The 72089-nt window shown below is 33.5% G+C and overlaps 3 protein-coding genes across 3 annotated transcripts; 2 read left to right on the forward strand and 1 right to left on the reverse strand.

Moving 5' to 3' along the window:
• Positions 1-3234: 3234 nt before the first annotated feature.
• LOC127699085 (solute carrier family 46 member 3-like) lies at positions 3235-15882 on the reverse strand. The gene is made up of 6 exons (XM_052202822.1): positions 15854-15882; positions 14017-14071; positions 12909-13011; positions 12485-12568; positions 5002-5158; positions 3235-3405 (listed from the first exon to the last, which is right to left on the reverse strand). Exons 1-6 carry the CDS (start codon positions 15880-15882, stop codon positions 3309-3311), a joined length of 525 nt encoding a protein of 174 aa, XP_052058782.1. The 3' UTR covers positions 3235-3308.
• A 3517-nt stretch (positions 15883-19399) lies between these two features.
• LOC127699086 (uncharacterized) lies at positions 19400-20395 on the forward strand. The gene is made up of 3 exons (XM_052202823.1): positions 19400-19598; positions 19965-20134; positions 20390-20395. The coding sequence occupies exons 1-3, from the start codon at positions 19400-19402 to the stop codon at positions 20393-20395; spliced, it is 375 nt and encodes a 124-aa protein (XP_052058783.1).
• Positions 20396-30201: 9806 nt separating this feature from the next.
• Positions 30202-36888, forward strand: LOC127699087 (solute carrier family 46 member 3-like). The gene is made up of 4 exons (XM_052202824.1): positions 30202-31366; positions 31946-32029; positions 34842-34998; positions 36729-36888. The coding sequence occupies exons 1-4, from the start codon at positions 30202-30204 to the stop codon at positions 36796-36798; spliced, it is 1476 nt and encodes a 491-aa protein (XP_052058784.1). The 3' UTR covers positions 36799-36888.
• The last annotated feature ends 35201 nt before the right edge of the window (positions 36889-72089 follow it).

Below are 72089 nucleotides of genomic sequence, written 5' to 3' on the forward strand. Positions count from 1 at the left end.
TCAATGCTTTATACAATGCAATGTTTAATTTTGACTTCCACTGATAAAATACAGATCAAGTTGAATTTGGGTAGGGTCACTTTAACCATTATTGAGTTATGCCCCTTTATAAATCGAAAGATTGCTAAATTTTTAGTTTCCATTCTGTAACTTAAGTTTGCTCCAACCAAACATTATGAAACCTATACACAATATTCATTACCACAAAACTAAGATCAAGTACAATTTTTTTGTTTCCGTTTTCTAACTTTAGTTTGCCACAACCAAATGTTATGAAACTTATACACAATGCTTATTACTACATAATACAGATTAAATACGAAATTTGGTGGCGACACTGTTACCATTCTTGAGTTATGTCCCTTTATAAACATACAAATTGCTGAATTTTTCGTTTCCGTTCTCTAACTTTAGTTTGTTTCAACCAAATGTTATAAAACTTATACACAACCGTTCTAGAGATATGCGTGTTTACAAATAGAAAAATTGCTGAATTTTGAGTTTCTGTTCTCTACTTAAGTTAGCCTCAACCAAATGTTATGAGACTTACACACAAAGCTTATTACCACAAAACTCAGATCAAGTTCAAATTTGGGTAGCGTCACTTTTACCGTTCTTCAGTTATGTCCCTTTATAACTACATGTATATGATATGCAAGCGGGGGCATCTTCTGTTTTCACATGTGGACACTATTCACATTTTTTTACATCTGTACTGCCTACTGGCGACTCAGTCCTGAGTGTAAATGGTCATTCAGTATGTTAAGAAAAAGACCAAAATTTATAAGGCCTATCTGGCCTAATTGATTTCTAAAATATATTTCATTGTACACCTTCAACATTTATCATTCATTTGTTTATTTCTTAATTTGTGTGAATTAACAGTAAATGCTAATTACTACACATTCATACCATAACAAAACTGCCTTACTGTATTGGTATCACTTATATTTGTATCCATATAACAAAAAAAAACTGAAAAGAGAATACTTTTGCAATAGCTTTTTCATATTGAATACTAAAACTTTTTAGATATTTAGACATATTAAGTAGATGTTCACAATATCCACTAGACATTTTATCATATGACTTCTGTAGTTAGTTATGAGTCTTTGAAGCATGCTCACAAAGGTTCTTTTGTTGATATCATTTTCATACTGGTCAAAACTTTGTTTTGCTTTGACCAGCTTTGGAGGAGATATTTTCAAAGATTTAATAAAAAATAAAACAGAAATTCACTTTCTAGCTCATCTAGCCCCAATCATCATGTCAGGCATTGTCATTACTAAAAAACATTAAATGTCTTCTAAACTGAGAAACAATTTCCACATTTAACCGAAATCTTTTACTTATGATACTGACAATCCCCCACAAAGTAATATAAATAGAACCATACAAATAGTAAGCAAATACATGTTCTCAGATACCATCTCCCATATAAAAAAATCACATTAAGAAAAAAATGAACCTATTATGTGTTCCTCTCCTAGCTACAAAATGTATCCAAAATCAAAGATGTGGAACATATATATTCTATCATAATCATTTGGTAATTAATGCAATTAGTATCTCTTCCATGTCCATGTTGAACATAAACAACACCCCTAATGCTCATGTTGGTTGTCATTGTGCAACACAATTAATACATAGAAAACATAAAACATAGAACTCCTTTTGTCATATAAAACACTGTCAAACATCCAATCATACTATCCACACTGATCTGTGTCCACACTTGTTTATTTCTATAAAATATACTGAATCGTATGGCAAGCCGTTCTCGTCAAAGCTTTTTTTCGAAAAATTTACACACTGAGATCTCAAAAAGACACACTGAGATTAAAAAGAAAAGAAAATGACACACTGAGATTTCAAAAAATGAAAAGCACACAATGAGAATTGAAATTACACACTGAAATTTCAACAATACACACTGAGATTTAAAAATGCACACTGAAATTTCAAAAATGCACACTGAGATGTATATGCACATTACTAGTGAATAGTTATGATTCAATAGATTTATACCTTAGTCACCTGAACTCATATCACACAAAATTATCAATTGGAACACCTCGCGTGACTTTCGTGCCTCACCTCGCACGTAAGCATAACATTATCCAAACACTTTTTCGACTTCCTCCGCTCGGCGCTTAATTTTACATTTTCGGCCAATGCACCCCTTTTGAAAATCCTGGAATAAGAATAAGTTTCCATAAAAACTAAGAAGTGATTGAGCAAACAGAGCACTAGGGGCGTATACATTTGATTGACGGAGATTGATAATTGGTCGGTACTTTCTGTGAAATATGGCCATTGGGATTCGGCACAAACAATTCTTTAAAAAGAAACTTCTACACTTGTATATACAACGAGCTACGACGACACAAAGTTCTACACAATGATAATAGATAATCTAGCCAACACGAACCATTTAACGTTTTACACGATGATAATACAAAATCTAGCCAACACGAATCATTTGACGTTTTACACGATGATAAAACAAAATCTAGTCAACACGAATCATTTGACGTTCTACGCACTGATAATACATAATCTAGTCAACACGAATCATTTGACGTTCTACACGATGATAATACAAAATCTAGCCAACACGAATCATTTGACGTTCTACACGATGATAATACAAAATCTAGCCAACACGAATCATTTGACGTTCTACACGATGATAATACAAAATCTAGCCACCACTCTTTGGGTAACTCATATAAGATCATGTTTCATTGTTGATTTATGTGCCGACTCTTGATAAAATTTACTTACTTACTTACTTACTTACTTATTTCTTTGAACCAGATTAAGAGGAACAAGGTTGGAATCTAAACAAAACGAGTTAGTGAAGCCCGTCACATATTTATATCTGTCTCAAGCACAAGGAATCCCGTCAGTGCATAATCTTTATCAAGTGGGATGGAGACAATATGATTAGAAAGCCAAAAACGAATGTCGGCATCAAACAATAAAGGGCCTGGACATTACAACCATAACCATCAAGAATCACAGGCCCGTAGTCAGGCTGTTTCTGAGGGGAATTTTCAAAAATCAATTTTGTCTGAGAGAGCAATAACCTTATACATTACAGATCATCATTTTTCATTGTAAAGTACATTGGAATTTCAACAATGCTTAACGATGTATTTTTGACAGAAACAAATTGCAATCATATTTTCTTTATTCATATCGGTTACAACAAAATAGTCAACAGCTGAGGACGTCGAAATGAAAATTTAATTTTAAGCCAGGCAGTTGACATGAATTCAGAGAAGGCCCCATAATATTTATATTTATTCTCCTGTAACTGATGAATCGACTTTTATCACAATATTTGACTGACTGGTATGTATAACTGTTGGTCGCTTCCTGTTTTCCATAACCAATATTCTATTTAAAAAAGAAACACATAACAAACAGTTTACAATTATGGTTAACATAAAAGGTAGTTTCGACTATAATCTTGAAGCCGCCGGGCCTCCCTAAAAAAAGAAGAAAAAAAAGACAACTGTGAGAGCATGAAAATCAAAAGGCCTAAACTGAAAATCCTTTTTTTTTTATCAACATTGCTTGATGAAGTCGTAAAAGGGAGGTGTACGATAGCAAAGATACAATCGAAGTTCGAAGAGAAACCATGGCAAAAATAAAACAAAAAAACGACGAAAAGAAAACATTGTACAAAACACTACACAAAAACTAAAAACTAGCAACATGAACCAAACGACGAGCTGGCGTGATCTCATAATGTTCGGAAGGTTAAGCCAATTCTGCTTAAAAGTAAATACAAATTATAATGATAAAATTAACTCTGTGATGTCAGAATCGAAGAAAAGAGGACGAATTGTGTGACGACAAGTGGAACATCCGTGGTCGTCTGTGAGACAGCTAGATATTCAATAAAAGTCAAGCAAATCATGATGGCTTCCGATTGCTTCAATACCTTTTCAGTTCCTTTGTAAGCAGCAACCATGAATCATGATAGGAAACACGAGGTCGAATATCGTATCAACTGGGAGATGTAAACTCTCCACACGAAAGAGTAGTCCGAGATTACTCTGACGTCTGGCGGCCTTTTAAGGATTTGCTGTCGCTGTCTTTAGAAAAAAAACTCATCTTTTTCTACTCAGTATAAAGTATGATTGCAATGACGTGGATATAAACAATTATAGGTCACCCTACGGCCTTCAACAATGAAAAAAACCATACCGTATAGTCAGCCATAAAAGGCCCAGACATGAAAAGTCTGAAACAGTTCAAACGAGAAAATCAACGGCCTAATTTATAACAATACACTTAACGAAAACAAATATGACAGACATGAACCAACGACAACCAATGAATTACAGGCTCCTGAGTAGGACAGGCATATAAAGAATATTGCGGGGTTAAACATGTTTATGAGCGCTAAATGACGAGGCAGTGATGTAACATAAAAACATAAGAACAAAGTTTAAAAATCAGTTGCAAAAGGCTCAACTGAAAAGATTGTCACGAAGCACAACTAACATAAAAACAATAACGCACCGATATAAAATTCTCGCAGTTACTGAAAGCCTGTTCAAATTACAACCTAATAAATAATCATGTTCTCACAGGCTTATTTATTAGTCATTACACATCAAACGATTTCTGGCTAAAGGCATCATAAAAACGCATGAATTTGTGCAGGACAATTTAGAACTCGTTATATGATTTTGACGGTTGTTCAAAATGAGCGCTATTTAATAATTTCTGGGTATGTCTATTTTGGTGATTGTTTATCGTTGTGTTGCTGTCTCGTTTAGGTTTATCTGGCATTTTATTTGATTTATAAGTAGGATATTTTGTATGATCGGCAATGATTTATAAGTAGGATATTTTGTATGATCGGCAATAGGAAAAAGCCTATTTTTTACTAAATTACAAATGATCTAATTTAAAAAAAAAAAAAATGAAAAGCGGATAACACGAAAGGGCTACAATTACTTAAGGTGGTTTTATACTTACAATGACAGAATGATGCCAACACCTCCAATTCCAGCCCATATCAAGAATGTAAGTCCTCTATATATAGTTACTGTGGAATCGTATATTATACCGATAACCACTGTACCAAATAAACTAGAAAACGATTCTACAGCAGCCACTCCAGCAAAAATAGATCCTGAAATTTATTGCAATAATTATTAATCAATTAATGCATATTTAAGTAAGTTTTTAAATTTGAAAATGACTAAATATATTGTTTTTATGATTCTGATCCATGTTGATATCATTAGGCTACGTTTTATTTATTAGGCTTTATTTTGACATAGTATTTTCTAGACATGTCTTTCCGAATGTGTATTGTATATGATTAAATCTCCACGATTGTCTTTGTAACCAAATACCCATGTTCTCAAGTTAGATTTAGGGTATAAACCAATGAAACAGCATCAGGTCATTGTGGACTTCGAATTAGTTATATTTTGGTATTCCATCTGCTGTAAATATTATTTTCCCTTTTCGTGACTCGCAGAGTTATTATCATTATATACTATTGTTAAGTGATGTTATTGCATTGAAGGAACAATTTTCAATTAGTTACTTTTTGTTAGAAACTGTTACGTCGACTTTTTTTTACCATAACAACCAAAGACATTATATTTGAGGAATTTTTTTCAAAACAACATTAAGATAAATTTTCGCTGAGCTTGGGTTATGACCCATAATCAAAATTTCTGTTTCCTAGACATTTTGACGTTAGAATCTTGATAAAGTTGTGATTCATAAATGTGATTCGCGAAAAAAAAATAAATTTCAGTCTGTTTTACTGAGGTGAAAATCGGTTGAAATCTAGAATAAGCTCATAAATCAGTTTGTGTAACATCAGGCCGTTCGTTTTCTTGTTTGAATTGTTTACAATTTGTTATTTCAAAACCTCTTTACTTATAGCTGTCTGGAATAGGTTTTGAACATTTTTGAAGGTCATAAGGTGACCTATATTTTTTTAAATCTACGACATTTGGTATCTACGGAGCCCCGCTAGGGACATGCAAAGGAAAAAAAATATATTGTGCGCACAAAATAATATATTGTGCGCACAATTTAAATATATTGTGCGCACAAACTAATATATTATGCACACACAATAATATATTGTGCGCACAGTTTAGATATATTGTGCGCACAATTTAAACATATATTGTGCGCACAATTTAAATATTTTGTGCGCACAACATAGTATATTGGATAACTATATTTGGTATGTGCATACCTAGCAAGGTCCTCATGTTAGCCTGTCAAACAGTTTTCACTGGACCTTGACCTCATTTCATGGATCATTGAACAAGGTTAAGTTTTCGTGGTTAAGTCGACATCTCGGATACTATATGCAATAGGTCTTCTATATTTGGTTGTAAGGAATTATTTTAAGGTGTACATGTCCAACTGGCAGGTGTCATCTGACCTTGACCTCATTTTCATGGTTCAGTGGTCCGGCAAAGTTAACTTTTTGTGTTTTGGTTATATTTCTCGGATACTATAAGCATTTAGTTAAATATATTTGGTGTATTGAATGTTTGTAAGGTGTACTTGTTTGTCTGGCAGTAATCATCTGACCTTGATCTTATTTTCATAGTTCATTTGTCCATGTTATTTGATTCTTGTTTGGTCTGTTTTTCAGATATTATAAGGAATAAGTGAACTATATTTGGTTTATGGAATGATTGTAAGGTACATATATTTGTCTGGTCGGTATCATCTGACATTGACCTTATTTTCATGGTTTATTGGTCAATGTTAAATATCTCAGATTTGGTTTGTTTTTCAGATACGATAGTAATGGTATAGTAGAACTGTATTGTATGTATAAACTAATTATAAGGCGCGTATGTCGTATAAGGTTTGTTTCTGGGATACTTTTAGCTATTGGTTAATGTTAATTTAACATAATGTTAATTTTATGTAATGCTTGGGGTATACACTTCCTTTTTTTACTTTCAACATAAATTCAATTATGAACACAAGAACAGGCGAGACATTTCAGTGTGTCCACTCTTGTTTTTCAGTATGTCTATGCAGACTTATATATATGAGAAGTCAATTGGATATGTATTGATTGATAATATCCTAAACCAGGGAACATGCTTCCCATTTTTTGCAATTGAATTTAAACTAGCTTCCAGTACTCGAACAGCGATACTTTGTTTTTTTTTAATTATAAGTTTTGTGCCTTTTCTTCATTTAATAAATTCATTTTCAACTATTTTTACAAGTTATTCTTTTTTTGTGCTGTTTCAGCTTTATCACAGTTTTGTGGATGATTGCTCGTTCATAAACATGTTTAAACTATGACATTTTATGTTTGCCTGTTTCAAGTCAGGAGTCCGTAATTCAAGGCTTGCATCGATACCCGTCTGTCAAATTTGTTTTCGTTGATTGTTTCTTTGTATGAGCTATGATGGATATGTAGTTTTGTCATTGACAATCGCACCGATCTCGATCAATCGCGCCATAAGTATTTGAATAAATAATGCACCAAAACGGACCATATTTGGAAAAAAATGAATCATAGTTGTTTCGTTTGTTTTTTCAAAATATTCCACTGAGGTATACATTTTCATTGACTATTCCTAAATTACTTTTTACCATTTCAGTTTCATAATGTATACGGACAACATTCTGTAAAATTTTATCATGAAATCAATCAAAAATATATTCTTGTGACCTATTGACATCTCTCTTCTATTAATCAGAACTAAAACTTGACCTGAAACATTTTTACACAACTCTTAAACAGTTTACATCATAATAAGCATACTGTTCTAAGTCAATTGCCTGTTGTTCAGTGATTGTCGTTTGTTGGTGTGGTTCATAGGTGTTTCTAGTTTTGTTTATAATTAAGACCGTTGGTTTTCCCGCTTAAATTGTTTTACAATAGTCATTTTGGGGCCCTTTGTAGTTTGCTGTTTTTTGTGAGCCAACGCTCCGTGATGAAGGCCGTACTGCAACCTTTAATTGTTAACTTTTAATACATTGTGACTTGGATGGAGAGTTGTCTCATTGGCACTAATATTACATCGTCGGATTTGTATATGTACTCAGTTTTACCTTTATTTGATGGTGAACTTCTTATGAATGTGACCTACCGAATTAGACTTAATACCGGGTTTGTACTAACATGAGCAACATGACGGGTGCCTCATGTGGAGCAGGATCTGCTTACCCTGAGATCACCCCCAGTTTTTGGTGGGGTTCGTGTTGCTTAGTCTTTAGTTTTCTATGTTGTGTTTTGTGTACTATTGTTTGTCTGTTGGGCTTTTTCTTTTTTAGCCATGGCGTTGTCAGTTTATTTTCGACTTATGAGTTTGAATGTCCCTTAGGTATCTTTCGCCTCTCTTTTCTTAGACTGATCACACCGTCACATTTCAATAATGAACAGTGAATTTTAGGTCAAAACCGTACTTAAACATGATCAAACATAGTAATCTTTTAATAAAGAACTTGTACGTGTACTTAGTTTTAAGTCGATTTGACTTACTTTTTTTTACACTTTTACAATGATATCTTCAGAGAAATCACAGAATTTATTTAAGTTGATGACACTACAACTTCATCATAAACTACTAAAACATTTATCCTAAAAAGAGACGGACGGATGGACGGACAAAAAGACTTTTAAATATAATGACCATCTTATATGGTCTTATATATTATATCGTCGACGGGAAATAACAAAATCAAAGTCGTGAATTGAGCAGCATGTCATTCTTGTGTCAATCAACATAATCCAAATCTTTTGATTTGCAGACATAAAGTATAATGCATAAGCACTAATAGTAGTTTTAAAATTGTCACAAGAGAATAAGTAAAACCATATTATCAAATAAAATTGATAATGGATATGGGGAATGTGTCAAAGAGATAACAACCCGACCAAAGAGCAGAAAACAGCCCAAGGCCACCAATGGGTCTTCAACACAGCGAGAAAATCCCGCATTCGGAGGCGGGCTTCAGCTGGCCCCTAAACAAAAATGTGTACTAGTTCGGTGAAAATAGACGTCACACTAAACTCCGAAACATATAAATGAACTAAAATTCAAAAACATACAAGACTAACAAAGGCCAGAGGCTCCTGACTTGGGAAATGCGGCGGTGCTAAACATGTTTTATGAGATCTCAACCCTCCCCCTATACCTCTAGCCAATCTAGAATAAATAAACACACAGCAATACGCACAGTAAAACTAGGTTTAAAAGAAGTCCGAGTCCGATGTCAGAATAGGTAACAAAAGAAACTAAGCAAAATGACAATGATACATAAATTAACAAAGGACTACTAGCAGTTACTGACATGCCAGCTCCAGACCTCAATTAAAATGATTGAAAGATTATGTCTTTATCATATGAAAATCAAGCACAATCCCTCCCGTTAGGGGTGTAGTGTCATACCATCATAAAATATTTGAGAAGAACATAACCCGTATCATGCCAACAACTGATTTTAGAATAAATGTGTTTATTTCCGATGCAAAGACCCTATGAGTGAAGCAATATTAATACCAACATATGCCATCTTTAATGACCTGACAACAGTATCGTAACTATATCCCTTCTGAATAAGTCTGTTTAAAAGGTTTGGTTAGCTTTTGAGCTGTCAAAGTCTATATAAGTTCGATAGTGACCTCACTCTAATGCCAAGTCTGTTTCAAACTGTTCCAATAAAAACCGATACAAAGTTTCAGCTTCAAGCGCATCTGTTGGTAAACCAAGTTCTATTTCTTCCATGTATAAGTTTGCGAGATCGTAAATGTCTTCATCGCATGGTAGACTACAATACGTAGATTGCTCTAAACAAATTTCGACTTCATCGATGTCAGGGCTACGAACATAGTCACGTGTTTCGTATGTTCCGAGTTGCTGTCTGCTTGACGTACATAAACATAAGTATATGCTATATACATTTCTTTACAGTTTTTTAAATGAAAACAATTAATTTCATCACTATAAATGAATTTTATGTCGGAGTACTGCCTCGTTATGCCATTTAATTTGTTATTCAAAAAGGTTTTTATTCTAGTGTATAATAAAAGCTTAACAAACAAATATTCGAGTTTAAAACAAATGGCTAGCCTTAAAAGATTGCATATATAAAAAGATTAACGGACTTACAATTTTAAGCCTTGAAAATTGGACCGGCGGGCAGACAGAAGTTTAGAGGGCACTCTTAGTTTTACAAAATTGGGTATATGCCCATTAATGGGTACAATATCATGACTCTTCTTTTTGTTTATCCACAACTACATTAACAGTGGACTTAAACTGTTTTCCTTTTGTTTCGCTTGGTCTATATGATTATATTAGCAAAAAAAATGAGTTGTTAAAAAAGGGAAAGGGGAAGGATAATTTTGATTGAAAATAAATACATGAATCAGTCTCAGGAAACAGAATCTTATCAAGTTTTTATGAAGAGGATCTCCTGAAAATAAGCAATCCTCTTTAATATTTTTAAAAAATGTCATTCAAAACTGTGAGTTTTCTTTTCTATAAATTCCCCACCACGATTCAATTCTTTTGTTATATTGGCTTGTGTCGTAAACAAACGCACTGTTATTTCGAGCATACGTATCATTATCATTGCGTCGTTAAAAGAAACTGCATTTCAGCGACCTTACTATTTTCGGTACCAAGATCTCCTCTTATCACCATAGATTCTTACTTCTGAAGAATAGCTTTAACAAAATACCCTGAAATAACCCGAGGGTCACTACTAGTCTGCCCTGCCTCCAACCATATTATCAGTCGAGAAAAGCCATATATGCACCCATTTATGCATATTCCAAAAGGTTTAAGTTTATCTTAGGAATCCAAATGCCATATGAAGTTTGGCCCTTTCGAACAATATTCTTTCCTATATAATCGACCTTTTCGTCGCATTTCAACTCCTTTATAATTTGCATCAAAATTCGCACATCCTCTTTTTGTATAGTTAAACCTGCTTGTCTACATTTCATAAACATCCAGCGATAACGATGAAGCCTTCCAGATCCCTTAATGTTGTCTTCGATGAAAGCAACGACATCTTCAAGTGGCGTGTTGTGTTTTCGACGAAATAAACGTAGCTTCTTCAGTATTCGTTTCAGGTGTCGGTAAGAAACAATGCAGTGATGATATTTTGCTAAAAGTGGGAGTATTTCCATGTAATCTAACCCCATTTCAAAATATCACGTTGAAAAGGAGACATTAAAGCGCCGTACCATGTGTAAGCTCAATGAATTTGAGCGCACAATATATTATTTTGTGCGCACAATACATATAAGTTGTGCGCACAATATGTTTAAGTTGTGCGCACAATATATTATTTTGTGCGCACACTATATTATTTTGTGCGCACACTATATTATTTTGTGCGCACAATATATTTAAGTTGTGCGCACAATATATTATTTTGTGCGCACAATGTATTTATTTTCTTTGCATGTCCCTAGCGGGGCTCCGTAGTGGTATCTGCCTAGTTGACAATCATACCACATCTTTTTTGTTTGTTATAAAGCAGTTTACAATAAAAAATATAACTACTTCAATCTTAAACCGACAGGATTTCTCTTGATATAACAATGACAAAAAGAGGGAGAAAAAATATAGTCCGAAGTATCCACTCTTTTTTCTTTGTACATGTTTAGTAACATCCACTTCATTTGGAACTCTGAGTTGTCTTATTGGCAATCATGCCACATTTCCTTATTTTTATATTAGTTATATGTATTTAATCTTTTATCAGATTCATATATTAAGTGTTATCTTACCTCCTATACATTTCTAGGAATATGATTGGTTAAAAGCAACCGCGTGGAGATCGTGTATATTTCATATGGGGTTAGTAGGCGTGGTTTATTTCAATACACGGTTAGTAGTGGTGTTACGTCCCTTTGTGAAAACAACACGGTGTTGAGGGAAAATCTGAAAGGTTTCAACAGACGAAAAATTTGATGATGAACGATTGAAAAAAATTCATAAAACACATAGAAAAGCTAACAAGTTGTTATTGTTGGCATTTGTTTGTGTATAGACCAATGGAAGTAGGTTCTTAATATAGAAGACTTGATCACTTTGATAGGCCACTAGTCTAAATACCACATGTGAAGATAGTCGGTAAGATAAATTCGTTACACAGTGTGCTAGTGACCTAATACGATATATATGGAATTTACTGACCCCATATATATCGTATTAGATCACTAGCACACTATGTAACTAATATTATCATTATCATGATTAGGGAGGGAATTCCTTATCCTCATGATCTAAACGATACCTTATGAATCCGGGAAGTATTTCACAACGGGCTTCATTCAAGGTCATTGATATTATGATCCCAAAACTTTTGGGGATGAGTCGGATATTGTTGGCTGGTACTGTCCAATGATTGTGACAAGTCTTGTTATCCTTTTTAAGTATTACTTATAGATTCCTAATTAGAAACCAATCCCACTTGATTTCTTACAGAATACCTTGCTTTTCAGGCGGTGCCATCCGGGACATTATCCCTCTGATCATTGGCATTGTCACAATACATCCTATACTGGATATAGCAGCTGAAATACAATGTTTTCATTCAGTACAAGCTAATATAGAGATACAGAAAATGAAATAAAACTATGTATACAAAAAAGTATCGACAGATACATCAAATGACCATATTTTTTTTATTTTAGAAAGATATTAACACAATATATAGTGTCAATTATATAATCTACATTTAGATTCTGAGCTATTTTCGTCCTTATTTAATCTATATAACAGAGAGAATGTTTTAAAGTACTGATTTGAATGTTAAGCACGTTTTTGATTTACATTTCTAGTTTGCCTAAAACAAATCCTTATCTGAATGATGTGAAACCAGTTATTTATGTATTTAGCAGTATTTCAACATACCTATATACATCATCAGATTTGTCTTAGCCATTCCTTGTATGATTAATGCTGCTGTGGTGGTTATACATCCAACAAGAGATATAACCTCATCTGTAGTACAGACCTGTAATATTATTATCAGAATTACTCCGCCTATGTTCCAGAGAATAATTCTTATCCCAGTGTATAGTCCAATTGTAATAGAGTTCCAACAGAAAGGAGCGCTGATAAAATACAAACTATCCACACTCGACCTGCTTAAAGTAGTCAGTGCCGACATTGAGAATGTAATTATGAGAACAACAAACACCCATCGCTTTCCGAATGGAGAGAAATTACTTCTATAACAGTCGAATACTCTCTGCATGTTTTGGAGAATTGAAACATTTGATCGTCTTCTTGATATTGGCAGTGTTTCTTGTACCATGGTCAGTACACATAGAAATGGAATAATTGCTATAATGACTGCTATAAACTGGGGATAATGATATCCATTAGTCCATGTGATCAAATATCCTGACAAAAGAGAGGCTCCAATAGCCCCCAATCCAACTCCACCATCAAGAAGACTTATAATGAGAGAACGACCTTTTCCAGGTGTCGTTGTGTCAGCAACAAAGCAAAATGACATTGAAAGTGTTGCAACCCATGCACCAGTGCACGCTTCAATCATATAAAAGATTAACATCAGTCTGACATTCATTTTATAATACATTCCTACCGCACACAAAATATTCTTTATTATCGTCCCAGCTAAAGGTACAATAAAGAATAGTTTTCTACCATGGACATCACTATATGTAGCAAGATTTATATTTATTAACACACCGGGAATAATGAAAGCAAGATTTGTATATATGGCCCATTTGGCTGAAATTTGTTGTATACTGGATTCTATGAAGTATGCAATTGAGGATTTATTTACATTACACGATGAAAGACTTCCGCTCAGCGAATGTGGGACGCCGGGATACTTCTCTTCCAAGAAATAAACATATGTATATTGTCCAACCACATATAAACTTAAAATGTACGACAGCATATGTAGGAATGGTATGCTAATTAAAATGGAAAAGGTCAGCCATCTTGGATATCTAAGTTTAATATCTTCACAGTTTTCTTTATTTACCAATAATGGTGCCTCCTCGGATCGATCATAGGCTACCTTGGATGTCATGCGAGTCCTGATAATAAAAACCAATAAATAAATAAACAAATAGTTCATTAAGTAAGTAAGTAAGTAAAAATTTATTTTGATTCGGCATATTGACAAACATACTACAACATAAGATCTAATGAGCTTTTCGCCGAATATAAAAACATATGCAATAACAAATAAAACAAAGGCATACAGCATGCAAATAAATAGTAATAAAACAGCACCACATTTGACTCTAGCATATAGTTATACATGTATCTTGCTAATACTAAAAACATATATATGAAGCACTAATACAGGAATTATTTCAACTTTTCATTTAAAAAATTATCTTAATTTGAATGAAATTGACATTTAGTCTGTGAAGTGCACAATGGTCCAGCTATTTGTAAAAAGTATGTCAGGCGTCAGAGCAATCAACGAACCCAGCAAGTCCTAAAAAGGCCATTACATGTCAGAGCAATCGCAGGACTATTTATCATTATGAGTAAAAAGGATAGACAAGTTATTTGAAATGTAGCCAAATCTAAAATATTTTTGTTTTCAATATGAAAAAAAGGAAAGTATGCTTCATAATACGTAAATGAGACGGCAACAAATCATCCCTCATCATCTATATATGAATTAAATAGAAATTATCAGAGATCTGCCATCAATAGTATTAAAGTTCTCCAAATAAAAAAGACTCAAACAAACCCATTACGCAATGACATGATAAAAGCAACCCGACGAGGTTCCTGACTTGGGACACAGTGACATGGCGGGTCAGACACATGTGGTGGATTAAAATAGCATTTTTGCGTATCTTTCGGTTTAAAACCACTAATTCGGACCCGGTCTTAAAGAACTTACTAGAAAGTAGAATTAAAGTATTAAATATAAAATTTAAACAAATTTTAGATAGTTTCTACGAATTGCTGTAACTTTGTCAACAAGTAAGATATTTGGGTAATTTTAGTATGAAATGAAAGCTTAAGGACTTGAAATCACTGTAGAACCCTTGTCGAAAGTTTTTTATTAATAAAAATTAAAATAGGAGGACATATTTTCCCTGTTGTTCAGATAAGAGGTACCTGTTTTTGTACCACCAAACTTCCGGGAACCAGTGTGCTCTAATATGTAATTTAAAAAGCAGACTTTAACATAGAAAGCAAAGGGGCTTTGAATTACTGGTTTTATTCCTATTATCCTCAATAAGCGGTCAAACTCCAGAAAAAAACATGAACAAATATATTGAAACCGGTATCGCTAATTGCATAAGGTTATGTCTACCATTCAAGCGAGAAAGGTTTTCAAACTTAAATATATTAGTTCGATTTATAACACTATAATTTAAAAAGATTAAATATACAATAATCGACTCCTCTGTAAAAAAAAAACCCCAAAAACAACAACAACACACAAACACACACTCACATTCACAGTCTTTATGATAAACTTTTGAATACACAGGCCCGAAGATCAATTTCACTAAATTTTTTAGGGGGATTCTGTTGGCCTGTATAGAAGATTTTTATAGGCCCGAAAGCAATTTTACAATCCTGGGCTGGTAGGCCTGTGGTAAAGCGTGAAGACTGCATTCAACTTACTGTTAAGTAAAGTGATTGAAACTGCTTTTGATACCCCTTTTCGTTTAAACAGGCATAAGAGGGCATGAAGTTTACATTTAATATAAATATGACAATTGCATAATTTATAAGCCTTTTTTCATTTGTTTGTTTATGTTTGTTTTTAAGCCATTGGCCCATATGGGCGTAACGTACTTTTCATTAAAGTATTAAATATAATAAAGTGTAATAGATCTTACCTTTTATCTTCATTTTCTATACTCTGCATTGTATTCGGAACAAAAAGTGTATATACTAATTTTAAAATCTATATGCCTAGGCCTACTTTCGGAACTTTTTCTGCTCCAAAAAACAAGTTTCTGCAATTAGTATTACACTTCGATATTATGGAGAGTCTGTGTATATTATATATTTATAACTTTTCGATCTATTTCCTGACATTTGACTTATCTAAATTGATACCCGAAATGTTGATTAAAATATCATTATCTTAAACAAAGAGATGACTGAAAAGTAATTTGAATTGGTGTCAGCTTTAATACTGAAAACTGAAAATTTAATTTAGATTATCGCATAAAAATAAACGTTCATGGTGTATAAAGGTTTAGACTCTTTCTGGCCTTTTATTATTTAGAAATGAGTAATATGTTTTGTTATTTTTTATGCACTTGTCTCAAGTAAAAGTTGACTGCATTTTTGTTTTAAATACATAAATATATATAAATAATAAAAATACACATTTAATACTTCATTTGTTAGTTCGAAGCTCATCTTAATATACTAATTTTCCGTCACAGTTACTACAGACTATACATTTGCCACTACCATGACTTCAGTTACTACAGACTATACATTTGCCACTACCATGGCTTCAGTTACTACAGACTATATTTACCGTTACGGTAACACAGGTTAAACTTGACGGTCTAATTACTGCAAGCAAAATTGACCGATATAATAACTGTAACTTCAGACTATATTTACCATTATACTAACGTCAGACTATATTTACGTTACAGTTACTGCAGACTATATTTACTGTTACAGTAACTGCAGACTTTATTTACCGTCACAGTAACTGCAGACTATATTTACCGTTACAGTAATGTCAGACTTTATTTACCGTTACAGTAACTGCAAACTATATTATAGGATTAAACGCCTTTTTAAAGGAATTTATTGGTGTATAAACTCGACCAATTCACTCACAAACAAATAAAAGTCCGAAGAACTTTTATGATATGTTTGTGAGTGACTTGGTCCAGTTTATACACCAATAAATTCCTTTAAAAAGGCGTTTGATCCTTATAATTCTTTAAAATTGGAGATAAAGAATTGATTTTTCCACATTCGTAGCCTCTGTCACACGTATATTGTATATTTGTGTTATTGAATTGGCCTGGTGCATGAATATGTGTGTTGGTTAACGCAAAAATATGTACTCCGTGAAATTTGCTATCTTATAAAAAATATAAACTACAAAAATAGCCTGTTATCATTCAAATGAATGTTTTTGTGTTTATTATTTAATTTAACGATTAGCGCGAAGTGAACATAAATATTTTTAACGTCGAGCCGGATTGTGTAATTATCGCCGCCATCTTGTTTACATTGGTTACAAAAAGTAGTTCGGTCAACGTCGTCTATCGAAAAATAAACAACGTCAAGATCCACTACCGGAAGCCCTCTCGACCAATCATATTTACGTATCCCCTAATATGCAAACCATATAAGAATTATTTACTGTTACAGTAACGTCAGACTATATTTACCGTAACAATTACTGCAGACTATATTTACCGTTACAGTAACTTCAGACTATATTTACCGTAACAGTTACTGCAGACTATATTTACCGTTATTATATACTTAGTGGTAAATACAGGTATATTGTATGTGTAATACAATCAATGCCAATCGTGCTGTATCAACCATCCGTGATGATATCGATATCAGTCAGGTTACAAAAGCTTTATCAAACCCCTAATCTGTATGACGTCACGTCATCAATATCAGTCACGGTTGTAAAGGCTTTATCAAACCCGTAATATGTATTGCTTGAGAAAAAAAAACATGTACTAGAGGTATATAATAAAATGTATATGATATGGTTTTTTCAATATCACACCCCGTATCAACCCTCAACCAATATAATTCCTCGATCAGAGCTCTTGGGATTATATTGATGTCTCGGGTTGATACGGGTGTGATATTGAAAAAGCCATATGATATTCTCTATTTACAGTAACTTTGGACTATATTTACCATTACAGTAACTTCAGACTATGTTCGCGTTACAGTAACTGAAAACTTATTATATACCGTTACAGTAACTGCAGACTTATATACCGTTACAGTAACTGCAGGCTTATATACCGTTACAGTAACTGCAGGCTTATATTCTGTTACAGTAACTGCAGGCTTATATACCGTTACAGTAACTGCAGACTTATATACCGTTATAGTAACTGCAGACTATATGTTATGCCGTTACACTAACTGTAGAATATATTTACCTTTACATAAAATGCAGACTACAATTATGTTGCAGTAAATGCAGACTATATTTTCCGTTATAGCAACTGCAGACTTTGTTTATGTTACATTAACTGCAGACTTTAGGTGGTATGAGAGTATAAACGAAAAATGATAGAATTTTTTCATACTTTGCTAAAATGTAGTATTTATAGTGATATGTTCAAAAAGATAATAAAAATGATAGGTCACCGAGTTTTTTTCAAGCTACAGGTTATGAAAAAAATGACGCATTTTGTATGGATTATAAATCCTTATGTGCATGAAAAGTAAACTAAAGGACAGAACTGTGAAATAAAATACGAGAAGATATCTCTTAGAAAATACTTTCAGAATATCAAAAAAATTGGGTCACTATACTTTTTTTCCCTGCTATAACATAAAAAAGAAAATTTCTAAAGGAATATTCATAAAAATTTTCTTTTTTATGTTATAGCAGGGAAAAAAAGTATGATGACCCCTTTATTCTCGTATTTTATTATTGACTAAAACATCTTATAGCAAAACGAAAGACCGTTGTTCAATCATTAATTTCAAATTTTTTATCAGTACACTATATAGGAAACAATGTGTGATAACAGTAAATATACAACCTTAAGTTAGATGTCACAAAGTGGATCTACATGATCAAACTAATATATACCGTGATTAGAAAGAATGATGTATGTGTAATAGTTTAATGATGATGATGATGAGAACCGAACATATTTGACAGTCTTGTAAGTAATAACAATATCTTTCAGTTATATCTATAACACCCATATATGTTGTGTTTACATGTGTGTAAAACAAGAAAGCTAAAGAAAGTAAAGAAATTTCATTTAGTTGATTAACAAGTTCAGTTGTTAAATATTAAAGAAGACTTATGAATATCATCAATGATTTTAAATATAAGTATCAAATTGTTTTTGTAATTATAAATTGATATTGATATCGACAACATTTTTCTCATGATAAATCAAAAAACGGAATTATTTGACTACAAAACGGTAATAATAATAATAATAATAATAATAATAATAATATAATAATATGAAATTGTTATAGTTTTAGAGCATATAAAAGAAAATATGAGCAAGACAGAGAACTCAGAGGAAAAACCATTACTTAACAGCAACAAAATCGAATTCGTTAAGCTTAAATATCCAAGATGGCTGACATATTCCGTGGTAATAGCAATTCCATTATCCCATATACTGTCCTTCATGTTGAGCCTGTTTCTTTTAAACCAGTATACTTATTATAAATTCATGAAACAAGAATATCCAAATGCTTCTGATACATCCGAGAAGTTACCAACATGCACTACTAATACAAGCACTGTTGAATATCAACAACAAGTAGACGTACAGAAAATATCGGCGGAATGGAGCATGATTTGCAGTCTTTCCTATATTATTCCAGGAATGTTTTCCAATATCAATCTCGCCACATATAGTGACGTTTACGGTAGAAAACTATTTTTCATTATACCGTTGGCAGGCGGTGTGCTAAAAAGTGTACTTTGTGCAGTTGGGATTTATTATGAAATTGATGTGAGATATCTTTTGTTATTTTACATGATAGAGGTTTGTACTGGATCCTGGTTTGGAACACTTTCTATGTCCTTGTGTTTTATTGCTGACACAACAGAAGAAGGAAAAGAAAGATCGATCCTAATCGGTTTGTTAGAAGGTGGTCTTGGGATTGGCGCTTTCATTGGAACATTCATATCCGGATATCTGATATCATTAACCGACGGATTTTTCTATCCAGATGTAATTGCCTCGTGCGTTGTAAGCATTGGACTACTTCTTGCGTTAACAATGATTCAAGAAACTCTTCCCGAATCAAGAAAACGTAAACATGTTTCACCTTTAGATAACATGAAGAGGGTTTTAGAATGTTATTCCTCAGACTTCTCGCCAAAAGGAAAACGCTGGATGTTCATTTTATTGATATTTATCTTTTCAATGTCAGCCATTTCAAATTTAAGCAGACACAACGTAGAAACGTTATACGAGCTAAATGCCCCATTCTGTTGGGACTCGGTGAAAATTGGAGTATACTCGTCTATACGGATATGTTTCTTTTATTTAGGAGCAGTGGTTATAATAAAATTATTCCATTTTTGTTCATCAGATGAGGTGATAGCTTTAGCTGGTTGCTTCACCACATTAGCATCATTGATTCTGGAAGGCCTGGCACAGTCAGACCTTATGATGTACTTGTGTAAGTACTTGTTATGTAATTATTATCAGAACTAGTTTCATTATAATGACTATTTCATTAAAATTCCCGTTGATATTGCGGTGATATAATTTTCCACATCGCTATTTTCTTAGTTTTTGCTCTGATTGTTTTGTGTGTCATAATTTTCCATCTCAAGATACTGTACTGAGAATTGGTTTTCTCAGTCGAGTAAATAAAGAACTCAGATTGGCGTTGCCTAGGAAAGAAAAGTAAAAAAACCCAGATTATCTACGGTCTTATAACTTCAGGAAGTTTCTCGGCTTCTTTAATTTATATATATATCTACAAAAACATTTTTCTGTCATTAAAGATAATCGTCATTTGTTTCTAGGCTGCCGTTTCCAGATACAGTTTGTTTTGCAATTGACGTATATATTATTTCTAAGCTAGGTTTAATTCATATCATAACAAATCAAAGCAATGTATTTATTTACGTCGATGCTGATAGATTGGAAATGTTTCCATCGCCAATTGTTTAAAAAACTGTTGAGGCAAGTTAAAAGCATTGTATCGTAAACATGTTAGTTAAAGTCATATGAAACTTCAAATTTAAAAAAAAAGTTGAATATTTTTATATTCTTGAATGGCTAAGTTTTACTATTAAACAAGTGTACGTGAACTTTCTTGTATAACAAAATCCCTTATATTACCAAAATCTTCATTAATGTACTGCTATTGAATTATTGTCTTCCCGTACCCTAATTCGCCGACATTTTCCAGTATGCGTTGAGTATGCGTTGATCTTAACTATGAGACCTCTCGTTTAAACTTCGGCCACCGCACGGCGCAAGTGCGAGGGGAAACCCGTGATGAAAGACCACTGGGACCACTGGAACACTGTTGAAGGTAAATAGTAATAACCAAACACATAGGAACGCATGGTAAAATAAAAAAAATATCATGACCTTATCAATGCACTTATTTGTCACGTGCGGCACGTGCTCTGTGTTGATTGTTTATCAATGTCACGATCCGGTAAACTTCGGCAACAAACTCGAAAGTTAATTAGATTGCGATCTCTAAATGAAATATTATTTGTCGATAATACGTTATAGATTCGTAATAAATATTAAAAAAAAACGTGCACAAAGGACTTAGTTTAGTATATATGCGTGCATTGGTTCAATAATTTCGATAACATTAAAATAACAAGAAACCCGTTTCATATGACTTTAAGATTGTTTATAACCAAGCCAATTTCTATAAATTGTTGTGTCTAGTACAGGTACTTTCTGTAAATGTGTTAGTTGTAATAAGTTGTACTTATACCATGGCAATGTTTCCATTTAAGCTGCTGCCGCCAGTCTAGGTTGTATTGTAACCATGCCAATGTCCAGGAGCATAATGTCTCGAATGACACCAGCTAATAAACAAGGTCAGAAGATTTATTCTTTTTAATGCCATTATTAAGTTTGTACAATTATTTATTTATATTTAAAAACAACATTATTACCCGAGTAATAGCAAAATAAAGAAAGCCATAAAACTGACAAACAAAAACAATTGATACGGTTAAAATTTTATGTGAAATATTTCTTTCTATTGCAAATGGAAATCTTTTTATAACTAGCCATTATATCTGTCTCATGATTGGTCATATCATTTTCTGTTTGTTAGCGGATATTTCTATTAACACTTGTTTTAAGTATGATGATTTCACCAACAAAGGTGTACTAACTCATAAACTAATTCAGGAACACTACGACTCAAATAATCCCTAAACAAATTTTACAGTCACTGTCACAATTTGGTTGCTCGTTTCATTGTCCCTTTTTTACAGTCACTGTCACAATGTGGTTGCTCGTTTCATTGTCACTTTTTTACAGTCACTGTCACAATTTGGTTGCTCGTTTCATTGTCCCTTTTTTACAGTCACTGTCACAATTTGGTTGCTCGTTTCATTGTCCCTTTTTTACAGTCACTGTCACAATTTGGTTGCTCGTTTCATTGTCCCTTTTTTACAGTCACTGTCACAATTTGGTTGCTCGTTTCATTGTTCCTTTTTTACAGTCACTGTCACAATTTGGTTGCTCGTTTCATTGTCCCTTTTTTACAGTCACTGTCACAATTCGGTTGCTTGTTTCATTGTCCATTTTTTACAGTCACTGTCACAATTTGGTTGCTCGTTTCATTGTCACTTTTTTACAGTCACTGTCACAATTTGGTTGCTCGTTTCATTGTCCCTTTTTTACAGTCACTGTCACAAATTGGTTGCTCGTTTCATTGTCCCTTTTTTCCAACTTGCTATTACTTGTTTTACTTCTCTGATGAATCCCATATGTTCACTATGTCCCATTTGTTACAAATACTGGTTTGTCATGTTCCTATCTTTGACCGTTACTGCTGTATGTGACTTTAGATGATTGTTGCATACGTTGTAGGCGATACTTGTTTGGAGTTCATGCGACCCAAGATTACGTCAAGTTTAAAATTTGATTATACATTAGAACATACAAATAAATATTTATATTTCTGCTGATAGGTTCTGTTTTTGCTGGTGTTGCTGCAGTAGAGCTTCTATGTGCTCTGGTCGGGGGACTAATAATGAATGGTATCTATAAAGCGACTGTGGATGTCTACAGAGGAATGGTGTTTTTAATATGGGCGGCTTTCAGTGTCGTAGGGATAATACTTTGTTTGTAAGTAATATGTTTTAAAAAATTATGTTTCTACATGTATCAATAAATTAAAACCCAACTAATTATTATTGCTATACACCTCATGATCATTCACGGTCCTACATTCTGTTCATACCTATATTTTGGCATTGCACAATATCATGTATTTCTCGGACTGTTAATGACGTTTTTACACTAAATCTATTGGATGCTAGCTGTGTACTGGATTGATACTTTAGTTGAATATACAATAAGACAGGTGTATATCTTTTTAAAAAAGTCCTACATAATGACTCTTTTATGTGCAAGACACTCTTATACTTAATGACAAAATCACTATATCTACTATATACTAACATTCGAATGATAAATATTGAAACAACAAGCAACGTATCAAACATTTCTTTTGCAGATGAACGCATCACATTTATTAGATAGCGTCAACTGGGCTCATGCCAAAAAAAAAAAAGAAAACCCCGATGTAACTGCAAATAAAAATGCACACAAGAGTTCAACTGAATTGGATTTTTTTTTACAAAGTAACAGTAAAACGAAACTATTTAGGTTTTAAAAAATAAAAAAAGAACTGAAAAGCCAGAAATTTATAAACTTCATTGACAGATTTTGAACATATTAAAAAAAACATCGATTTCAAAAATATTTTTGTTTACTTGTACAGAATTCTGATAACAGGAAAGCGGAGAAGAAAACTTGAATTAAAGCAGGAAGAAACAACTATAAAAGTAGAATTCACAGCCAGTGAAAAGAAGTAGAAATACATGTACATGCTGACATACATGGGGAAAAGAGAAAGTGGAGAAATACATACTGTCTTACATGGTGAAAAGAGAAAGCGGATAGATTTATGTTACTTTTTTGAATACAATACAAGATGTTCAATCTATTTTTAAAATGTCCTTGTTACTTATTTCTAAGTAATTTTGTCAGTAATTCAATTTATAATAAAAATTCATCACTAACATATTTAAAAGTAATACACCAAGTATCGTATTAAGTCCAGATACAGAGGGACAAAATATGCCACTGAACATACTGGGAGTTGTATGAATTCCAAACAATAGTGAGATTGGGTGAATCCACAGGGTAATGTAACTATAAATATACCACAGGATGAGGTAACTATACATACAACACAGGGTGGGGTAACTGTACGTATATCACTGGATGAGGTAACTATACATACAAAATAGGGTAGGGTAACTATACATATATCGCAGGGTGAGGTAGCTATACATACAACACAGGGTGAGATAACTATACGTTAATCACAGGATGAGATAACTATACATACAACACAGGGTAGGGTAACTATACATATATCACAGGATGAGGTAACTATACCTACAACACAGGGTGGGGTAACTGTACGTATATCACAGGATGAGATAACCATACATACAACACAGGGTAGGGTAACTATATTTATATCACAGGGTGAGGTAACTATACATACAACACATAGTGGGGTAACTATACGTATATCGCAGGGTGAGGTAACTATACGTATATTATAGGGTGAGGTAACGATATATACAACACAGGGTGGGGTATCTATACATACAACATAGGGTAGGGTAACTATACATACAACACAGGGTGGGGTAACTGTACGTTTATCACAGGGTAATGTAACTATAGATACAACACAGGGTGGAGTAACTTTACGTATATTACAGCGTGAGGTAACGATATATACAACACAGGGTACTGTAACTATATATACAAGATAGGGTAGGGTAATTATACATGCAACACAGGGTGGGGTAACTGTACATACAACAGAGGATGAGGTAACTATACATACAACACGGGGTCGGGAAACTGTACGTATATAACAGGGTGAGGTTACTATACATACAACATAGGGTGTGGGCAACTATACATACAACACAGGGTAGGGTAACTTTACATATATCACAGGGTGAGGTAACTATACATACAACATAGGGTAGGGTAACTATACATATATCACAGGATGAGATAACTATACATACAACACAGGATAGGGTAACTATACATATATCACAGGGTGAGATAACGATACATACAACACAGGGTAGGGTAACTGTACGTATATCACAGGATGAGGTAACTATACATACAAAATAGGGTAGGGTAACTATACATATGTCACGGGGTGAGGTAACTGTACATATACCACAGGGTGGGGTAACTATACGTATATTACAGGGTGAGGTAGCGATACATATATCACAGTGTGAGGTCACTATACATACAACACAGAGTGGGGTAACTATATATATATATATCACAGGATGAGGTAACTATACATACAACACAGGGTGAGGTAACTATGCATAAAACACATAGTGGGGTAACTGTACGTATATCACAGGATGGGGTAACTATACATACAACACAGGTTGGGGTAACTATACGTACATCACAGGGTGGGGTATCTATACATAAAACACAGGATGGGGTAACTATACGTACATCACAGGGTGAGGTAACTATACAAACAACACAGGGTGGGGTAACTATATATACAACATAGGGTAGGGTAACTATCCATATATCACAGGTTAAGATAACGATACATACAACACAGGATAGGGTAACTGTACGTATATCACAGGGTGAGGTAACTATAGATACCAGACAGGGTGGGGTAACTATACATTTATCACAGGGTGAGATAACGATACATACAACACAGGGTAGGGTAACTCTACGTATATCACAGGATGAGGTAACTATACATACAAAACAGGGTAGGGTTACTATACATATATCACAGGGTGAGGTAACTATCATACAACACAGGGTGAGATAACTATACATACAACACAGGATGAGGTAATTATACATACATCACAGGATGAGGTAACTATACATACAACACAGGGTGGGGTAACTGTACGTATATCACAGGGTGAGGTTACTATAGATACAACACAGGATGGGGTAACTATACGTATATTACAGGGTGAGGTAACGATATATACAACACAGGGTAGGGTAACTATACATACAACATAGGGTAGAATAATTATACATACAACACAGGATGAGGTAACTATACATACAACACAGGGTGGGGTAACTGTACGTATATCACAGGGTGAGGTAACTATAGATACAACATATGGTGGGGTAACTATACGTAAATCACAGGATGAGGTAACTATACATACATGACAGGGTGAGGTAGCTATATAAATACAACACAGAGTTAGGTAACTTTACATACTACACATAGTGGGGTAACTGTACGTATATCACAGGGTGAGGTAACTATACATGCAACATAGGGTAAGATAACTAAACATACAACACAGGATGAGGTATCTATACATATATCATAGGACATGTAACTATACATACAACACAGGGTGGGGTAACTATACGGAGTTTGTCTCTCGTGCTGTGTGGAGGCCGTAGAAAGTTTCCCCGTGCTTGAGGTGTATGCTTTGTTTTTTGTTGTCTCTTTGACACATTCCTTGTTTCCATTCTCAATTTTTTTTTTTATATTTTTAAGTTATGGCTTACTAATATTTGAGATAAATCCTCTTATGTGTACTACATCATTATCACACTTTTAGGCCAGTTTGTGTACTAAAATTTTTATAAGACGCACGCCACCTATTCTTGGCCCCCATTGCTCGTGTGTGGAGGGGGGGGGGGGGGTGTCAATATACCGTTATCTATATAACAGAGCGCACTGGTTACCGGAAATGAAGATATACAAAAACAGGTACTTCATATATAAACAAGCCCTCCTTTTTAGATTTCATTCATATAATTTTATTATTAAAAATTAACAGTCAAAAGGTGTTCTACAAGGATCACCAGTCCTTCACCTTTTATTTGATACCTAGATTACCAATATATATTCTACATAGTTTGATATTTATACCTATGCGTAGCTATTTTTTTGTTTTAAATATATACTTCTTCCGTGATTCATCTTACAAAGTCTTCCCGAATATCATGTGCCCTATACATACGTTATTTCCTACCAAGTTATATATTATATATTTCGATGGCCCTGTGTTTGTCTAAATATTTGTATTGTTTTTGCACGCTTCAGTGTGCTGGCCGGGCTTAATTATGACAGTAAATGCTTGATTTCATTGCAAAATTTGTTTTATTGATATTAATTCGTGGCCTTGTTCATCAATTCTCAGTTTTGGCTTGATCGTCAGTTTGCAAAGAATTGCAAACCGGTACTAGTTTCCGTCTTAAACTTACAGTGAGGTGAGATTTTTTGCCCCGTGTTCAAGGCCTCACTGTGACTTTGAGATGAAGAACAGCAATAAAAGCGTTTTTCCATTTATTTTTGTGTATTTTGCTGTTCATGTACTGTTTTTAGTGATGGATGGACACCCCATATCCTTTCTTTTCTATTATATATTACAGAACAAGGTAACCATACATATATTGACTCGCTGGCAAAGTTTGTTAAGGCGGCACTTGTGCTTACTAACTTATAAATACGGTAAAGTTCCTCTCGACTTCACTGCTCTGATTGAAATGCATTTACATTTAAAAAACAAGAAAATTCCAACAACAATGTCAGACCAGTGTCAGATACAGATCATTGTGTTGTCTGGTTATGGATCTGTTATCTGTGTTTCCTTATACTGTTGTTCCCAATGATTAAGCTGTATTTATTCATCTAGTCTCCATCAACAAACACACAATTTAAAAGAAAGAGACGGAAAATAACAAACCAACAACAGAGTTAGGAAACACAGTCAACATATTCATAACCAAACAACTCAATGACAACAAACACACAATTAAAAGAGGGTGGAGGAAAAATACCCAAACCAACAATATTGTATGGAAACACAGACAACAAATCCATAGCCAAACAACTCAATGACAACAAACACACAATCAAAAGAGGGTGGACGAAAAATATCCAAACCAACAACATTTTAAGGAAACACAGACAACAAATCCATAGCCAAACCAACTCAATGACAACAAACACACAATTAAAAGAGGGTGGAGGAAAAATACCCAAACCAACAACATTGTATGGAAACACAGACAACAAGTTCATAGCCAAACAACTCAATGACAACAAACACACAATTAAAAGAGGGTGGACGAAAAATATCCAAACCAACAACATTTTAAGGAAACACAGACATCAAATCCATAGCCAAACAACTCAATGACAATAAACACACAATTAAATGTTTTTCATGCATGATCAGCACGTAAAACAGTACACCCATAAAAAGACAACCCAATGACAACAAACACACAATCGAAAGAAGAATGGACCAACATTAAACTGTTAAGTAATGCATTACATCGCATACAAGTTAAAGAGTGGCGCAATAAAACCTACTTTAACATGGAAGTATCTTTTAAACTACTTGAAAATATTAAGAATTCAAATCTTCTATCGTCTGATATGATACATGTCTTATGTGTTTTCCCAATGAACTTGGTATCTGGTAGATACAAAAAATTTAATGTCATAATTTAGAAAATTAACACTTAGTTACAAAATACAAATTATCCTTTACATCATTCTGGCAGGGAAATTGCAGTATTTTCATTTAGGTGGAATAAGAAGTTGTCACAACCTCTTTGTTTTAGTTGCTATCATATGTACAATAATTTATAAAATTATTGCTAAATTGTATCGCAAAAATATTAGAAAAAAAGAAACGAAAAGAAACAACATCAAAAACCAAACGCCACAACCCAAAGCAATTTGAAATTTGATAAAAAAAAAAAACCACGAATTTGATGACGTCTGTATATAGCTAACATAAGTATCAGCTCAACTGCATATTTATTGTGCACATCTATCTCCGTAAGTAAATTAATTATCATTTACACATATAAAATGAGATAGCTTTGTGTAACGATACAAGATACTAGGTCACATGTAACGATATCAAATCACATGACCATGATGAATCTCCAAGACGACAGATTTAAACCACAACAGTAAGTTTAAGTTAAAGTTAAGAAAGAATTTTTCTTTTATATTTCCACATGTTAAGGTTCTTATGATTAGACGGAATACATCTTAAGAGACTTTAGAGCGGATACACCTGTATTGAAATACATATTTGATCATAGTTCGATACAATGTCTCTGTTTTGCAAAATGTGTATAAATTTGGTACTCGGTGCAATTTTGGTACTGGCAAGTTATCTATAATTTGTCCGTATTTCGAGTAGCTTTAAACAAAATGTGCATCGGTCAACGCTTAAACACTTCATTTAAATTACAGAAAAAAGCATTCAATTCTCAAATATTACTTTTTTATTTTGGGGAATTTTGGCAATTCTGACAAATTTGTTTTTTTTATAATTTTGGCAATTTTTTTGGTAGTTTTTTTTAGCCAAATTTTAACCCGTGTGTAAGTATATTATCTAGGGTGGGTGTTATTTACACCCTGTTGATTAACCAATCAGATTACAACATTCTTGATTCACAAGAAATAAATACTTATACACCTTAATATAATACACAGGTATAAAGGCATAATTTTACAAAAGTTGTTCAAAGGAGCTCATTCGATCAAATCAAGCTAACTACAAGTATTTCTACTGTATATTAGTTTCTGAAAATGTACCAAGTTTATTGTAGATGGAATAAACTATGTAAACATACTCTTTTTTGTGCTAAAATCTGATTAAAAAATACTAAATAAACGTTACACAGTACATAACCCGTTGGTTTTCTCGTTTGAATCGTTTTATTGTTTTACATTATTCCATGTTTAGGCCTTTTATAGCTTGTTATTCGGTATGGGTTTGGCCATTGTTAAAGGCCGTATAGTGACCGATAGTTGCTAATATCTACGTCATTTGGTCTCTGGTGGATAATTGGCATAATTGTTTCATTGTCGATCAGACAACACCTCCTTAATTTTTTAATACGTTTTTATTTTTACACATTTCACCCCTATAAATATGGCAATAGAAAAGCAAAGACAATCAATAGTCCAAATACAGTTAAAAGGAGAAAAAAATCAATTGTAAAAAAAGCAAAAAAGCAATAAAAAGCAAAATATAAAAAACCAATTGATTACTGTTGACTGTTCAGTCTTTCAGTTAACACCAAAAATGTATTCATAAATAAAAATTGTTTAATAGTTTGCGAATTCATTTTTTTAATCCAAGGAGTATGTGACAGTGCTGTTAGACAAATTGAAGAATTTATGTCATCAATCTTTTGTAATGAAAGGTAGTGTAGATGTTATTGAAAATAGGCCACTTTTGCAAGACCAGAGCTGTAAACAAAAGTACAATGATCAGCTGGAGAAAACTAGATTTCCAAGATGGCTGACGTTGTGCCTTGGAATATGTGTTGTCTTCCTACATTTTGTTTCCTATCTTCTGAATTTATATGTGATGAATCAGTATTCATATAAGGCATATTATGAAAAAAAATATCCAAACTCTTCACTCAAGTCATCAGGAAATACATCCGCGTGTGAACAAAACACCAATACCACAGAATATAAGCAACAAATTGTTATACAGAAACTAACTTCCGAATGGGGTATTTATTGTACACTTGCCAGTAACATTCCTGGTATTATCTTTACGATCAATATTGGATCATTAAGTGATACTTACGGAAGAAAACTATTTTTTGTGGCACCTCTTATTGGGACCATTCTTAAAAACGGTCTTTGTTGTATAGGGATTTACTACAGTTTGAATATAGAGTTTTTTATTATATTTTACGGTATAGAAGGGTGTACCGGAAACTGGATATCCACCATGTTAATGGTATATTGTTATATTGCCGACCTAACAGAGCCTGGTAAACCAAGGTCGCTTCTTTATGGTATTCTAGAAGGAATTATTGGCATAGCAGCATTTCTTTCATCGACATTTTCAGGCTATCTTATTAAATGGACAGATGGATTCTTTTACCCGGAAGTAACATCAGTTGGTTTTGTTTCACTTGGGCTTGTCATCGTTGTTCTTGTACTTCCTGAGTCACTTCCGGAGTCAAAAAGGAGAGATAAGGTTTCCTGTTTGGAGAACATGGGAAGAGTAACAGAGTGTTACAGACCAAATTTCTCCCCTCACGGAAAACAGTGGATGTTCATAAATCTATTATTCATTTTTATTTTGGCTGGGTTTGCGAATTTAGGGCGAGTTCAAGTAGAAACGCTGTTTCAACTGAATTCTCCTTTCTGTTGGGATTCAGTCAGAATCGGTTGGTATGGCGCTTTAAAGATAGGAACGTTATCTATCGGGGGAATGATAATGATCAAGACTTTCCATTTTTGTGTGACCGATGAATATATCGCACTAGCTGGTTTTGCCACTTCAGTGATATCTGCCATTGTGTTCGGACTTTCAACTACAGATACCATGATTTACATAGGTATGTTTCAATAAACTACATGAGGATCTAGATCGGGGATCCATAATTTCTGTATTCTTTAAATGTTTAGAACATTTTTCTTTATCATTAAAAATTAAGCTTTTTCTGCAAAATTTTCATGAAAATGATTTTACTACTAAAATTTTCTGTAATATGATGATTTCTTTATTTTGTACATAGTTAATTTCTGTAATCAATATTGTATTGCCTAATTCTTTTTTCCACAGTTATTCTTTATACATTTGAACCGCATTATTCTCTATGCTTTTAATTTTGCTTAAGTTTCTCTATTCATTATATTTTTACCATTATTTTCTATCTATCCAAACCCTCCTACATATACCATGCTTTACTTAGGTATGCTTCTATACACGTTTTACAGGACCGAAAAGGTTTTTTTTAATGTTTGAATATAAAGTAAAGTTTTTTTTTAGCTTTAAACGGATATTGACAAATTCCCTTTAATTTCTCGTATTTTGTCTATTGCCTTTCAGATCTTGAATTGTTTTTTTCATTATCATCATTTCATGGAACAAATAAATATATAAAGCTTGAGAAAACATGTTTGTTTATTTTCAGCTGCAGTACTAAACTTTGGAAATACAGTGACTATGCCCATTGTTAGATCAATAATGTCACGTATGACTCCAGCTCATAAGATAGGTGATTAAATATAATTAACCATACCAATTATTAGATCAATAATGTCGTGTATGACTCCAGCTCATAAAATAGGTGAGTAAATATAGTTTACCATACCAATTATTTGATCAATAATTTAGCACATACTTACAACTTCTTGTCCAATCAAATTGCTTATATTTGCCTTCTAATTTTCATAGTACATACTTTTCCTGTGTACTAAGTAACTACGCATGAATGACCACAAGGGTAAGATTTCATTGTATCGTAAACAAGATATTTAAAACAAAAATTGCCACTGGCTATTTTGAAATAAAATGCTGTGTACCAAATTAAATTAAATAGTTTGTAATTAGTTTTCACATTGATTTTTAAATATCCTGCTATTAAAATCTTTGGATCTAAAAAATGTTTTTGACAATTGCAAATTTTATCATTTAAATAAAGGGTAATACATATGGTTCTTTATACCTTGATTAGAGTACAACGATATCTTAAAATTATGATAATGTATCATCCATGCAATTACTTTGTACACAGAAAAGTGTGTACTATGAAACCTTGTGAAGGAAAACTAAAGCAACTTGGTGATAATTTTTTAAACTTTCTTAAGGAAGGTGATTTATTTCGTCATGAATTGATTGATTTATTGATTATTGGTTGCTTAATGTCCAGTGGCAAATATTTCATGCATGTTCAGGACGATGTCATGAATTGAAAACCTGTGATTATGTCTGAAGATAATGTGCCACCTATATATATATATATATAAACATATTCTGATAAATCTTTTAGTTTTTACTTTGAACTAATAAAAAAAAAAACACAAAACCTATAATCTTTGATCTATTTGTAGTTGCTTTTTAATGCCTATCTGCTAGACTATATCTTTGGGGACAAACTATCTATATGTTTCAAATTTATTATAGCTTTAGTTTTACTGTGAAATTAAAAAATGTTTTCAAAACATGTAAAGCTTCCACTGCAATTTAATTATTGCCTGCTTTTGGTCAATTTATTTTGTCATCTTACCTTGTAAGAAGAACATGTGTAGTAAAACACCGCTTTATATCAGTATACATACTTACACCAGCAGCTACCATCTTTTCATTCTGGAGTGAAGGGCCTTTTGAAATCACATATTTTACAATGATACTAGTGAGTAGATTTACAAAATTCGTTAATGAGCTCCGTTTTACAAACACCTGTGATACAAGTAGTCAGCCAAAATAAACTATCAATAGACCAATTAAAAGATTACTCGAGTTGTAAATATGTGCTAAATTGGATAGTCTATGGAAAGGTATATACTATGAAATTAAGAGCTCGGGGCAAGCCCCTCGCTCTAAATTTCATAGTATATACCTTTCCATAGACTAACCTAGACGTGGCGTATGACTCCAGTTCTTTAAAAAGGTGAGTAAATAAAGTAAACCATACCAGTTATTAGATCAATAATGTCGCGTATGACTCCAACTCATAAAACAGGTGAGTAAATATAGTTAACCATACCAATTATTAGATCATAATGTCGCGTGTGACTCCAACTCATAAAATAGGTGAGTAAATACAGTTAACCATACCAATTATTAGATAATAATGTCACGTTTGACTCCAGCTCATACAATAGGTGAGTAAATATAGTTGACCATACCAATGCAAAAACTTATTTTATTTGATCTGTTTCTTGTTTTCTACGAATAATTGAATGAAAACAAAAGCGGACAGTAGTGTAAAAAAAAGAAGAAATAGACTTAATGTTCACTTCTAAACAAAATCGAAGAAGTTTGGTCTTATTGTACTTTCCTATTTGAACTTTAAAATTACTGACATATATCTGCACTTTCGAAAACTAAAGTGACAATGACACAGGAAGACTCATAAATGTATTATAATAACACAAGCTTTCTTTACATATATGTTGTTAAGTATGTGATATAGCTGTATTCTTGCTGATTTTTCGAAACTTGATAAAATGCATTTTGAAGCCAAAATATTCGTAGCAAGCTGAAATATGAATTCTTGATTATAAATGGACCATGAATCTTGATTAGAAAAGATTTATGCGGCGCGAACAACACAATCTATCACTGTTTTGCAACAATGTTGACAGACGTGTTGATCCTGAGTATTCTCGAGACATTTTGCCACAGAAGGTCTGCAACGACAATGCTTACAACTTTACCGATCCACACTCCAGATTTAATCCGTACTAGAACTATTTTATCTCACCTTCAGTCCAACATTACAATTATCTTTCCTCTGCTAAATGAATATATCCCAATTACAGTGTTTTCATTTTAAACAGGCACTAAAAGAGAGGCGAAAGATACCAAAGGGACATTCAAACTCATTAGTCGAAAATAAACTGACAACGCCATGGCAAAAAAAGAAAAAGACCAAAAGACAAACAACAATAATTATATACAAAACACAAGAAAGAAAACTAAAGACTGAGCAACATGAACCCCGCTAAAAACCAGGGGTGATATCAGGTGCTCAGGAAGGATAAGCAGATCCTGTTCTACACGTGGCGTTCCGCGTATTGCTTATGTAAGTACAAACTCGGGGATAAGTCTAATGCGGTAGGTCACATTCGCAGAAAAGGAGGACGGGATTGTGGTTACGACGATTGGAACATATCCGTCGTCATCTGTGAAACAGATATTCCATAACGGTTAACCGACTTGTGACGGCGATTGTAAAATTTTCGAAGGGATGATTTCAACTTCACCACTTGGAACTCTTGGTTTACCAAGAATTTATTTTACTTTTAGATGATATTTCTATTGTATATTTGTATATTATCTAATGTATTTGTGGTCTATTTTAGGTTCAGTTTTTGCTGGAATTGCCGCCATTGAGTTTATATGTAACATGGCAAGCTCTCTTTTGGCTAATGCTGTGTATGATGCCACTGTGGAAATCTATAGAGGATTTACATTCTTTGTGATGGCTGGTTATGCTGTTGTTGGTATTGTTTTGTGTTGGTAAGTATTGATCTGTTATGGCTGGGGATACTTTGTTTTTGGTAATTTTTTTTTATTTTGGTTCCTATTGATTTTTGGTGGCTTGGTATGCAGTTGTTGGTATTATTTTATGTTGGCTGGATATGCTGTTGTTGGTATTGTTTTATGTTGGCTGGATATGCTGTTATTGGTATTGTTTTATGTTGGCTGGATATGCTGTTATTGGTATTGTTTTATGTTGACTGGATATGCTGTTGTTGGTATTGTTTTATGTTGGCAAGATATGCTGTTATTGTTATTGTTTTATGTTGGCTGGATATGCTGTTGTTGGTATTGTTTTATGTTGGCAAGATATGCTGTTATTGTTATTGTTTTATGTTGGCTGGATATGATGTTGTTGGTATTGTTTTATGTTGGCTGGATATGCTGTTATTGGTATTGTTTTTTTGACTGGATATGCTGTTCGTGGTAGTGTTTTATGTTGGCTGGATATGCTGTTGTTGGTATTGTTTTGTGTTGGTTAGTATTGATTTGGAGTTATTGAGTATGCTGTTCTTAGAACAATGTGTTTGTGGAATCGTTTTTTAAAGGTAGGTATTGTACTGTCATGTGTATGTATGCTGTTCGTGGAATTGTTTCGTAAAGGAAGATATTGCTATGTCATGCGTCTGTATGCTGTTCGTGGAATTGTTTTTAAAGTCAGATATTGTATTGTTATGAATGGGTATGCTGTTTTAAGATTTGGGTTGTACATGTATAGGTTTTAAAGGTAGATGTTGCATCGTCATGGTTCAGCATGCATTTTTGTATAGTCAGTTATGACATTGTCATGGTTGTAAATGTTAATGTAAAACATTAGTGAGTAAGAGGTTAAATTAGTTTTTGATGTGTAAAATTCGTTAATCAATTCTTACTAAGCAAACGAGAGAAAACCCTGAGGTATTCGAACGATAACCAACAGAGCGAGTTTGGATGTCGACAAGGAAAGTCATTGCTGTGAATGTATCTAGCTGAAGTCCATAACTTATGCAAATTGACCTGCGTAAGGCACAATTTAGATATGTAAACGTAAAACGATGGATCAGAAAGAATGTCAATACTGAGAAGTGTGAAGTTGATAATGTGAAAATTGAAATCGCCAAATTTGCCATATTAATAGATAGACCCTGGTTTGAAGTCACCATTCCGCGTCAATCTTAAGAGAAAAAAATATACATGGAGCCGTCCGTCTAGTTTCGGTAGTATTCGTAATGTCAAGCTCACTTGTATATATGAGATTCAAGCACTCGCTTAAATATGATTGACAGGACATCCTCAACATATCTAAACTTGCAAGTCAAGAACTTGGCAAGATGTTTTTTCATTTTGCCTTCATATGACTAAAGACATGTAGGGTGCACAGTTTGAACCAAATTGAATATTAACTGTTTGTTGAAATAAAACAGATCACAATCTCACTAAAAATAACAACATATAGGTTCAATCCAACAACTCATATTTTCTCTTTTTTCTCGATATGCTAAATGTTGAAATGTAATGTGATTTTTAAATTACGATATGTATTAAAACACTTCATTGTACCTATCAAGTAGCATAGAACACAAGTAATGATGATGGGTGCGTTGTCATTCGCATATCATTATATCATTAAATAAAACAAAACAAAGAAAACACGGAAACCCCACAATCCCCAACCCACGAAAAACCCAATAAGGCAATTGTCCTGACTAATTTCTTTATTTCTATTACAGTGTTCATATAGTAGGACAGAAGAGGCACGAAGAAAAAACTAATTTGATTTCAACGACATCTATAGAATAAACTTCAAGACAATATTCATATAGTTGTTTTAAGCAATTAAAGTTGATACTGTTGTGAGGACAAATAACAAGAATTTTAATAAAGATTAATTTTAACCTGATTTTTTTAGCGGCTGTTGTTGATGGTCAAAATATTCAACACCGTACAATTTTTCTATGATTTTAATCGATTTCTACAGTTGTTTGACGTATACGAAATGTCGGTGGCTAAACTCACTAGCGATCTTAAATCTTGAGATACAATTATAGTCGTCTGATCGTGATAGTTACCAATTGTGTCCTAAATCCGATTATGACATCCGATCTCGACCCTTTTGGAGTCTATTTTTTTGTTGCCTTGGTTTGTGTTTCTATAATAGATTTACGGGATTCGAACATCGGTAAACTTATGCCGCCTTAATGTGTACCAGTTGGTTAAAGACTTGTTCAAATATTTCCTGAAACAAACTGTTGAAAATGTGGCATTCATGCTGACAACATACATTGGTCTAGGAACACTCTATCTAAATAAAAGAGTTCTAGACTTTAGATGTTTAACAACTCTTTGATGTTTATATGCTCAAAAAACCATCGAAATATTTAATTATTGTAAAACCTGGAAAAGCTGTTTCGCACTTTTATGATTATTTTTTTTATAATTTTTGTATAGTGTTTTTAATAGCATTAAAGGTATCAATTTTCTGCACCAGATGCATTTCGGCAATAAATGTCTCTTCAGTGATGCTCGTGGCCAAAATATTTGAAAATCAAAAGCTTATTAAAACGATGAAGAGCTATAAACCAAAAAATGACAAAAAAGTTTAGCCAAAGCCGGACAAGGAATCAGAGCTTTGCATAAGTTAGATATATACCTTAATTCAAAATAAATTCCAAAGTTTTGTAACAACAAGACTTGATTAAGACCCTCAAACATGCTAAGAAAACTTCCAAAAATAATACCAACATTGCTTCATTTCTAGCTACATATACTAGTATGAGCAACAGTCTACTAGCACATGTAGATATTTTGCGATACGGTGACGTGTAGAAAGAGGATAGCAATAGTGATTATTACCAAAATGATAAAAACAATGGTAACTTTTAAGTCCAATTGTTCGTGTTTATGACGTCACAGTGAAATCATAAATCACATTTCTACACAAAAGTAACTTACAGAATAGGTAACCATCGTTTATTTTTTTCTATTAACTGTTTACTTCAAATGGGGGGTTGGGGGTATTACTTTTACTTATCTTATTATACCCTGCATGCACACGGACAACACGAGCCATACAGAACCCAAAACAAAAAACGATTAATCAATCGGACCAAAACTGTAAATAGCCTAAAACAACTAATAATGAGAAAGTCAGAACAACGATACCAAAATAATCTACACAAAAAAAAGAATAAAAAAGCACCATCACTTTGAATCAAAAGACATGCCCATGAGACAATAAAAACGGACTTTTGGACATTACGAATTTTGTTATAAATATATCAGGTTCACTTGAATAAAAGATTTGACGTCAAACTCCAAGGACATAATCGTTCAATGTAAGAACATGGAATATCAGCGAAGTATATATTAAGTCATCATAGATATATTGGCTGGTTGTCAACAACTAGTGCTGCAAGTGTAAAACTTCTTCAAGGCGCCCGATCTCAATCGGTTTAGTAGTTTCTAAGACAGCTATTTTTTCTCCGGGAATATATTACCTTTTTTAACATGAGCTGTTATTTATGAGAGTAATCACCAAACGAGGTTACATCGAAGGGAAAGAAAATACCTATTTACAAATGAAATCACGAATTAAGAAGATCTAGGTATGCATCTGTCCAGCTTTTCCAAACGCTAACCTTTAATACTTGCTCTCCATGTTATATAACACTATCAAAACTAGAGGTGGACAGTTATTTAGCTGTTATATCATGCGTAGTAAAAGTCGTATTCACAACATTACACCAACCTCTTTTCCGTTTCAGCAAGAGCTGTGAACTTTTCATCTCATTCTTAAAAATAAATCTGCAAGGGAGTTGCACACATTTTAATTCAAGATTCAGTTATAATCTGATAATATCATGCTCGAAAAATGATTAAAGGGCTGCATTAGACGTAGAATGATAACAATTAAGGCAATTAAGATTTCATTTTTGACCTCATGTGTAATGCTTCTCGAATTTCATTTGCATTTTTTGATCCGAAATAGTTAATAGAAAGAATGAGCAAAACGGTAGATGACATGTGAAGCAGGATTTACTTAACCTCTCGGAGCACCTGATGTCACCCCGGTTATTGGAAGGGTTCGTGTTGCTTAGTCTTTAGTTTTTTTATGACGTGTTTTGTGGACTGTGATTTTTTCGGTTTTTATACCAAGATGTTGTCAGTCTTTATACGACTGATGAGTTTTTATTCTCCCTTTGATATCATCCGTCTCTTTAATGAAGACGTTACTGAGATCACCCACAGTTTTTATGTGGAATAGTTTATCTTTTATCTTTTAGCCATTTTCCTTTTTTTTGCCTTGGCATTATTAGTTTATCTCGACTTATTCAAATTTTGAATGTCCCTTTGATATATGCCGCCTCAACTTTACAAGAGAGGAAAAATGAACCGTAACAGATGATGGAGATTTATTTGTTGCCTGAAATACAAGATAGAAAGTGTTGCATTTTTGTCTCACATATTGCATATTTGATATCAACCTGATTTTATTTGGAAGATTGTTAACTTGCTGTGAAGCATTGGCGTTTTTCTTGAACGAGGACATTTCAAGGGTAAACTTATTGACTACCACATTAATTTCTAACTTTTATCTATGTATTTCATTAAAATAATGATTTCATGAATATGTTTTTGAAATGGAACAAACAGTTATTTCGCACTGAAACGACGCGTTCACATACTGACAAAAATACCACGTTATTATACTATATGGTTACATTGATATGTATGTACTCGTATCACATGATCAGATTAAAAATAGGATTGTTATTAGAGTATAGTATGTACTGATATGGTGTCATTGTAAAGTGATAGGATTCTGTGTCACGAGAGTAAATATTGATGTCCACATCGGTATGCTACATCACACCTGATAAATCATTGGAAGTTATGCAGAGAAAGTAGGAAACAATTCAAGAAAAGATTATTTGGATGCACTAGACAGTAACTAAGGTTTTACTTTGTTAGAACAAATATTCTTATGATCCAATTAAGTTCATCATTCTTTTGTAAGGTAAAATTTATATGTTATACTTAATCTTATATTAAGAAGAGAAAATATATTTTGATACTTTTACAGGAAGTTGAAATGAAAGACATTTTTAGAATTATTATAAAATAGCAAAAAAAAAAAAACAATTCCCCTCCCAACATAAATATATAAACTTTTTTCATTTTATAATATACAGAAAATATTAGATCGACTCTTAACATGAATGAATCTGAGGTATCTTTTATTCAAAATATGGGACGTGTTACAGACGTATATAGAAAAGGGTTTTCCCCTGATGGAAAACAGTGGATGTTCATAATTTTACTATTCATTTTTATGATGTCCGTTTTAGCAAATATTGCAAGACCTCATATTGAAACATTGTATCAACTGAATTCTCCGTTTTGTTGGAGTTCTGTTAAGATTGGCTGGTATGGTTCCATGAGATTAGGATTATCAAATGTTGGAAATCTTGCTATGATCTATCTGTTTCATCTTTGTACGACGGACGAATATATCGTTTTAGCCAGTATGCTGACTTCCTTGGTATCATTAACTATAGAAGGACAAGCCACAAACGACTTCATGTTATACTTAGGTAATTGTTATTTCATCAATTTCACTTCAAACAAAAGAAACAATACACGAACATTTGTTTTGCTGTCACTAATTTTTGCGTCTACAACTTAAATTTGAGTTTATTGAGTTATTTATAAGATATATATATAGACAAAAAACATCAATTAGATTTCAATTCAAGAACATAAGTTTAGTAATATACTGACAAAAATACCACGTTATTATACTATATGGTTACATTGATATGTATGTACTCGTATCACATGATCAGATTAAAAATAGGATTGTTACTAGAGTATAGTAGGTAATAATATGGTGTCATTGTAAAGTGATAGGATTCTGTGTCACGAGAGTCAATATTGATGTCCACATCGGTATACTACATCACACCTGATAAATCATTGGAAGTTATGCAGAGAAAGTAGGAAACAATTCAAGAAAAGATGATTTGGATGCACTAGACAGTAACTAAGGTTTTACTTTGTTAGAACAAATATTCTTATGATCCAATTAAGTTCATCATTCTTTTGTAAGGTAAAAGTTATACTTTTATACTTTTATATGTTATACTTTATCTTATTTTAAGGAGAGAAAATATATTTTGATACTTTTACAGGAAGTTGAAATGAAAGACATTTTTAGAATTATTATAAAACAGCAAAAAAAACAATTCCCCTCCCAACACAAATATAAACTTTTTTTTCTTCATTTTATAATATACAGAAAATATAAGATCGACTCTTAACATGAATGAATCTGAAGAAAAACCTCTTCTACAAACAAAGGAAAGACAAGAGAATGCAGCGATTAATCTTGGGATGCCAAGATGGCTAGCTTTAAGTTTATCCATACTGGTAACAGCACTTCACATGAGTTCAGTGGTTTTAACTATGTATGTGATGAACCAGTATTCATATCAAGCTTATATGAAGGAAAAATATCCACTTCATCACATAAATCCACCGGAGGTCAATCAGCATGTGAGCTGAACACAAGCACGATAAAATATAAAGAACAAGTCGTTATACAAAAACTTACATCAGAATTGAATATGTTTTGTAGTCTTGCTACCTACAACGTGATCGGTGTGATTTTTACTCTAAATTTAGCAACGTACAGCGATGTTAACGGAAGAATACGGTTCTTCATTGCGCCTTTTATAGGAACATTATTGAAAACGTTTCTTTGCACAATCACCATCAATTTCAATCTCAAGTTAGAATGGATCTTTTATTTTTTTGTATAGAAGGATGTACCGGGACCTGGGTTTCAACTTTGAGTATGGCATATAGCTTCATGGCAGATCTAACGGAACCCGGAAAACTTCGGACGTTTGTTATAGGTTGTTTTGAAACGTGCTTGGGACTTGCTGCTTTCATTACTACAATGGTGTCCGGATATCTTATAGAATGGACAGATGGTTTCTTCTATCCTGCCCTTATATCAACTGCTATGGTACTTACCTGACTTGTAGTAGTCATTTTTATACTTCCAGAAACACTCCATGATTCCAAAAAGCGCTCTGAGGTATCTTTTATTCAAAATATGGGACGTGTTACAGACGTATATAGAAAAGGGTTTTCCCCTGATGGAAAACAGTGAATGTTCATAGTTTTACTATTATTTTTTATGATGTCCGTTTTAGCAAATATTGCAAGACCTCAGATTGAAACATTGTATCAACTGAATTCTCCGTTTTGTTGGAGTTCTGTTAAGATTGGCTGGTATGGTTCCATGAGATTAGGATTATCAAATGTTGAAAATCTTGCTATGATCTATCTGTTTCATCTTTGTACGACGGACGAATATATCGTTTTAGCCAGTATGATGACTTCCTTGGTATCATTAACTATAGAAGGACTAGCCACAAACGACTTCATGTTATACTTAGGTAATTGTTATTTCATCATTTTCACTTCAAACAAAAGAAACAATACACGAACATTTGTTTTGCTGTCACTAATTTTTGCGTCTACAACTTAAATTTGAGTTTATTGAGTTATTTATAAGATATATATAGACAAAAAACATCAATTAGATTTCAATTTAAGAACATAAGTTTACTAATATAAACATATAAAAGTCGTCATACGGCTTCCTACAATGGACAAGTCCTACATTTTATGACAGGGTTTAAATTGCGTTAGTCTACGAATGGCGTAAATAAATTAAAAGAAGGTTTTATCCACCATTTTTCATCGGAAAATGCCTGTATCAATAACTCATCAAAGAGAGCAGGCTGATAATTTGACATGCGAGGTTCGCGATTTGCCTACCTAAGACTCACTACTGTGTCTCGAATCAAAACAGACGGAAGGCCAGATCAAATACGACATTTGTTTTTTAGTCGTTCCGTTGGCTGATATTATCGATTGTTTGGTCTTGTCAGTTTTGAAGGACTTTCCCCTTCTTACTTTGGAGATTTTACTTTTTTTTAAACATGGAAGACCAAGTTTCTGATACAAAAGTCAAAAACTAAAAGACGAAACAGACATACACATTAGTAGTGGAATTGAATTAGATTTGGAAAAACCACATTGTCTCCCATTTTTCTTAATTAATCTAGAAGCATAAAAAGGCAGGTGCATGCACACCTTTTTCTTAAGGTTTAAGACTAAAGTGTAGTTAGTTTCTTACGTGTCTAAATATATTTAAAACAGAGGCCGAAGACACTGACGGGGCAATAATAAATCCTGCGTTTAAGAAAAACCGAAGGAAGGTTAATCAGATGTCACCCATCGTGTTACTTATGACAAGTAGAAATTCCTTGAACAGTTTTCTTTGCAAATATTAAAATGATGAACTTTAACAATTTGAAAGAATTAGAAAGGTCCTCATGTATTGATTCATTCCAGGTTTAACAATTTTGGTTTTGAACGTTCTTGATGAAAATAAACCCAGAAAAGCGCTTTAAACAGATCAAATTGATAAAGTGATATCTTTATTTTGATAGTGATGGATCCTTTTATCTGTTTATTGTTTATACATTCTTGTTTCAATATTGATGTTGGCTGTTAAATTTGTAACAAAACATTATATCATTTTGTTGAAAGCCTTAGGTACCGGTGTTGGTAGTTCTCTTGGTATAGCAATGAGTAGAGCAATCATGTCTAGGATAACTCCAGATATATATCAAGGTAAGTTATATGATACATAAGTATAAGATTTCAAATCCCGGCCTTCTTTTACTAGGGGAGTCCCTGTAATTTAGGGTAAAGATTCATTTATGATAATGGCTATTTAAGGGTTTGTTCTAGGTTAGGGTTACATTTTAAGGTTATAGTAAGTGTTCTTGTTAGTTTTGGGTTATGTTTTTTTAAGTAAAGGATAGTTTAGTGTAGCTGTATATAGGCTTGCACTACTAAAGTAAAAGAAGGCCTAAATTATGTCCAAAGGCAGTTAGTTATCTGTTAAACTGGTTTACAGCTATTGTACTGTGTATGAATATTGTTAAAAAAAACCAACCAAGAACTTTAAATTTCATTTAAACTGATGTGACAACATTGCCTTAAGTGCAAATGTCCTCAACTGTCTTGAAACGAACTTTAACAGAATGTCATTATTTTCAACTTAAGCTGAGAAAATATTCATTCCATCAGTGAGGTATTGTTGTTTGTTTTGGTTAATTACCTAATTTCGTCTTTATTGTATAGTTAAGCCTTATCAACATCACCATATGTGTTATGCTTTCATAATATTGCAAAATGAATTCATCCTTGTCAAAAGTATTAAATGCTGTAATTAAGACTAATTTTCGCTTTGAAAAAATAATCTGTTGCCAGATAAACAAATTTCTGTGTTTATTTTATGTTTGCCTTCTTTCTAAAAAAGATGGTATTTCTTTATCAAAAGATACTATGGAATCAAAAGATTTGTTACAATATATGTTTCAGGATTACTTACAAATACTAACAAGGTTTGGTATACTACTAATGTTTAACGAGGTTGTGATGAGGTAATGTTATTTTCTGTATCCAACTAACAAATATTAGAATTTTCAATAAAGCACGATGATATTAAAAAAACATATACAGTGTCGTAATATAAGTATTTTACTTCCATCATTTAGGTTCAGTTTTTGCCGGAGTAGCTGTACCTGAAATTGTATTTAGTTTAGCCAGTAGTTTTGGAGCAAATGCAATTGATGATGTTACCGTTTCAATATATAGAGGACTCACATTTTCATCATGGCAGGATATGGCATCATAGGAATTATTCCATGTCTGTAAGTTATATTTGTTAGGCCGAGACATTTTAGAATGAAAAATTAACAATTCAAACTTCAAGGAATATTCTTTTATGAACTTTGCCTGTTTATGTACAAAAACTTAATGAAATAAATCTTCGAAACATGACTTGTCATATCCAGAAACACAAAAACCATCTTTTAACATGATTGTTTTTAATTATGATTCTATCTGGTGACTGATGTAGATTGACCTGAGAAAAAAGAAAGTATTTTATAAATAAGTCAGAAAATAACAAAGGGATAATATTACACTTTTTAATTCTCTATAACGTGGAACCTTTGCCAAATTCCAAAATCATAAAACTGCAAAACTCGAATCTCTCAAGTAGAAATTGTGAAATAGTTTTTAAAATAACGACTACTCAGTGAAAAATTAATCCCGGCTATAGCAGTAATTTAATGTAAAACTTGTTAATTTTGAAGAATGCATGATGATATTCAATTTTTGGTATTTATCTAACATTCTTATTTGATTTTATATAGTATTCAGGATTTAAGACCTCTTCGGTATCAATTCAGAAACACAGAACCTAAAACTTTACTGCGTTTAGTTAAGCATCAAAGTGATAAATATGTTTTCATTCTTTCCTTTCTATCCAGTCTATGCTTTCTTTTCTACGACGAACTTCTGGAATCATTTTACCATAGTGAATACATAATACCCTTTATATATGTATTCCTTATTCTTAACGTAAGGTACAAGCCTTGTATTACAAATCCAGTTTCCAGGGCACGTCAAACATGGAGTGAAATGAAAGTCCATTTTTAAAAAAAAAAATTTCTGGAGTTAATTTTTTTCGTTTGATTAAAAGTTTATTTAGCTATATTAAAACATCTATTGAGGTGTAAATAAATGTTGCATCTTTTGTGGCATATCACGTTTACTGGAAGTGGTGCGGCCTAGTAAAAACAGCAAACAGAAAGTGGAAAAAAGTAGTTTTGACTTCAGGGTTTCATAACTTTTTTATTCTTTCGTGACATGTTGCACTTTTTTCCAATTAAATTACAATTTCACATTTCTACATACATGATATGTGGTATTTTATTTTTTTTTGAATTTTAAAGATCAGCTGATTTGCACGTAAGCCTATGCGGCAGTCAATTACAACTGCAACCTTCATCACGATGCTTGATCTTTTGAAATTTACAAAATATTTATTATATTTGGAGGACACGTATTTAACAAACAATCGGCATTCCTCTTTTTCGATTTTTTCTTTTACTCATTTCATGCAAAGCTCATACTGATGCTCCTGAATAAGAATGAAAAGAAACTAGCATTATCAACTTAACGTTCCGCTTTATAAATGATGTTCTTATACTACATAATTCAAGTTGGTGACTGTTGAATGCATTTATCTAATAGAACTTGAAATAAAGGAGACCACAGATACATGTATATCTGCCTCATATCTGGATTTACATCTAGAAATTAACAATGAGGGTTTGTTGAGAACAAAACTTTACGACAAAACGTACAATTTTAGCTCCCGCATTTTGAACTTTCCGTTTGTATGTAGCACAATTCCAGCATTGCCTGTATTTGGAGTCAATAGCTTCCTGTTGATATTCCAGAGTTGTAGGTTTGGGTACCTATCATGATTTCCTTAGAATAGGGATGTTATCTACAAGGAGGCTATTGAGCTAAGGCTTTCAAGTGACAAAGTTAAAGTAATCCCTTTGAAAGTTTTACGAACGCCATCACTAGTTGGTTGACCGTTATGGAATATAGGTGATATAAATGAAAACGGATATATTCCAATTGTACCCACAATCCTGTACTTTTTTCTTCGATTGTGAAATCATCAAATAAGACTTATTACCGAATTTGTACTTACCATGAGAAATATGACGGGTAAAAATAGGGCAGCAGGATCTGCTTACCCTTTCAGACCACCTGATCAACCCCAGGTTTTGGTGGTAAATGAAAAACTCCTTCTTATAAAAACGCTACGTTTATCCATGAATCGAGAAATTCAGCCTTCACACGGACTAAAAATTTATTAACAATAACTAATAATTACTGAAACGATCTACTTATTCAGTTTTTAAACCCAGAAAATGAAGTCAAGAGCAACGGATATTTATCAGACGGAAACTGTGTCCCATAATACATATACAAGAAAAGAAAGATTTTTAAAGCTCTATTTCCATATGAAATGTTTCATACAAAAACTTTTTAGCCATTCTGGTGTCCTGGTGTCTCGTATTGGGGATATTCATCGCAGAGGAGACGAAAATCATTCTTGTAATGGATTACCTATCAATGAGTGACAATATTATTGAAAATATGAACAGATAAACCGAGTTTGTCTTGAATCAACAGAAGTCCAATTTCCTAATCATTTCAAATACTACTATTTTGTAGAATTCTAATCATTGGACAGAAAAGAAATAAAATGTCAAAGGATACAACAGCAATAACAATACATGTGAAAGAAGATGATAAACGATTGGTTAATGGTTATCAGATTCAGGATCAGAATTATGAAAACAGTCACCATTTCTGAACATAAAAGTTACTATTTAATCTTCATACATAAAAAAATAATTATAAAAAAATCTTTTATATTATAGTTTCGGAATTGAAGTAAATCAAAGCTGGGGCAAAGCTAACTGCGATAAATCAACAAATATACATTAAGTGGATACAAGTCATCTTCATAAGTTTTAAATCAAATTACCCCGGTATTGGTAAATAAAAAAACAGAGGCATATGATTATTTTGATCGTCATCAAAGCACTGGGTCAATACCACTGCTAGTGGAACTCCAAACGATGGAGAGTATCATTTAGCTTATTGATCAGTTCGGTCATGATTCTTAACATATTTTGTTGTCCTGATTAAACACAGGAAAGATCTCCGGACGCACTAAGTTTATAAAGTGATGTTTTCAATTACCAAAGTTTTTGTTCGTTAATTCATTGCATTGTGTATTAGATATTACATGTGAAACATTTGGAAAAGGTTCGGTTTTAAATTTTTATCATTTGTTAAATTTTGATAAGGATTTTTCCAAGCATTCGTTTATTATCAATAATTGCCTAGTTACAATCAAGTGCAGTATATATGCGTAATATTTCACAATTGGTCCTTCATGTTCCTGTGAAAATTGTAAAAATGGATACAAAGGGTGGGTTTTCTCTTCTCATATCTTTACATACGGTGTTTGTGTTTAATGACAGTCCAGTTAGTGATGTCATTAGACGCATATGCGGAAATAAGATGTTTGCTTAATATCGGAAACAGTATCCGCGGGATGTACATACTGAACAATTATTCTTTAGGAATGAAACCATGCTAAACTCCATTAATCTCGTGAAAACGATGGCAATAAATGGTGCCTCCATAGAGACATATTATATCTGCCTGAGAAAATAGCAACGTTTATTTTGTCTATATCCCACTAGAATTGCTTATTAATCATTGTATAGTGTCAAGAGAATATGTTCAATTCAAGCCATTATCTAAACACTATTAATCAAAATAAATCCTCGGGATAGGATGTATAAATTACCAGGAAACTATGAAACCAATTAATTGCAATACTCATAGAAGAAGACCCTATATTAATACTGAACGAATAACAATGAGATAAAGAACAACGATCAAGAGTTGTTGACGTATTTTCTAAACTATTTTGAAGTCCTTCCTATAGGTTACAATACATCATTAGATTTTATGGGCGCAGCCATTTTATGAGCATAACATGGTATTCAGAATTAAGAGTATAGCTAATCCTGATTGGTTGATATGTGCGCCCGTTATTTTTGTGTTATTAGAGACTTCGTGCATTCTGCATTATACCAAAGGCCAAATAAATTATTTTCCTTAGCCCTAACGGAACTGAGATGTCTTTTAAACGCTAGGATGAGACACGTATTTTTAAGTGCAAAATTGGTAGGCATGGGACAAATGTGGGAGATGAGTACAAATTACGCTTAGAAAAGCAACGCGAACCTATATTTTTTGGACCAAAAAATACTGTCCTAATAACTTTTCTTTAATTCTAGCAAGGTTTCGTTAAAAAACTCAACTTTCTAAAGTCTGTATCTCGAAAAAGGCTATCATGGGGAAATTAATTGTTTATTTCAATCTTTAATAAAAAGTGATTAAAAATTGTTCTAGAGTTGTCTCTCTTTGTCTGTTGTTAATTGTAATTCACAAATACCAAAATTGAAATACTACAGTCTTTCTGTATATTATACTCATTTGTGTAGAGGTTCCATCCTCTGTTTTTCATTTATAACTTTTACAACTTATACAAAAACAATCATTCTAATTACACATACATTTTATAACATCAACTTGTATTTACATTTTCATGACTAGAATATACATTTTTACTTTGTGGCATTACTTTGGCTACAGAGTATTCTATAATATTTTGTTGAGGCGCCAGGGTGACTACCGATTACCTATACACAATGGCTATCAGCTGACCTATGTTGACATAGTGTCATAAAACCCCTGGTAGTTAAACACGGTTACACCACCACCTACCATGGGGAGTGACCGGGGAAAACACTCGTATTACCAATGATCCAGTTATTAGTGCTCCACCTGTTGGCAGGTGTAGGCCTCCCTTCTATAAGATGAGGTGGAGGAGGTCCCAGAGTTACCCATCTGTAGACCCCACCGTTACCACTAACCACATTTTCCAAACCTGCAGGTTGGAATTGTCAGGCCCAGAGCAAGGGCCGAGTGAAATAATCCCCCAATCACTACCAGTCTCCCTGGACCACCACATGAGAGCACAAGTCAGCTACCAAATCTGACTTGGGTTCTCACCTCCACAAAATTTTCATTTTTGAAGCATTGGAAAAGTTGAAATTGTTGTGCGTAGGAAAGACTGAACCCCCCCCCCCCCCCCCTTGTATATTATTTAAGAAAACCTGATTTCCAGATTGTGATAAATGAGTTCCATCTGTTCTGTATAAAGACACTTCACTTGCCCTAATATTCTCATGTAAAATAGCTTTACCCCCATTTTCTATTACAAAGTTTTTGACCACTGAATTCACTCTTTTTCTCTTCTGTTCGATTATTGCGCCCGCATTCAAGGGTGCAAAATGCCAGTATCTGCGCTGTAACATTGAGGACCATGTTATAATAACATTTTTAAATAAAGCCTGGTTACGTAGGATAGAACATTTTTCAATTAAACCCTTCCCTGTCAATTCTAAATCTGTCAAATCATTAGCTCCACCGTGAATAATAATAAAATTGGGAGAAGGTAAAACATTTCTTTTTGCATCCAGCAGGGAGTCCAAATTTTTAATCTGTAAACCAGGTTGCCCAATCCAGTATGTTGTAACACCTTTGGACTCCAGTCCCAGGTTGGTCCTACCATATTTCTTCGCCTCTATATTGGCCAATGAACAAGGGAACTCCCAACAATCCATAAAATCTTAGGACCTGTGAAAACTTGTAGCTTGTTAGCCTTTTGAAACTAGAAAAATTGCAACTTAATATAGCGAGAATAAGCATGCGATTTCCATCTACCTAATTTCATAATTACCTCCTCTGAGACCCCCTGCCTGGCTAGTTCCGTGGCTCCCCCAATTCTAAAACTATGTGACCTAAAATGACCTTTACTAATATGAAGAAAATGTAAAGCCTTTTCCAGTATACTGCTGAATTGGTATCTAGTTAAAGGCATACCATTATAATGAATAAACAAATCTTTATTGTTACAGGTAGGTCGTGCCTTTAAGTATTAGTTAATGAGTCGTATCGGACAGTAGTTTTTTCTGTTCTCAGGTATCAATAAAGTAACGGACTTTCCCTTTTGGTCAGTTTTTGACCACCTTACTCTTAGCTCCAGGACTTTTCTCTTAACTAAAATATCAGAAATTGTTAAGTTGGAGCCATTTATAACAGACTTAGTTTTTGAAGTAGTGATTTCCCCTACCCTTAGCAAACCAAAGAAGGCAACTGAAAAAACTGCTGAAAATAAAGCAGCTTCATATTTATTCTTACATACTTTATCTAAACAACCTATCATATCTGCTAACAATTGCACTGTAATTGGTGCTCTAATGTCATTACGTTTCCCTCCTTGAATTCTTTTTATTCCTTCTAATGCCTTGCCAATTATAAAGAAATTTGTAGTATCCTGTATGCCTTGTATTTTATGATGGTATGAAACTCCTGATATATAAGATGATATAGTACCCCCAGAAAGACCTTGTACTGACAAAAAAGCTATAAAATTTAGCAAATCGTTGACTGGCACTGGCCAATGCTGTTTCAATGTGTAAGAAGATCTAAAATTACAAAGTTTTGACAGAGCCAAATTGTATGATTTTTGTGTATTTTTGGACACACCTTGATTGACAATATAATCCGCCACCTGACTTAAATGTTCCAGATCTGTGTTGGAATTTTGGTTGGCCACTGGTCTGCTTCTGGAGCTAGGCTTCTGAACTTCCCCCACTGAGAACGAAAAAAGACAATCAGCAATTTGGTTTTGTTTTGAAGGGATATAAATTGCCTTAACTGACGTATTGTTTTTTAAGTTCATTAAAACCATTTGTCTTACAGTTTCAGTGTTCTCCATTTTTCACTACGGTAAGGTGGGTCTTTTTAAAAAATCACTTGCAACCGTTCGTATTATTTTTTTTATACTTTTCCAACCGGTTTTTTTTTACTGTGGGTGTTGTCACAATAAGAATGGTTAGTATTGTATTCACATTTAATGGAATTGAATAGCAGATGGCTTTTGCAGGACTCCCTCCTCCTGCCAAGATTCTGACCTATTCCTTGCTTCAATGCTGTATTTTTGGTACACAGAACAGTAACATCCTTCTTCTGTGACGATTAGCCATTTAAAGTCCTGTTCATATTTCTCAGCTTGGGAACAACCTCTCAATGCAATGACTATCCCTTTTATGAAGGATACTTTTCAAGAGATACAAATGAGCACATATTTATTTCATTTACAGAAACTTTTTCCAAAGAACTATACATCTATTTGGTATTATATGGTCAAAACATGTCCAAGAATTTTGTAATAATCCTGGACTTATATCTACTTTATCATTAAAAAAAACGTACCCTCTTTTAGAAAAGTTGTTCCAAACATTACATAACTGTACAATGTCTCATGTTTGTTGCTTATAGTTATACTATCATAAACTATTTGATTCGATTTTATAACTAGTTTTCCCCCTTTTAAGTTAAAAATTTTAGTTTTTCTTTTTTCTTTTCTTCAACAATAAGACGACCTCTTGTCACTCATTTAAGGAATATCCCTCATTAGGGGATTGTTCCCAAACTGTTTACCTTCGCGATCGCTCGCGTACCTTTTCCGTTGTTTTGATACTTTTTTTTTAATTTTAACAATTTCAATACAACTATCCGTTTTAGTTGACTTATTTTGCCTAAAGTTTTCCTTATCACCATCGTCATCTGCCTTTCTCTTCCCCCGAATAATAATAGAAAACATTGAAATTTTACGATCCGCCATTTTTGTCAATAAAACAAATGAGCGAGGCGCGATTTGTATTCAAATTTTTACGGTGCGGAACCGAAAAAAATCCGGATTTGAAAAAAAAGCCGACCACCTCCTAAAATGGAAAGGTGGTCGGCTTTCAAAAGAAGGTGGTCGGCACACCCGGCTTAAATGCCGAATGGAAAACACAGTAATACTAAAGTCATAACTCTACTTGATTTGCTAGTTTTCATATCAATGATTTGAACAACCGCCTGATTATCAACGTGAAAAATTACTTATTTGTTATCAAAATATGATTCCCAGGACATAAGTGCTGCTACAACTGTAAACAACTCTAACAATGTCATATCTCTGATGATTCCAGTTTCAACCCAATGTTTTGTCCATATGCCTTGGGCCCACTTATTGAGGCCCCCATTGACATCATTTTATTAAGATAATATTCACCCTGAAATTTTATCCCTAACAAGTCAAAATCCTGCCGCTTTTACATCACACTGACTTAAACGGGCAAATGTTTTGTGTCTATTAATCAAACATGCTGCTTCGTCCACTGAACTGTACTGCACTGAACAATGATTTTTATCAATAAAATCATTTATTGAATTATTCTCAGGATAGGATAAATGTTGAATAAGTCTAAAATCCCCATCCTTTTTTGGTACTAGTCCCATTGGTGATAACTGAAATGTGGGAAAAGGCGGGTATCTGAAAGGACCAGCAATGCGACCAAGTTTAACTTCCTTCATTAATTTTTCTTTAACAATGTTTGGTAGCTGTAATGCACTTTTTAAATTGGAACTCTCCCTTGGTTCCCTAGAGCCAAAATATTTTAATGAAAATCCATATTTGAAACCAGATATAATTTCATGTGCTACATTTTTATGTGGGTAAAATTCTAAATAATTTTCCTAGACCGATACTTTAACAGGAGTATTTCCTAATGAATAAAAATTAATACTTTTTGTTACTTCTTCCTTGGGCCCGGTTATTACATTGGGCCTTTCTGTGTTTGCCACTGCATATTTCACATACATGTTTAAACCTACAACGAGGGAAGTAGGGACAGTCATTACCATTATTATAGTATTTACATGACATATTTACACTTCCACTAGTTACCTGTGATTGTTGATGTGTTCTCGTGTTAGTGTTTGAAAGTGTAGCTGCATTTGAGTTATAATGACCAAGATTTTGTGTATTTGTTCTATAACCCTGTGATTGCACTGACACATTGTTTTGTACTGTGGGAGATGTGATGTGTAATAGCCAATATTCACCGTGTATGTTTCCCCAAGATAAAGTTGGATTCTTTTCTATTTTTAGCCTAAATTGCTCGTCATAGGTGGCCCAGTTTTCTGACCTCGTTGCCGCTAATCTTATATCGCGCATATATTTTAACAATTCCTGTGCCCGTGTCCTGTATTTCTCAATGAAGACACTCATAAAAACCATGAATGCTGAAGTCCATTCATTTATGGACAAATAAACACCCGAAGATCTTTTTTCAATGCAAATTTTCCCCCTTTTTAATTTCAAATCGCCCTCGTCAACCTCCTACATTCCTTTTTGTGTTCTCGAAAGATAATGAAACTCTATACACTTTCCCTCTCAAATCTTTTCCTTAATTTTAAAAGGCACGTGTTCCCCAACTGTGTCATGAATGCTAGACTCTTCTATTTTTAGCCTAAATTGCTCGTCATAGGTGGCCCAGTTTTCTGACCTCGTTGCCGCTAATCTTATATCGCGCATATATTTTAACAATTCCTGTGCCTGTGTCCTGTATTTCTCAATGAAGACACTCATAAAAACCATGAATGCTGAAGTCCATTCATTTATGGACAAATAAACACCCGAAGATCTTTTTTCAATGCAAATTTTCCCCCTTTTTAATTTCAAATCGCCCTCGTCAACCTCCTACATTTCTTTTTGCGTTCTCGAAAGATAAAGAAACTCTATACACTTTCCCTCCCAAATCTTTTCCTTAATTTTAAAAGGCACGTGTTCCCCTACTGTGTCATGAATGCTAGACGTGTGTGACGGGTCGTTGCTAAAAGAGGGGAATGCCCGTGCATCCTCCTCCGACTCATTACCTGATGATATTTCAGCATTTTCTTCTGGTCCTTGTGTCTCCACGTGTCTCACCTCCTGTGTTTTCCTGACCATTCTTTTCCGTCCAACTCCGTCCTTCTTTTGAGTGATTTCTTCGTTTCGCACTCCCTGTCCTTCTTTCCTGCTGGTCGTCCTCCTCTTCTTTCCAATGGCCCTTGATTGCGATCCCCTGGCATTTATTTTGTTTGGCATCTTTTCGTTTAAATAATTCAACTAATTTCTGCAGCACCTGCTTTGTTGTCGACAGCAAATTAACAAGTGCCCGATACAGGAATTCCAAAATTTAGATTCCACCTGAGAGCGCCATCTATGGCCATGCCAAATATGGCAATGAGCTAAAGGCTGCAACACCCACACACCCACACAAATATTTGATTGAATTAAACCAGATTATTGAAAATATAAAATTTTGATAATCTCTATTATTAATACACTTCTTAATTCAATGTCATATGTTCCGATAAATATATAGAATAAAAAAAACAGTTACACAATGAGCCTACATAAAAACCGTTTACAACCATTTGATAATCCCTTTATTTTTTTTTGAAAAGTGAAGGAATTTTTTTATGGGGAGGTATCTATGATGAGTTTATTTATATCTGTGCGAATTCTAGACAAAAAACACATCATATGCCATGTTCAATAACTCTTGAATATATATTAATAATATTTGGAACTTTGCTAAGAAACTCCAACTCCAACTCTCTCCGGCAAATTTAACCTATTAGTTATATGAATTTTGCGATTCTTTATAGGTCTTTTGGTCATAAAGATCCAAACATTTCTACGTATTTTATACATCCCTACCTTTTAAATGGTCGGGCATTGCGTTTCTGATGAAGGTAAATCCCGAAAAGTGCTTCGGACGCACGAAATGTATAAAGTTTTATTTTCATTTGAGAAAATTCTGTATTGTCACATTTACTATCTTTTGTCAAATTTTACAAGAAATCCCTTGATATTCAGTAATGGCGGACATATAGTATTTTTAATGAAAAAAGCGAATATGACTAACAAGTTCTGGAGACTTGTTGTAATCTACCTTGAAATTATCATATTTTTTTAAGAACAAAGCACAATTAAATTATTATTCGAAAAACATAAACTTTACATTAACAACGGTATCAATATACCTACAAGATATTGGGGTGCAGATAACGTTCAATCTGAAAAAGGTTTTTTTCATTTCAGCCAAAAAAAAACCTTACTATTTTGAATTTATTTTGATCAATTCATAAAAAATGCAATCATTATATGAAAACAAATCTAGCTTATATATTTCTGATTGAAGATACACATATAACAATTTAAAGTGTTCGTCTTAAAACTCTGTTTCAAATCTACCATATTTTGTCCTGAAAGTCCGAGGAAATTCAGGTAAAGCATCCCCAGAAGTCAATGATACACTTCCGTCATCGTCCTTTACTTCTTCTGTACAATACGGAAATGGTTCGGATATCATTACACCTTTTGTGTTTGGTCGTGTATCACCGCCATATTGTGAAAAGGATGTTATGGCACCAAATCCAGTAGTGGTCGGTCTGGACATTAACCCAAAACTTAGACCTGTTATTCCTGTCATTCGCGTTATCACTCCATAGTTTCTTTGAAATTCAAAAGGAGGGGGAAGTCTCCCTGGAATGAATATTATAACACCTACAGCAATCGGCTGCTTCATGTCACGGATTATAATTCCTCCAAGTGAAGGGTAATCAAAAAAGCATTCAACGCATATTGGACGAATAGGTTTTAAATCAACAACACCCAGTTCACCTGGACGAAGGAATGAAGGATTTTCTTCAGCGCATTGGCCTGTTCGTCTGTCACATCTTTCCTTTATTTCTAGGAATTTGAAGGCAACCATTGACGTATGACGATGCAGAATAGGGGTGTAACCCTTCTTTATTGTACCCGGATGATTTAAAATCATGATCTGAAAATATAAATATGGCTTGTCAAAAGTTAACATAACTTATGTATAATTCATCTTGATTTATCACAGTTAACTGTCTTTTACAAAAATCTATGGATAAATGATAATCAAGTTGTCCTTCAAGTCTCCCGAGAAAAGGACAACAATTTACTTGGTAGATAATTTCCTTAACTCATTTCCTGAAATATTTAAATTTGGAGGGCTAGAAGAACTTATATTTTTTTATATTACCTGTTATGTTAATTTGTGTGAGTAAGTATGCTTGCTTATTACTTTGATAAAGAAGAAGGGCAAATGAATAACTTACCTGTTAAGCAAACGTTGACGACATGTAGATGATTACCTCAGTCATATATTCCCATATAAGTAACTTATTTGAGGGAGGTAATCTATAGAAGGGCATGAGCACAAAACTATTTGGCGGACGGCATGTAAAGAATCATATTGGAGATTACCAAATAAATAACGGAGTCTAACTAAAGAGTAATATTTCTATGACCTATGCAGTGACGTTTGTAAAAATCTGTAATGATTGTCTTTCAACATAAAGCATATGGTTTTAGCTGATGTCTGTTGTTTGTTTTTAATTATATGTATAGTTAGCTGTTAATATTCTCACACATAACCTTATAAAGGGTGTTTAAGGGTTTTTATGACTTGTCAAGTATGATGGCGTGAGGAAGTTCCAACATAACCGATAAAGTTAAGGGAATGTACCTGAGCAGTAAACTGTGTGACAGACTGTGGAGGATCGTCACAGGTATCCCCACATACATCCCCTTTCCTGATATCTTTAAGTGTATAATTCTCTATCTGTATCCCAACATTGTCACCTGGCCTTGCTTCATCCATAACTTCTCTAAATACTTGCACTGCCCGTACCTATATAAACGAAAGGATTATCCGCAAGTTCATTGGTTTCTGTTTGGTATTAAATTAATAATTAAGATCCATTTTGTTACATCTGGTGATCCGTTTATTTGGCAATCGCCATGGCAGTCAGCAGTGTTTAAGAACATCGTTGTTCGACCTGCTTGTCAAATGCGTTTTGTTAAAATATACTTTTTCACTTTTTTGGTCTTTTGGAAAATGTTGTTTGTGCTGTATTTAGACCCCTCTACAAAGAAATTTGTTTTGCATGCACACGTATAAAAATTGCGGTTTTTATCCAACGCAATCATAGGTTTGAACGTTGTTTTCAATTTAGACTTGTTTATATTTTTTCGTTTGGGCTTGTATTATATTTGCCTTCGGGTTTATATGATCCGTTCATCCTATTTCGACTCTTCACAATTCAAGAGTCAATCCCAAATTGAGGTAAATTATATGGCCTTCCAAATACCATTTCGATTCCTAACATCACTGAAGAGACATTAATTGTCGAAATCCGGATATGGTGTACAAATTTTTGCACCTCATGTTTGCGATATACCATCTTTTCCGCAAGTTTATTGTTTTCTGTTTGGTATTAAATTAATACAATTAAGATCCATTGTGTTACATCTGTGATCCGTTTATTTGGCAATCGCCATGGCAGTCAGCAGGGTTTAAGAACATCCGTTGTTCGACCTGCTAGTCAAATGCGTTTTGTTAAAATATACTTTTTTACTTTTTTGGTCTTTTGGAAAATGTTGTTTGTGCTGTATTTAGACCCCTCTACAAAGAAATTTGTTTTGCATGCACACGTATAAAAATTGCGGTTTTTATCCAACGCAATCATAGGTTTGAACGTTGTTTTCAATTTAGACTTGTTTATATTTTTTCGTTTGGGCTTGTATTATATTTGCCTTCGGGTTTATATGATCCGTTCATCCTATTTCGACTCTTCAAAATTCAAGAGTCAATCCCAAATTGAGGTAAATTATATGGCCTTCCAAATACCGTTTCGATTCCTAACATCACTGAAGAGACATTAATTGTCGAAATCCGGATATGGTGTACAAATTTTTGCACCTCATGTTTGCGATATACCATCTTTTCCGCAAGTTTATTGTTTTCTGTTTGGTATTAAATTAATATAATTAAGATCCATTGTGTTACATCTGTGATCCGTTTATTTGGCAATCGCCATGGCAGTCAGCAGGGTTTAAGAACATCCGTTGTTCGACCTGCTAGTCAAATGCGTTTTGTTAAAATATACTTTTTTACTTTTTTGGTCTTTTGGAAAATGTTGTTTGTGCTGTATTTAGACCCCTCTACAAAGAAATTTGTTTTGCATGCACACGTATAAAAATTGCGGTTTTTATCCAACGCAATCATAGGTTTGAACGTTGTTTTCAAATTAGACTTGTTTATATTTTTTCGTTTGGGCTTGTATTATATTTGCCTTCGGGTTTATATGATCCGTTCATCCTATTTCGACTCTTCAAAATTCAAGAGTCAATCCCAAATTGAGGTAATTTATATGGCCTTCCAAATACCGTTTCGATTCCTAACATCACTGAAGAGACATTAATTGTCGAAATCCGGATATGGTGTACAAATTTTTGCACCTCATGTTTGCGATATACCATCTTTTCCGCAAGTTTATTGTTTTCTGTTTGGTATTAAATTAATATAATTAAGATCCATTGTGTTACATCTGTGATCCGTTTATTTGGCAATCGCCATGGCAGTCAGCAGGGTTTAAGAACATCCGTTGTTCGACCTGCTAGTCAAATGCGTATTGTTAAAATATACTTTTTCACTTTTTTGGTCTTTTGGAAAATGTTGTTTGTGCTGTATTTAGACCCCTCTACAAAGAAATTTGTTTTGCATGCACACGTATAAAAAAATTGCGGTTTTTATCCAACGCAATCATAGGTTTGAACGTTGTTTTCAATTTAGACTTGTTTATATATATATATATATATAACCAGTCTAAAAGGGTACAACATCACCAAAAAATGACAATAAACGAACAAATGTAACTATAAATATTTCGGATAACAGATATCCTTCATCAATATGAGCACGATGTAAAATGAATCAGATAAATCTATTCTGATTATTAAACTATAGCAATCTTGAATTCTATACAATAAAAAAAGTGAAACAGTTTCACCCGAACATCATATGTAGAGACGCTAATAAATTTTTAAAATTTCCAAAAAACGACTCAAAGACATGCCTGAAATGAAAATAGTAATTATAGATATGAACTGGCACAACTTTAAAATTCCAAAATGACGTCAGTTAAGATGTTATAACAACTGCGTGTAAATACATTCCCAAAAGAACAGCACTGATCGATATAAGCTGGTAAAATATGACAAACAGAGGCTGCGTATTTATCATTCCAAATAAATAGCAGTTTTATAATGAAAAGAAAAAATAATAGTAAATTTGGGCTAAGGTTAAAAGTTGGACGTGGATGCGTACTTGTATATCCCTACCAAATGAAAAAAACCTTGGTATTTAAACTAGTAAAATTCCAAAAATTCCAATAGAACCTTACAATCACAATCATAGACCACAACGAGGGTTGGTCAAGGGCCGAAAGACTTGCTCGGGAAAGGTTTTGGATAAGAAAGCTAAGGACAGTTTCCCCAGAGGGCATAAATGAAAAAACATAGAATGAGTCACTCATTTTCCCTACCATCACTCATTTTCCTGACATCATTTGTTTCCAGTTACTCCGGCTTCCTTACTTGACTCTTACAGTTTTAAGGATTCTTTTGGAATTTTTGGAATTTTACTAGTTTAAATACCAGGGTTCTTTTCATTTGGTAGGGATATACAAGTACGCATCCACGTCCAACTTTTAACCTTAGCCCAAATTTACTATTATTTTTTCTTTTCATTATAAAACTGCTATTTATTTGGAATGATAAATACGCAGCCTCTGTTTGTCATATTTTACCAGCTTATATCGATCAGTGCTGTTCTTTTGGGAATGTATTTACACGCAGTTGTTATAACATCTTAACTGACGTCATTTTGGAATTTTAAAGTTGTGCCAGTTCATATCTATAATTACTATTTTCATTTCAGGCATGTCTTTGAGTCGTTTTTTGGAAATTTTAAAAATTTATTAGCGTCTCTACGTATGATGTTCGGGTGAAACTGTTTCACTTTTTTTATTGTATAGAATTCAAGATTGCTATAGTTTAATAATCAGAATAGATTTATCTGATTCATTTTACATCGTGCTCATATTGATGAAGGATATCTGTTATCCGAAATATTTATAGTTACATTTGTTCGTTTATTGTCATTTTTTGGTGATGTTGTACCCTTTTAGACTGGTTATATATTATATTTTGTAGTGTACTGTATCATATTTATATGATCCATCGCCCCGTAAGATTTATCGTTGGCTATTATTCAGTCATTTTATATATATATATATATATATATATATATATAATTCGTCTAAATAACAGCCCAACAATGTTAGATCTGTAAATTTGCGGAAGCAAATTTTTTGTTATTCCCTGGCCGGGTTTCGAACTCATGCTACTGAGATATCGTGGCACCAAATCGCCTTGCACTATGCCCGACGCGGTAGACGACTCGACCACCCAGGCTCGACAAAATCAAGTTTTCGGTGGCCGGGTTTTACCTTCCCTCGTCAGTTTTTATCTAGCGTCGTAACATAGTACATGATATATAAGGCATGAAGATGGAATATTACAGATCAGCTGAATTATCTATCGTAGAGGATCTTACAAATTAATGAAGGAAGCAGTCACAAAAATAATTATATTATAAGTACGTCTGAACCAGTGACAACTCTACGACAGATTTCATCCATCGGATCACCAGTGATGGTGATACAAGGCTGAAAACACATTCTGTATACATAACTGAATTATGTATACAGAATGTGTTGATCCGATGGATAAAATCTATATATATATATATATACCGTTTCGATTCCTAACATCACTGAAGAGACATTAATTGTCGAAATCCGGATATGGTGTACTAATTTTTGCACCTTTTGTTTGCAGTATACCATCTTTTCCGCAAGTTTATAGTTTTCTGTTTGGTATTAAATTAATAAATTAAGATCCATTGTGTTACATCTGTGATCCGTTTATTTGGCAATCGCCATGGCAGTCAGCAGGGTTTAAGAACATCCGTTGTTCGACCTGCTAGTCAAATGCGTTTTGTTAAAATATACTTTTTCACTTTTTTGGTCTTTTGGAAAATGTTGTTTGTGCTGTATTTAGACCCCTCTACAAAGAAATTTGTTTTGCATGCACACGTATAAAAATTGCGGTTTTTATCCAACGCAATCATAGGTTTGAACGTTGTTTTCAATTTAGACTTGTTTATATATATATATAATTCGTCTAAATAACAGCCCAACAATGTTAGATCTGTAAATTTGCGGAAGCAAATTTTTTGTTATTCCCTGGCCGGGTTTCGAACTCATGCTACTGAGATATCGTGGCACCAAATCGCCTTGCACTATGCCCGACGCGGTAGACGACTCGACCACCCAGGCTCGACAAAATCAAGCTTTCGGTGGCCGGGTTTTACCTTTCCTCGTCAGTTTTTATCTAGCCTCGTAACATAGTACATGATATATAAGGCATGAAGATGGAATATTACAGATCAGCTGAATTATCTATCGTAGAGGATCTTACAAATTAATGTAGGAAGCAGTCACAAAAATAATTATATTATAAGTACGTCTGAACCAGTGACAACTCTACGACAGATTTCATCCATCGGATCACCAGTGATGGTGATACAAGGCTGAAAACACATTCTGTATACATAACTGAATTATGTATACAGAATGTGTTTTCAGCCTTGTATCACCGTCACTGGTGATCCGATGGATAAAATCTATATATATATATATATATACCGTTTCGATTCCTAACATCACTGAAGAGACATTAATTGTCGAAATCCGGATATGGTGTACTAATTTTTGCACCTTTTGTTTGCAGTATACCATCTTTTCCGCAGGTTTATTGTTTTCTGTTTGGTATTAAATTAATACAATTAAGATCCATTTTGTTACATCTGGTGATCCGTTTATTTGGCAATCGCCAATGGCAGTCAGCAGGGTTTAAGAACATCCGTTGTTCGACCTGCTAGTCAAATGCTAGTATACACCTGGTTTACAGCTTTAAGTAAACGCGATTCCGATTGTGTTCAGCTGTTTGAATAATGATAATACCTATTTATATATTTTGTCCGGAAAAATTAGTTTAAGAGTGATTTGTTTGCATTGCTTCAGCTACGCAGTTCATGTCACAAGCACTTGGCTCTGATTTTTTTTTTTACCTATATACTCTAATGTTATATAGGTAATTTTTTTAGAGACAAGTGCCTGTGGTTCATGTACATGTATTTTAGTCCTGCATACTGGCAAATATGTTTTAATGATTGCATAATTCTTCAGTCAATATAAAGGCAACAGTAGTATACCGCTGTTCAAAAGTCATAAATCAATTAAGAGAAAACAAATCCGGGTTAGAAACTAAAACCGAGGGAAACACATCAACTATAAGAGGAAAACAACGGAACAACAGAAACACTGAACTGCAATAAAAACAAACGCCAACATACATAGAAACGGACTATTTGATAACAACTGCCAGATTCCTGACTTGGTATATGACATTTTAAGAAAAAATGGTGGGTTGAACCAGGATTTATGGCTAGCCGAACCTCCCGCTTATATGGCAATATATTTGACAATATTGAATAATTTTCCAAGATTTATTCTAGAATGACCCTGTTTCAAATGTTTGTTCTTCCTTTACATCGACGAAGTATATGACAGTATTTGATGCTCTAGTTTTTATTTTTGCTATTGAAACTTTTTGTTTCAAGTGTACCTAACGGTTTATTCTACATGTCTAGAAAAAGGTGAGCAAAATAAAAGTTCAACTTATTTTTAGGTCATGTTTCTGTCTAGATTGAAGTAATTGTAACCAAAGAAAGGCATGACTCTTAATCAGGTCAAAACTGACATACCAGGGGTGTTTTGGATAAAACAAACTTATCAACGTGTGGTTGTCGATAATCTCAGAAGATGTTTTGGATGAGTTGATGAGTCATAACCTGACCCGAGACCACAATTAATTACCCCGCTTTTGTCCACGAATATAGCTTCTTGTTATTTATATAATGTCTTTTTTCTTTATTTTTGTTCTCTGCCTTCCTGATTCATTTCTTAGTTTTTATAGGGTGGAATGAAAGAAGACAGTTGAAATAAATTTTTGGATGCATTATTTTAACTGTTCGGTAGTGGGAATGAGTGATTAGACCAGTTGCAAAAGGTAACATTTATAGTTTTCGGAACGTCTCTTGACTTGTCCATACCAGTATGGATATGTTTTGGCTAAATAATGACCTGCATAGAAGAAATTTTCCTAAAAGTTAGATATAATGTGAGACTTGTACTGTACATTACATATACCAATAATTTTGCAAATTTGCAGGTTAATTTTTTTTTAATGTGAAAAAACGTTATAAAGAAATAATAGGGAAATTAATTGTGGTCTGTGGCCACCTTCATCTGCTCACTGGACGAATCAAAATGTGTTAACATGATTGGTGTTAATAAAATTGACATCTTTGTGGAATGTGAAAGGCACTCTAAGCGGATGTTCGTTTATCAAAAATGAAAATTCGTTTGATAATAATTAGAGAAACAGATTCTTACATAAATTACTCGTGGATTATCGGATTTATCCAATCTCGATAGTTAATTTATCAATTTTAAAGTCCTCGGCGAGGCTAGGACTTTAAAATTCGATAATTTAACTATCTCGATTGGATAAATCCGACCCACTGGTACCAATGTAAGAATATATATATATATATCCCGCATAACAAATGCTTGATCATTAGTCAGCAATACCTCACAATTCATCTTTTTTAATAATGTAAACGAAAAGTTTTATTCATATTTTGATGTAAAGTTAGCTTTTTCCCCCATGTAAAACAGAGTTTAAGACAGATTTATGGGCAACGTTATCGGTTTTTCTAATAAATGCCGCAAGGCCGAGAGATACGAAATCTGCCAACCCTTACTTTACATTTCGAGGCAAAAGTAACTTCAAAACCAAAATGTTTTGTTCTCGTCAAAACTATTTTTTCGAAAAATATACACACTGAGATCTCAAAAATAAATACACACCGAGATTAAAAAAAATGAAAAGCACACAATGAGAATTGAAATTACACACTGATATTTCTAAAATACACACTAAGATTTAAAAATTGCACACTGAGATGTATATGAACATTACTAGTGAATATTTATAATTCAATAGATTTATATTTTAGTCACCTGAACTCATGCCACATACAATTATCAATTGGAACACCTCGTGTGACTTTTGTGCCTCACCTCGCATGTAAGCATAAAATTGTCCAAACACTTTTTCGACTCCCTCCGCTCGGCGCTTAATTTTACATTTTCGGCAATTGCACCCCTTTTGAAAACCCTGAAACCAGAATAAGTGACCATAAAACTGAGAAGTGTTTGAGCAAACAGAGCACTAGGGCCATATACATTCGATTGACGGAGATTGATAATTGGTCGGTACTTTCTGTGAAATATGGGATTCGTCACAAACAATTCTTTAAAAAGAAACTTCTACACTTGTATATATAACGAGCTTCGACGACACATCGTGTCGTACATAGCCAACACGAATCATTTGACGTTCTACACAATGATAATACAGAATCTAGCCAACATGAATCATTTGACGTTCTACACGATGATATAATTAAGAAATAATTCATGGCAACCGTGGATTTGTTTTCATTTAACCAAGGGTTGGGCATTTATATTCGATTATTTTATCTCGAGCGAGGGATAAAATACGAATATAAATGCCCAACCAATGGTTAATTGGAAACAAACCTACGGCTGACATGAATTATTTCGATTCAATTAGGACAAATACAGTAATTTTGTATAAAATGATCGAATATATATGCCCACCCCATGGTTAAATGAAAACAAATTTACGGCTGCCATGAGTGATTTCTTAAATCTAGCCAACACGAATCATTTGACGTTCTACACGACGATAATACATAATCTAATTATATGACAATAAAGTTATTAGGTCAGATATAGGTATTAACTGATATTTAATTTATCAAGTGCAAGTATTTGGGGTAAACGGGGTCAAACGTTTGAACTACCAGTTCCAATTCCCACCACTCTTTGGGTAACTCGTGTAAGATCATGTTTCATTGTTGATTTATGTGCCGACTCTTGATAAAATCTACCTACTTACTTACTTACTTACTTACTTACTTATTTCTTTGAACGAGATTAAGAGGAACAAGGTTGGAATTTAAACAAAGCGTGTTAGTGAAGCCCGTCACATGTTTATGTCTTCTCAAGCATAAGGAACCTCGTCAGTGCTTAATCTTTATCAAGTGAGATTGAGACCATACGATCAGAAAGCCCATAACGACTGTCGACATCAAACAATAAAGGACATGGACATTACAACCATAACCATCAAGAATCACAGGCCCGTATCCAGGCTGTTTCTGAGGGAACAACAACCTCAGAGAAAAAGTGTGAAACAGTTCAAACGAGAAAATTTACGGCCTAATTTATAACAATACAATTTACGAAAAACAATCATGAACCAACGACAACAAATGAATTACAGGCTCCTGAGTAGGGCAGGCATATAAAGAATTTTGCGGGGTTAAACATGTTTGTGAACACTCAATGGTGAGACAGTGATGTAACATAAAACATAAGAACAAAGTTTAAAAATCAGTTGCAAAAGTCTTAACTCGAAAAATTGTCACGAAGCACAACAACTAACATAAAAACAATAACGCACCGATATAAAAATTCTCGCAGTTACTGAAAGCCAGTTCAAAAACCAATTACAACAAATAAAATATCATGTCCTCACAGACTTAAGTATCAGTCATTACACATCAAACGGATTCAGTGTAAAGGCGTCATAAAAACGAATGAATTTGTGCAGGACAATCTAGAGCTCGTTATATGATTTTGACGGTTGTTCAAAGTGAGTGCCATTTAATAATTTCTGGGTATATCTATTTTGGTGATTGTTAATTGTTGTGTTGCTGTCTCATGTCGGTTTATCTAGCATTTTATTTGATTTATAAGTAAATATAAGAATACGGATATTTTGTATGATCGGCAATAGAAAAGAGCCTATTTTACTAAATTACAAATGATCTAGTTTAAAAAAAATAACATGAAAAGCGTATAACACGAAAGGGCTGCAATAATTTGGAGGTGGTTTTATACTTACAATGACAGAATGATGCCAACACCGCCAATTCCAGCCCATATTAAGAATGTAAGTCCTCTATAGATAGTTACTGTGGAATCGTATATTATACCAATAACCACTGTACCAAATAAACTGGAAAACGATTCTACAGCAGCCACTCCAGCAAAAATAGATCCTGAAATTTATTGCAATAATTATTAATCAATGAATACATATCTAAGTAAGTTTTTAAATTTGAAAATGACTAAATATATTGTATTTATGATTCTGATCCATGTTGATATCATTAGGCTACGTTTTATTTATTAGGCTTTATTTTGACATAGTATTTTCTAGACATAACTTTCCTAATATGTATTGTATATGATTAAATCTCCACGACTGTCTTTGTAACCAAAAACCAATGTTCTCAAGTTAGGAGATATAGGGTATACACCAATGAAACAGCATCAGGTCATTGTGGACTTTTAACTAGTTATATTTTGGTATTCATCCGCTGTAGACTTTATTTTCCTTTTTCGTGACTCTCAGACTTTATATTATTATATACTAGTAAAGAAACTGTTATATAGACTGTTTTTTACCATAACAACCAAAGACATTATATTTGAGGACATTTTTTCTATACAAAATTAGGGTATTTTTTCTATGACCTTGGATTATGGGTCCGTGTTACACTTATCAATTCAAAATTTCAAAAAGTTTTCAAATTTTAGTTTTTTGGATGTATGATCAAAGTTTTAAAATATAAAAATTCCAAATATTTTTATTTCTTTTTAAATTTGAAAATTTACCAAATAATTAAAATTTTAAAATTATAAACTTCGTTTTAAAATTTAATAGTTAAGATATTTAAGCAAAGCAAACTTTAAAAATACTAAACTGAACGTACAGTTTTGATCATTTCGCGTTTTGAAAGTTTGAATTTTTTGATTTTTGATTTAAATATAGGAAAGGGGGAAAGGACTAAAAAGTGGATACCTGTTACAAGTGCGAAACGGAATAAGAATAGAAGGAACGAAATGAAATTTCACATTTTCTTTAAAAAAAACCCGGCCCATTTGTTAAAAAACTAAGACGTTTTAAAATTTGCATTCGAAAAACCAGGACAATGTAAAACGCTGAATTTTAAGTGGAATTCAAGGACATAGTTTTTGTCTTAAATATGTATAGTATTCAGAATATCATGGACAGTCATGAATTAAACCATTATACTTGCGAAATAGTAAGGGGGACAAAACAAAACAAAACAAACGCAAACGAAACGAAACGAACGAAATGATTAATTACCAATCAAGGTAAAAAATAAAACAAGAGGCAGAAAGGCATCAAAGCGGAGAAAATTGAATAAAACAAATAAATATATCTAAAGAGCGGAGAAAAAAAAGAAAGAAACACTTTGATTATGGTCATTCTTAAGTCGGAATAAAAAGAACAAAAAGAGATGAATCATTTTCAATTACAAAAACAATATTTAAGGAAGAGGCTTTATTTCTTTAAACAAATCGGACATCATATGATATATCAGTATCCTGAAATTTTCAAGGTAGCTATTTAAAAAAAAAAACACAATTCCCGAACCTATTTCAAACTCAATCAAACAGGTAAACTTTACCTACAATAAAAAATTTCTAACAGAAGCTAAGCATTTCAGATAATTTATTTGGAACTATTTGGTTATCACAATCAATCAAAAGATAACAGCGAATTTCGAATTTATTGGTCGTAATAGACAAATGGTATTCTAGATTGGATAGTCTACTCCCATTTAACAATTGTGTTTGTCCTACACTTTTGCCCAAACGTCACTTGCTTGATAAAGCGCCCATCAATTTAGGAGAACAGTGAAAACTGACCAACTAACAGTAAGTCGAATAATATGGTAAGATTGAGTATGTAAATATATATGTTAAGCAATACTTATTCAACCAAAATGGTTAAATAAACGTGAATTCCCTCAAATTTGAAGTCAGATTTTTTATCTTGCTTTTCGGCTCCTTACTATCTGCATCCATATCGGCTGATAAAATCATTGAACGTACATTTTGAACGATCATCTTCTTTTATCGATTTCATGACGATCATATATTGCCTATTATTATTGTTTTGAAGTCCAAGTATTGTTACGGTGGCTGAAATACCGAATCAGTGGTGTCGTAAGGAACGTCGCCTCAAATGTGGAATGTTGTGGATTGGATTTTTTTAAGTATCTGCTTTACACTGCTTACCCGCTATACATGCTGTTTTTAAGATTTAGACCAATTATTAGAAGTTTGGAGCCAGGATAATGCTAAGAGGTAGACCATTTATATCAAACTCAGCGTGATAGTCTTCTGAAAGTTTGAATTCATACCACATAAACATATCACATAAACAATTCAATCTGCATATCCATGTCATAGTTGCCGCTGTACATAACATTCTATCCATATGAGCTGTGGGCATTTTGATAAATGCGTGATCTCAGTTTTAATTACGTGAGCAACACCATGCAATAGTAATGATAATGAAATATTTGTTTGTGTATGTGATGTTTTCTCTCTCTTGGAAAGGCTTGCATATACCTAGCCTGTTGCCCAGTTCAATTTAATATATTTTGAAAAAGAAAACACATTGTTAAACAAAACCGCAATTTAAATGATATAATGTTTTATAAGGTCACATCACCGATTAACATTTTAGTAAGTTGAAGTGACCATTTTTAATGGTAAATTAATTTGGTTGATTTTTGTCATATATACTTTTCCTTTATTGATTTAGCATAAGTTTGTTCGTTGGTTGTCTTATTTTATTATGTCATGTAAAGCGATAGGTAAAGTGACGGGCTGAGATATTGTATTTTCGAGTGATATTGAATGCGATCAGATCGATTAACTGCTATTTCGCAAATATAAATTAATGATTTATTCATGACTGTTCATCTTATTCTGAATGCTATACATATTTAAGGCAAAAACTCTTTCCTTGAAATTAACTTAAAATTCAGAGTTTAACATTGTCCTGGTTTTTCAAGAGCAACATTGAAAACGTCCTGGGTTTTTTTTAAACAAAGTAGGCCGGTTTTTTTTTTGTTTTTTTTTTTAAAAAAACGTGAATACGAAAGAAGGCATTTTTCGATTTAATGTTAATTTTCTGTACTTATACTGAAAATATTTTACAATCACCTTGCAGTATTAAGATATATAAGAATTCTGTGGGTGCTTTTTAAAACAGTTTTTAGAACCGAGTACAGGGGACTCATAATCTTTTCAATTCTATCTCATACTACCTTTGTTTTTTACAGTCAATGATATTTTATGATTGATAAATATTACAGTGGTGAACTCCTGAGTTTAAAAAAAAACAGAAAGAAAACTAGGGAATAGCAGTGAAAAATCAGAAAAATTTAATATAAACACAAATATTCTACTAAAAGAGAACTCTCCGCAAAACATAAAATTACAATAACAGAAACCTTAATCTGCCCATGTACTATTTCCCATTGACAATAACATTTGAATTGAATGGAATATCCAATAAAAAATTAAAACAACACTTGACTGCATGCGTCCGAAGCGCTTTTCTGTATTTACCTACATCCGGAACACTCAAAGCTGAATATTTGAAAGCCAAGAATATATTAGAACCGACACAATTGAAGAGGTGTATGGCCTAAAGAAACATTAAAAATAGCAAAAAATCCATCTAAGTTCAACTTAGCCTGAGGGAGTTATGTTCTGGTGACACAATACTTCCGTTCTGTTTTTGATAGGGTTCTGCTTCCAACAGCAATGACTCTCTCTTTCCATCGACTTCCTGTGATAGCACAGCTCCGATAGCGTTATTACTCGCGTCAGTATATAGAATAAAGGGTCTAGATAGGTCTGGATGAGCGAGAATGGGTGCTTTAGTTAGCTTTCCTTTCAAGGCTTCGAAAGCTTCCTGACATTCTTCTGTCCATAAGAACTTCCGTCCTTTTTCGGTTAGTTGATGGAGACATTTAGCGATTTTTGCAAAATTTTCTATATACCTCCGGTAATATCCACAAAGACCCAAGAATGAACTTAGTTCGCTCGCATACATTGGAATGGGCCAATCTTTGATGCTCTTTAACTTTTCTTGATCCGTGGCTACCCCTTCTGCGGTGACGACATGCCCAAGAAAGTTAACTTTCTTTGCAAATAGTGTGCACTTTTTGGGCTTAAGCTTTAGGCCAGCCCCCTTCAGCCGATCAAAAACCGATCGAAGATTCTTCAGCATCTCCTCAAAAGACTTTCCAACTACAATTATATCGTCCAGATAGACTAGACATATACTCCACTGTAGTCCCGCCAATACCCTTTCCATCAATCTTTCGAACGTTGCTGGTGCGCAGGCCAGACCGAATGGCATCTGTCGAAATTGAAACAGTCCCCGTCGGGTGGCAGTTTTTGGGCGATCTTTCTCTTCCATTTTCACCTGCCAGTATCCCGAACACAGTTCTAAAGTAGAGAACCATTTATTTCCGGACAATTGCTCCAATGAGTCGTCAATGCAGGGTAATGGATATGCGTCTTTTACTGTTAAATCGTTAACCTTGCGAAAATCAACGCAAAAGCGCGTAGTACCATCCTTTTTCTTTACCAGTACTATCCCAGACGACCAGGGACCGTCAGCTGGCTCAATTACCCCGTGTTCCAGCATGTCATCGATATGCCTATCGACTTCCTCTCGCATTTAAATAGGTGTGTGGCGAGGCGGTTGTTTTACTTGTGCATTATTTCCTGTATTTATGTTGTGTCGCACCAAGCTAGTTCTACCTAAGTCCCTGTCGGATGCTGCAAAAAGATCTTTGTATTCATTTAGGAGATTTTCGACTCCTCTTTTTTGCTCCTGGCTAAGATTTCCGTTGCAAACACTCAGTAATTTTTGTAACTCAATACTCAGGTCCTGATCATTTTGTTTCACAGTTATATTTTTGTTGTCGCTTATCACGTCCATGACAGGGCTTATATTTCCTACAATTGTCCCAGCTCTAATTATCTTCACTACATTCGATACATTCATAAAACGCAGCGGAACGGTTTCTGAAGCTTTCACTAAAGTTCTTGCCATTAAGGCGCTGTCCTTTGCTATGAATTTGTCACAGGGTTCAATGATTCCTAAGCCTACTTCATTCTTTGTTGACTGATATTCGTTAATGTGACCTCGGACCAAAGCTTCTGTATCTGGCTGTATGCATGTATCTTCAACTACTAACACTCTATAACAACCAAGCTGTCCAGTGAAGTTCAGTGGTATCTTCTGGTTATGGCAAACCATATGTTCTTCTTGTAAATTAATCAGACATCCATTTTCTCTTAGAAAATCTAAACCAATTATACCCTCTATAGCAAGATCCGCTACTACTGCCTCTGATAGGTATTCCTTTTGTTCAATCCAAATGTGAAATTCTCCTTTTCCAACAACGTTTAGTTCAGTTCCGTTTGCTGACATAATAGTTTGAACCACTTGATTGAGCTTTGGCATCTCTTCCTTTCTCAAACTATTGAATAGTTAATTTGATATAAGAGTGACAGTGGCTCCTGTGTCTACTAGA

The sequence above is a fragment of the Mytilus californianus genome, unplaced genomic scaffold (genome assembly GCF_021869535.1).
Source record: "Mytilus californianus isolate M0D057914Y unplaced genomic scaffold, xbMytCali1.0.p SCAF_4, whole genome shotgun sequence".
NCBI classification, from domain to species: Eukaryota; Metazoa; Mollusca; class Bivalvia; order Mytilida; family Mytilidae; genus Mytilus; species Mytilus californianus.

What these genes read in the sequence shown, in the direction of transcription:
- LOC127699085 (XM_052202822.1), bottom strand. Translation starts at nt 15,882, where the DNA reads ATGCAGAGTATAGAAAATGAAGATAAAAG. An exon ending in CCGAGGAGGCACCATTATTG is followed by an intron (nt 13,012 to 14,016) that starts GTAAATAAAGAA and finishes ATAATATTACAG; the next exon opens with GTCTGTACTACAGATGAGGT. An exon ending in GTTGGCATCATTCTGTCATT is followed by an intron (nt 3,406 to 5,001) that starts GTAAGTATAAAA and finishes TTTTTTAAATAG; the next exon opens with AATATTGGTTATGGAAAACA.
- LOC127699086 (XM_052202823.1), top strand. Translation starts at nt 19,400, where the DNA reads ATGAAACAAGAATATCCAAATGCTTCTGATACATCCGAGAAGTTACCA. An exon ending in CACATATAGTGACGTTTACG is followed by an intron (nt 19,599 to 19,964) that starts GTAGAAAACTAT and finishes CAATGATTCAAG; the next exon opens with AAACTCTTCCCGAATCAAGA.
- LOC127699087 (XM_052202824.1), top strand. Translation starts at nt 30,202, where the DNA reads ATGAAAGGTAGTGTAGATGTTATTGAAAATAGGCCACTTTTGCAAGAC. An exon ending in AGATACCATGATTTACATAG is followed by an intron (nt 31,367 to 31,945) that starts GTATGTTTCAAT and finishes GTTTATTTTCAG; the next exon opens with CTGCAGTACTAAACTTTGGA. An exon ending in GTTGGTATTGTTTTGTGTTG is followed by an intron (nt 34,999 to 36,728) that starts GTAAGTATTGAT and finishes TTTCTATTACAG; the next exon opens with TGTTCATATAGTAGGACAGA.